This window comes from Benincasa hispida, chromosome 12 (genome assembly GCF_009727055.1).
Source record: "Benincasa hispida cultivar B227 chromosome 12, ASM972705v1, whole genome shotgun sequence".
Classification (NCBI taxonomy): Eukaryota; Viridiplantae; Streptophyta; class Magnoliopsida; order Cucurbitales; family Cucurbitaceae; genus Benincasa; species Benincasa hispida.
In genome coordinates, this window is record NC_052360.1 from 60695873 (window position 1) to 60767961 (window position 72089).

A 72089-nucleotide genomic window follows, 5' to 3' on the forward strand; every position below is an offset into this window, starting at 1 on the left:
TGTTGAAGTCTATCAGGATACTCCTGTCCATAGCCACATTTTATGATTATGAGATATGGCAAATGGACGTCAAGACTGCCTTTCTTAATGGTAATCTTGAGGAGACCATCTACATGGCTCAACCAGAGGGGTTCATAGCTCCAGATCAAGAGCAAAGAGTTTGTAGGCTTAATAGGTCCATTTATGGACTGAAACAAGCATCTAGGTCATGGAACATTAGATTTGACAGTGCGATCAAATCGTTTGGCTTTGATCAGAACATAGATGAGCCTTATGTTTACAAGTGAATCATAAACAATTCAGTAGTTTTCCTGGTAATGTATGTGGATGATATCCTACTCATTGGGAATGATGTAGGCTTTCTGACTGACATCAAAAAGTGGCTAGCCACCCAATTCCAAATGAAAGATTTGGAAGAGGCGCAGTATGTTCTAGGGATCCAAATCATTCGGGATCGTAAGAACAAGAGGTTAGTCTTGTCTCAGGCATCGTACATCGATCAAATGTTGATCAAGTATAGAATGCATGATTCCAAGAAGGGTTTATTGCCCTTTAGACATGGAATTGTTTGTCTAAGGATTAATATCCTAAAATACCTCAAGAAGTTGAGGAGATGAGACGAATTCCCTATGCTTCATCTGTTGGAAGCTTAATGTATGCAATGTTATGACTAGACGTGATATGTGCTATGCAGTAGGGATTGTCAGTCGTTATCAATCCAATCTAGAATTAGATCACTATATGATGGTCAAAACGATCCTCAAGTATCTTCGAAGAACAAGGGACTACATGCTCGTGCATGGGGATAACATTTGATCCTTACAAGATACACAAACTCTGACTTTCAGACTGATAGAGATTCTCGTAAATTGAAATCAGGGTCAGTATTCACTTTGAATGGAAAAGTTGTAGTGTGGTGAAGCATCAAGCAAGGATGCATCACGGACTCCACTATGAAAGCCGAATATGTAGCCGTTTGTGAAACTAGGAGTCTGTTTGGCTGAGGAATTTCCTTACAGATTTGGAAGTTGTTCCAAATATGTCTTTGTCGATCATACTGTATTGTGATAACAGCAGGACTGTGGCAAATTCAAAGGAACCTCAGAGTCATCGTAGAGGCAAGCATATAGAACAAAAATATCATTTGATCAGGGAGATTATGCATCGCGGTGAAGTGATAGTCACGAAGATCGCATCAGAACACAATGTTGTTGATTCGTTTACAAAGGCTCTCACGGCTAAAGTGTTTGAGGGTTATCTGGAGAGTTTAGGTCTACGGGACATGCGACATCTTGTCTAGGAAAAGTGGGTGATGATACTGGGTATAAAGTATGCCTTAGTTTATTGTATATTGTACTTGTATTTTTTCATGTATTGTACATTAGTCTCTCAAGGCATTAGGACAAGTGGGAGATTGTTGGGACTGGTGTTCTAATTCTCCTAGAGTCTCGTAGTTTATAAATTTTGTACACATTGTTATGAATAAAATAAGAGTTATTTTATTTTGCATTTACTCATATCCAATAAACAGAGATCCATGGTTATTATATGTAAACTTAAGCATGTATATGAGATATACAAGTGGATCATGCCTTAAGTGATAACATAAAAGGTCTGTAGTATAAGGATATAGGAGGGATACCTTATCCTGGTGACACTACGGATTATAGAGGTTTACAAGTATTGTGAACTACTACATATGGTCTGATCCTGACTATTCATGTGGAGAAATGCGAGCGGGGGTGTCCTACACAAAGAGTTTGTATAAGACTGGACCACAAGATGATTCGTCTCTTTATATAATGTCGTTGATACTTGAGACTTACATCTCACCTTAAACGACCATAGGTGACACGACCTTAATCCTGAGTGTTTTGGGAACTCCTGCCTTTGAGGGTGGTCATTTGATTAGTATGGGTGAGAGTGGCCAGATTGCCAACTCAACAAGCCTACTTTTTTGGGGATTTGTTTGATTAAGAAGATGGGAACTCAGTTACACAAGATCGAATTCACTCATTTCCCAAAGTAGGGGTAAGTAGATAGATTGCTCTCTTAAAGGCTAATTTTGGGTCTTAAACATAGTGGTCACAGCCTCTCTTTAGAAGAGAGGACTCAGTCATAGTAGGACTATGACTTATGTTCATTAGAGGAATCAGTGGTACTTAAAAAGTTAGATGTAACTATAGGGGCATAACGGTAAATTGGCCCAGTTGCACCTACGAGTGATCTGTGAAGGTTATCACACTGTTGATTGGTTGATATGGACACAGAAATATATCTGTAATAAGGAGAGTGCAGCTGTCGGTCTTTAGTGGAGTGCCCGACAGTTAACGAATGGTAGATCCTGTGACTAAAGATTTTAGTCGGTGATTCACGTACTATTGAAGCTTCAAGCTACAGGTCTATAAGGTCCCCTTGGTAGCTCAATGGATTCAAGTTGAGAATCAGTTATTGAAGATAGTTTGAAGTGTTTAAATTAACATGAGGAAATTCAATTATATGTGATATAATTGGTATGAGGTATGAGATACATCAAGTGGAGGACTAATGTAAATATGATTTACATGAAGTACCATAAAATAGAAAAAGAACTATGGTTTATATGTTTTATGAGATGAAATATTAAAACTATAGGTTATAAATAGAATACTAAGGTAAACATTGTGGTGGTGTCTTCACTCTACTCGATTGGTTTCGAGGATTCGTGGAGGTCGTTCGTTGAGTTCGTGATCATTGTTTTCGAGGAGCTTTTGGCTTTTTGGGTTGTTCGTTCGGTGTTTGCTGTTGCATCGATCGTTGCGTTCGTGGGCTAAATTGCTGTTCTTGGATACTTGGAGATTGATCGAAGGAGTTTGAAGAATGGTTCATCAAAGGTACGCATACTCTATCCCTTGATATTCTTTATAAGCATGCTGTAATTTCTTGTTGTACATGACCTGCTAGTTTTTCGTTATTGTACTTAATTGTTTATGTTCAATTTCGAATGGAATTTGGAACGATCCTTCCGCTGCTCATGGAAATCCTCATGTCTTATTTCCTTCAGTTTTTTCATTTTCTCACGTCCTTTCGTTTAGTTTTTTAGTACAAATAACGTAAAACATGTTCCATCATTCACATGAACCAATGAACACAACATAAATTAAGATAATTCAATACAATAGATTGTTTGAACCGAAAGATAACATAATCTAAAAGCAGAAGGAAGTTATTCTTAGTAAAGCAAATTGAACAAGAAACTTTGTGCTCGTGATACTTGTTCCCATTCATCGAATATTTGCGTCGCCAACTTATCCTTGAAATTGGTCCATTCGTCGAACGTTTCAATAAATTGTATATTTTCATCGTCGAGCTCATTGGATGCAGAATCTTCATTATCCGTTGTTTCAGACATTGTAGTTTGGCCCATCTCCCTTGTTATCAGGTTGTGCAGTAGGCAACATATCGTTATTGTTCTACATTGGATCTTAACTGGGTAATAGGACTTCTCAATCTTTGAGTACGTAAAATGCTCTTTCTATGTAGTTTCCAGTGGATGAATGTTTTATGTTGAAAATTTTCTGTGGATTAGGGTGCATTTCCAACACTACACCATTCTGAAATATGGTACCGCTCTCCCCTATATGGTGCCACGAATCCCTCAGTATTGGGATATCCAACATCACATAGGTAATAATAACCTAGGCATGGTATACACAAAATTAGTTGGCAAACTAGTTGCCCTTGAACTCAGACAGTGTAATAAAAAAAGTCGATACCCTTGGAAACCTTCAACTCATGTGGTCGAGAAATTGCATCCCTAAGCACTCTATAATCGGCTACACACCCTTCGCACCCTGGCAACACAAATATGAACTCACCAGTTGGAGAACATACGACAAGCACATTCGTGACTATCTCACCTTTCTGGGTACGATGGCGAGGACAATTGGTTGCACTTATATTGACCTTGATGTATATGTCACCCAATGCACCCAGACAGTTTTGTATGGGATCATACATTGATAAAAGGGTAAACATTTCCTAGTTTCTTAAAAATCTAGAACCTAATATTTAATTGGGAGTGGAATTAAAATTGTTGTAATACCTCAAACCATTTCCACCTATAGCGCAATCGCTCGTGATAGGCTCCGATTTTTTCAGCAATAACTCATGAAGTTGTAGTACTACGATCAGAACAAACCTAAAATGCCTCGAAACAGTTTCGCCAGACCGTGCGAACTGTTGTCCAACTACTTGGTTCTTAACATCGTGCGTCAAAATGTGGAGGAAAATTGTCACCATCTCTTGGACGTCAATGCATTGAGTAGGTGTCAGATGACCAATCGTCCTAAGCATGTTACAGAAGATGAAGAAAGTCCGTCTATCCATTCGCGTGCTCTCGCGACAGCAGACGTCATTCTCATAAATAAGCCAAAAGAAGTTTAGCTGTCTAATCCGATGTCTAATGTAGGAGGGTTGATTATCTATTCTACGATGGTCATTTAGTAATGGAGCCAATGTTAGGAATAGTTGTTGTTGGGACGTGGTGATGATTGAAAGGATAGTAAAGACTTCTTCATTTTCCATATTTGGGATAGAAACCTAAAACCCTAAGATACAAAAGGAATAATAGTTTCATCAGGAATTGGGCCTCTATTGAAATACATTACTTATATTAGAATTAGTACTTAAGATTATTTTGATTATTCCCCCTTACTTCCCAACGTCTTATGTTAGAACTATTACCCAAGATTATTTTGATTATTATCCATTTTTTCCCAACGTCTTTTAAATAATTCTTTATTGTTGTTGTTTAAGAAAAAAACTCAGTCAAAATTTAAGATTAATCGTAAATAGTCAACGAGTATAGTACATACTAAAATATGGACTAAAAATTCTTGATTGAGTACCAATAAAAAATTCTTGGTTGAGTACCAAAATATTGTTGTTTTGCAACTTTTTTTATTGGAGAGTTTAACTAGATTGGTTAAAAAAAATCTCATTTGTACCAATTGACCCCAAATGTAAATTTTTATTCCCGACAAGTATCATCTCAGAGGTTCATATGGACCCTTCCCATCTAATCTCCTTATAACCATTTGTAGATAGAATTTTATAATAATTGAAAATACCATTTCTAAGTGAATGCGTATAATAAGGAAAATTTTGATAATTTATTCTAAACTAAATTGATGATTTTTTTTTCAATGTCAATCATGCACTTGGAAGTAGCTAGTGAATGAAAACATCATAGCTTCTTTAAAAAAATCTTTTTACTCATTATTATGAAAATGTTTTGCAATTTGAAGTGGTCAATTCAATACATATTATTATGGAAATTACCAATCTTGTTATGATTCAATTTTATTTGTAAAAACAGAAATAATTGTTCATCAATAAAAACAAAAACCTACAATTAACTATTGCCCAAATTTACAATTATCTACAATTAATTATTGCCAAAATTGCCAAAATGCACAAACACAGAAAATTTTATGAAGGTCATTGTACAATATAAATAAAATTACTGAGACATATAAACATACAAAAATAAAATAGTATGCATACAAAATGAATACAAAATGTCCAACAAATTATCAAATTACAAACATACAATTATCAACAATATATAGTACTTATCAATGAAAAAATAAATGTACGAAATAAACAACAACAATTTGTTACCGTAAATGAAATGTCGAAAACATATGTAAATAATCCAAAGAACATACTACAACGGGATGGGACTGTAAAAGTTGGTACATAACGTAACACAAACCTCAAACTAATAGAATGTTGGATTAGTTTGGACTGTACAACAAGAACAACGAAACAAGTCAGTAAAAAAAAGAAATGAATTATTTAAATAAAGGAACTTGTTTAAGAAAGAAAGGTCATATCTTTGTTACTCGTATGTTATCTATGAGTAGAGAGTCCAGGGGTTACAAGATCAAATTTGAAATTAGAGCTAAAACAAAAGATGATGGACACATTAGTATAACAAACCATAATAATTAAGAGAATAGAATTTTCCATACCTTAACACCTTCAATGGGTGAAAGAACACAATGACACCCTATCACTCATGAAACAAACAAAAGTTAGAAAATGGAAAAGAAAAAAGTAAAAAGAAAAGTATGGTTGATGGAAATAACTCACCAAATTGGAAAAAAAACCTTATACGTGGAGGGCTCTCGAATTATTAAAGGTGGATGAGGATGAGGTTATATATGGAAGAGAAGAGGAGATGGGTGGTTCAACATTAATTGAAGCCCAAAAAACATCGGAATAAATTAAATATAGACTTGATAGGCCTCAGGTTTTATTACAAATCATAAATAAATGAACTCAATCCATTTCATGAAGTAGTTGAGGCATTAATGGTGTGGTTGAGGCATTAATGTATATGGACAAAAAATAGATGGAGTTGAACAAAAGCATTAAATAGAAGTGGATAATAAATAAAAGCACAAAAACATTAAATAGAAGTGGGTGGACCATTAAATAAACAAAATAAAATCATGAAGAGTTAAACACATCAAACATAAGTTAAACATTCTATTGGAATTGGAAGAAAACATAACTAAAATCATGGTGTAGTTCAACAACCATTAAATAAGCAAAATAAAATCACGAGAAGTTAAACACAACCAACAGAAGTTAAACATTCCATTGGATGGGCTAATTAAACACAATAAGTTGGAACAGAACTGAAATAGGATGAATGAAAACAGAACTAACACACAATGAGTTGGAACACATAATTAAACACAACAGGATGAATGAAATTGAAAATAAAAAAACAAAAAAAACAAAAAAAACTGCAATTTTAGAACATAAAATATGAAATATATCAGAGAATAACAACATGAAATTAAGATTTTATAAAGAAATAATCAAATGGAATAACTCATCATCAGCCTCTTAGGATTTAGAAAATAAACCTAAGGTGGATGGTATTCTCCCCACCGAGCTTCACTGTCAACAGCCCCTACAATGCATTCAACGATCGACAACTCAAAACAGTTAAACCGACGACCAAAATTCAAATGTAGAATAGAGTAGAGGTAAAAGAAGTACCATCAAAGTGGCAAGTGGCTAGTTGAGTTTTTCAATGAAGTAGCGAGGAGGAAGGGGACTGATCTGAAAATCAACAAATTAGTCGAGAAACTATGAAAAAATCGAGATATCTGCATGTAGGGAAAGAATCAATGAAACGAGAGATTTGAAGGTGAGATAGGATTTGAGATGAGAGATATGAGGGATAAGAAACGCGTGAGGGAAGGGGAGATGAGATCTGGGGATGAGATTTGAGAAATGGGAATAGGGAAAGGGGAGAGCGGATATTTGAGGGATGAGATCTAAAAAATGGGAATCATGTGAGGGAAAGGGGAGAAAAAGATATGAGGGATGAGAAACGGAGGAGGGAAAGGGGAGAGAAGAGATCTGAAGGATGAGATCTGAGAAATGGGATTCACATGAGGGAAAGGCAGAGAAAAGATCTAAAGGATGAGATCTAAGAAATGGGATTCGCATGAGAGAAAGGGGAGAGGAGAGACGTGTGAGTGAAAGGGGAGACATACGAAACATCCCCTCCAAATTGACATTAAAATGAACCCCCAAATACTGAGATGATATTGGATCTCATCTCAACTCAACTCATATTGGCCCCCAAACATCCCTAAAGAATAATCCATACAAAGGATCTAAACATAAATGAAAAACCAAAATCAATAAAGTGTAGAATTACTTGAAACCTAAAGTATTTATGAGACGATAACCTTGTATTTGTAAGTTGATTCTGCAAGCAATACTCTTATATGAAAAGTTATGAGTCTATAATTAAGATCACATAATATGTCTATTAAATAGTTCGAATGTTACTACTATTTAATTTGTTACTCATATATGAATTAATTATTAAATTAATTTCAACAATCTAATCTTAACTTATTTGTTTTTCGATTTCAGTCATATATTGATTAAGAAAGGAGGATAACTATACCTTTAAATTGGACAAATCCCCATAATATTATATATTAAGCTTGGCAGCAAGGGGTTGATTTGCAATCGTATAGTAACTAATAAGCCAGATAGAGTGTTTATCTTTCTATGATCTATTAGTGATAATTTTGTGATTGATTTTCAGAATATATTCATTTGGATTTGGTAATTGACTAAGATAAATAAGGAATGAAAGTTTTGCATTTATGTTATTTTCATGATCAAATTTGGCAAATATATTGTTGCAAAATCTTCAACCATTGTGAGTTTTTATTGATGAGATTTTTTTATTTTCTTTTTTATATGATTTGATTTGATTGGTAACCGTTGATTTTCATACTTTACAATCTTCCTGTCTCGAATGTCTTAAATCTCCACTTGCAATGCACATCCAATCACCCTCCCAATCTCCACCCTCAGATACAAACCCTCTCCGGAACTACATCTTTAAATGGATTCTCAAATTTCCCTTATCGACTATGATAGTTGTGGAAGTGACTATACAAATCGATACCCAATGCGCTTTAAAATATTTGTAATTTCTTTTAACTTATTTACAATTGAAATTCTCTCAGTTCCCAAAATAGAGGAAATACACCGGTTCAAATGGTTGTTGATCTAGCCATTTTATAATCTCCAATCTCTCACTCGATTCACTAAACCCATCATTGTCATTGTTCTTCAACTCATAATCGATCTCAATTGATCGACTTACACTAACATACATTGGTCGGAGGAAAATGAATCATTTTGTAGGGATGAAGGATCAAAATGGCTAGTTTTCGAAATCCTTTTATTTTGTCTGTTTTGTAATCATAAGAAAAATAATATCCTTTACCATGGTAGGTTAGTTTGGGTTATTTTAGTTTATGAATATACAGAGGTGTAAATAATTTCAATGTTTAGATCTTTGGTGGTTATTGTGTTATCAATTTATCATTAGATTTTTCATTTGTCAACCTTTAGAATTGTTTACATTGTATTTTCATTTTCAGGTTTATATATTTAAAAAAAATCTTTTGTAGCTGATTTTACATTTTTGGAAAAAAAAAAACGTAAAATTAACGCCATATTTTTTTTTATAATGATTTGCATATTTTTTAAGTCGTTTATATATATATAATGATTTACATATTTCTTAAGTACAATAGTTGAATTCTTAGTCAATTTTAAAAAACAAAATCATGTTTAACTTTTTTTAGTTTTTGCTTATTGGTAAAAAGTAGACAATCAAACAAGAAATTTAGAGGTATAAATATTGTCTATAACCAAGGTCCCTTTTGGTAACCATGTAAATCATGGTAAAAGAAGATGATTATCAAACGGAATCCAAATGAGGTTATCAAACAGGCCTAATCTTTTTTTATATCATTTTTTTATATATAATATGAATATTTATGTTCTGGTTGGTCAAAATTTTTATCTAGGAAGTATTTTCGTCCTTGAATAATTATTAATTAATAATTCTGAAATTCATTTTTCTATTTTCTTTTACTCTCTCGTTTTCACAAATAAAACTTTAAAATTTGTTTCCTCTTGTCAGCTTAGGATTATATTGGGGCCAAACATGGTTAACCCAAAACAGGGGCCCGACGGTAGTTAAGATGGGCCGAATAACATTGGTCCGAGTCGAAAAATCCAACTCACAGAACATTCCCTCAGGTTCCCGCAGTTTTCTCTCGTCGAAGATATACATTCATGATGTTTCGCGCCAATCTTCCCGCTGTAAGAACTGCGATCCGTTTCTCAATTATACTTTCCGATCATTTTCTGATCGCCAATGCATCTTTGTTTTCTTCGCTTGCTGTGATTTCATTTTAAATTTCAATCTCCCATTGAAATCAATCCATTGTGATTTTTGCCATTTGTGTTATGGAGTTCGTTATTGGATGCGAATGTTTTTGAAAGATTCATTTACGCTTTCATGCTAATGGTATCCGGCAGCATATCCTTCTTAGACAAATTTCTCGATTATATATTGGTTTTGTGGATTTATCTTTTCTGATGTTGAATTATTGATTAGCCGGTGTTTTTGGAAGTTATGGATTCTCCATTTTCTTTCAGTAAAACTTGTCAATCCAATCGATTGCTTTTGGTTGATATGTCTTGCACGAGGCTTAGTTGCTCGATGTTTGTTATTTTTTGACATGATCGTTTCTGGTGTGAAGCTCTTCGACTAGTGGAGGCTCGATTCTTATCTTTACGTTCAAATTTTTTATATTCTAATTGCAGTAGTAAGCAGAATGAAAATGTTGATTTAGCTTTTTTGTAAAACTATGCTATTAACCAATTGGTGATCTGTGTTTTCTGTCCAACTTTGTAATCGTCTACATAACCCGAAAATAATTGATTTAGCCTAATGCTCTTTTAGCCAAGGCGCGTTGATTAGCTCCGGGTTCGAGGAAGGATTTCGAGCTGTATCATGATTATTGATTATGTTTGGATTTTTTTCCCACTCAAATGAAGCTAGAATATCAGCAGGGAGTTCCATTTTCTCTTAAGAGGCCTAGGTGCTGCAAAATCTCTTCCGTTCAGATTCAAATTCTGTTCTAGCATTCTTTCTGAATTATGGTGTCTTTAATTGAGGATGAAAACAACTTTCTTTAAAAAAAAAATGAAAGAATACAAACCATACAAAAAAAACCAGCCCAAAGAAAAGGAAACTCCTTCTATAAAAAGGGACTTCAACTATGCAAAATATTAATTGCATAATTAATATTTTTGGGATCAGCAAGGAACAACGGGTAGGTTGTACAGAAATGGGAAGCTTTTCTTCCTGCTTATTGAGTACTTGTGCGCAGCGTTCATACAGGATGTCTTCAAGCATATAATCCTAAACGGAAAAGGCTCAAGAGGGTATATTCTTGGACATGATCCCACGTGATGTATGGGAATATGTTGGAGAACCACATCCCAAAAGCTAGTTATTGGGGTGGGAGAGCCAAGCCACTTAAGTATCACATTGGTCATCCATACTACCTTGGTTTCTAACAATACCTCATCCCCAAAAAGCCAACGTCCCGGCGGTACTTCACTTGGCCACACACACGGTTAGAACCCTCCACTGGTTCCACTCCGAAACGTCGACAATCGGCTCTGATACCATTGTTAGGTACTTGAACACCTTGGAGAACCACCTCCTAAAAGCTAGCTATTGGAGCGGGAGAGTCAAGCCACTTAAGTACCACATTGATCATCTCATTCTAACTAACGTGGGACAAAAGCATCCCATACTACCTTGATTCCTAACCAAATATGTTAAACTTCCCCTGTAATTTTTGGGAGAGTTGGGCTAAATATCTATCTTACACCACCCCCATATCAAAGTTGTAGGTCCCACGTTCAAGTCCCCTTCTATGCCCAACAAAAGGACTTCTCCAGAGAGGAGAATGACGTGAGCCATGAGCCATCTCTTTATCACGGAGGTAGGCTCATTAATTTTTGCCCCCTGCGCACAATCTACGTACGCCAATTGATTACATAAGGAGATGCTTATGAAGAGATGAGTTCAAATAGTGTAGACTTGAGAAGATGCTTATGAAGACATAATTAAATTGGACTCTTTCCTCTCAGCTACAACTTCCAGGAGAATCGGTTTAGGACATCTAACTTCCTTCTCTTTCTCTTATGCTGGAGCCTGGAGCACTAATCTTCTCTCGTTTGAGAGTTTATTTATGTTAATAAATGTGTGATTTGAATTCCCTCTTGAAACCGAAGAGTTGGCAATTTACCTTTGAATCAAGAAAAAGTGAAGTTTGTGTTGGTGGTAGAAAACAAGTAACATGTTTTTGGGTTTTTATGCATACAAATATATATACTATATTCTTTGACAGCTGGCATGTAGTTCCCCAATTTTTGTCATATTGCTTCTGCCTCTGGCAACTATTTAAAAAAAAAAAAAAAAAAAAAAAAATCAAGAAATCACGTAAATGTGTGCACATAAAAACTTGGTGAATTTGAACTAGAAACCCTTTTGGTATGTGAATTCATTGGAATTCACAATCTCGTATGTCCCTAATTGGTTTGATTTTTCAACCTAAGGTTTAGGTTGGACTGGATTGCTTTAAGATCAATCTCTAAGGTTCTTTGGTCGAAGAGTCAAATACATCATAAGAAAAGTTAATCCTATTGAATTTTCTTTACTCAAGTCATGAATTACAAAAATTTAAGAAGCTTTTAGTTAGACTTGAAAGAAATAGCTCAGGGCTATGTTCAAAACAACCTAATGCGGCTTTAGATAGCCTTTTAACCAAACCTTCAAATTTCATCAAAATAATTAATTAAAATCTAAGTAATAATTTGAAGTCCTCTGTGTCACATTCTTTCAATTTTTTCATTCTCTTTCTCTATTTTTAACAGTTTTTCTTTGCATTCTTTTTGGTGCTTGCTTAATTGTCCGTGTTAGGGTTGAACTTATGTGGTGTTTGGCTCACCAACATGAATTGAGTTGAGTTTGTATAATATACCAACTCATTATTTGGCTCATCAACTTTAAATATCAGTGGAGTTGAGTTGGTATATTTTACCAACTCACCTCAACTCTCACTTCTTCCAATGTTTTCAATCACTTTACTCATCGGCCATTGTCACGTTTCGAGAACTAATCCTGGACTCCGACAACCACCTCCAATGAAAACTCCAGCGGCCAACTTTGGGTTCCGACAACCACCTCTGATAACAACTCCGACGACGAAATCCGGGCTCCGACAACTACCTCCGATGACAGTTCCGACGACCAACTTCAGGCTTCGACAACCTTCACACGACCAACTTCGACAACCAATTTTGAGCCCCGGTAACTACCTCAATTGACTCAACTCTGACGACCACCCTTGCGGTACCAACTTCGATGACCAATTTCAAGCTCCGACAACCACCTTCGACTACAAACTCCAATGAAAAACACCTTCAATGACCACCTTTGAATGAGCAACTTCAACGACCCACTTGGGGCTTCAACAACCACCTCTGACAACAAACTTTGACAATCAACTTTAATACCACCTTCATGCAATTAACATTCGGGCTCCGACAGCCACCTCCGACTATAATCTCCAACAAAAATCATCTTTGATGATCAACTTCGACGACCACCTTCGCCCGACCAACACCGAGATTTCAATACCACCTCCGATGACGAACTTCGACAACCAACTTTAGGCTCCGACAACTACCTTTGACTACAAACTCCAGTGGAAGTATCTTCGATAATCAACTTCGACAACCAACTCAGACTATTATAAGATTGATGACTATTACATTATGTTGTAGAGTTGTTGCTTATATATATATATATATATATATATATTATTTTGTCTACATTAAGTGCAATATTTATATGTAAAAAATTGTAAAAAAATATTTTTATTTNTTATTTTGTCTACATTAAGTGCAATATTTATATGTAAAAAATTGTAAAAAAATATTTTTATTTAATTGAATTCACACATCAAATGAGTGTTAAGAATATTTAGACGAAAAGTAAGTATGTAGTTGAAAAGTATGTAACATATAAAGAAAAAACATAAAATGAAAAAAAAAAAATCCTGAAATATTTTCCAGCAAGAATTAGTGAAAAATAGAGATTTGTTCTCTGATGATCTTCCAAATTTAGAGGAATTAAAATTGAAGAAATGTGGTGACATTCCATTGGTTGCTAAGATGATGAGAGAGATTTAATTAAAAAAAATTATCACATAGTAAAAGTATAGAGCAACAACAGGAAGAAGAAGAAAAAGAAGATGATGATAATGAAATTCATGGAAAAAAAATTAAGAATCAAAAGTTTTGATTTCTCTTTGGTTTCCCATTTTATTTAACCATATTTCTAAAAAAAAAAATGTAATGGGTTAATTGTTATTCATTGCCCAGAAAAGAAAGAAAGAAAGAAAAGTTTTAACCATTAAAAGAAAAAAATTGTAATCTATATTTTATTCAAACAAAGTTGGTAAAATTACTTATTAAAAAAGTTACAAAACAAAAATAGTAAAAGCGTATTATTTAGAATTTTAAAAAAATATGAACTCAATTCTGCACCCCAAACACAGACATATGAACTCAGACCAAATAATTTTGCACTAAAACATAGACGTATAAACTCCACAGATATATGAACTTCACAGGCATATAAACTCCAGAAATTTTATCTCAACTCGGCGCCCCAAACAACCCTTTAGTTTTGTGTTATACGTGTGGTTATTCTACATATATTTATTTGGAGATGCAACTTGCATTAATTCAGCTGAGCTTTGCAGTCTCAAGCAGAGGACATATCTTCGTTGTATGTCTCACAAATGGTGCTCGTGGAGCCGAACTTAGAAGATGAAGTCTATAAGATGAATGAGCTCATTTATGCTTGATAAAAGAGATGTCCAACGCCAGTTGTTAAAAACGAATTCTTCCCGTTTTCCCTCTGTTTTTCTTCAGCATTTCATTTTCCACTATTTAGTTGTTATTTTTCAATTTTCTCTCTCCTGGTTGTTGCTAAACCAATGTCATTATGCCAACTGGCTCTATATACTTTAATAAATAGCAATTACACGATAGGAGTACACTATCGTTGAGAGCCTATCATTTAGCAAATTTATTTTCCTCTCTTCTGTCTCTTCGTCTTCTTCGTCTCTATCTCTCCGTTTTCTACATGGTATTAGAGCTTTAAGCATCCTATTCCTTTCTTCATTGCATCAAGCTCGGGAACATCTAAAAAATACTCTACTCTACCAGTGACATCAAACCCAGGTATTCATTCGACAGTTCCACCTCCAACCAACATCTCTATATCTTCCCCATCGTACTCCACCTGTTACTTAACGCATTCCTCTTCCTGCTCAAAACTTGTTTTACCCTTCTCAATATGGCCCTCCACCACCGCCCCTTCACCCTCAGTATGCCAGCTTTCCCACCCATCATTCTTTTCTAAATCGGGTACCGTTTAATTTATTCTCCACACTTCCATCCTCGCAATCTCCAGTAGCAAACTTCCCTCACATGTCTCAATCCCTCACTGTTAAATTAAATGATTCCAACTATCTTCTCTAGAAAAATCAACTTCTCAACTTGATTATGGGCTACGGCCTTGAAAGTTTCATTGACGGCACCTATCCTTAGCCACCTAAATACCTCGATCCTCAGTAGACACATCTCAATCCTCATTTCTCTTATTGGCAGAAATGTAATCGCACTATCATGAGCTGGTTTTACTTCTCTCTCAATGAAGATAAAATGGGTGAAATTGTCGGTTACGAATCAACATTGGAGATTTGGGAAGCACTTCGAACGGTTTATGAGTTGTCTTCAACAGCTCAGATTATGGGACTGCGATCTCAGCTTCAGAAAATAAGAAAGGATGGCACCAATGTATCTCAGTACCTCGCTAAGATCAAAGACATTGCAGATAAATTTGCTGCCATTGGAGAACCTCTGTCTTACCGTGATCATCTTGCATATATTCTCAAAGGTCTCCGAAATGAGTACAACCCTTTTGTGACTTCCATTCAGAACAGAACTGATCGCCTCTCCATCACTGATGTCCGAAGCCTGCTCATCGCATATAACTCTCATTGGAAACACAGTCTGCCTTGGATCAACTTCAACAAATCCAAGCTAATGTTGCCCATCTCTCTCTACAACCTCGATGCCCTCACTAGCAACAAAATACTAGATCATCCTTCAGACCTCCTCCATCTCTTCCAGGTATTCTTCCTAATCCTCTTTTCTCTGCTATGAATGTTGCTAACCATACCTTTCCTAAATCCCCTACCCGAGCTCAACGACCACCACCCCATCAACCATCAAACTCCTCCAATAGGCCTCAGTGTCAAATATGCAATAAACTTGGCCATATAGCCCTATCCTGCTACAATATTGATAACCCCAAATACAGGACCATTCACCCTCCCCAAGCTCACTTTGCTCAAACTACTCCAGCCCCCAATCAACCTTTATCCTATATCACTGCTTCCTCTGCTCCAAAATCCAATCATCCAGATGAAGACTGGTATATGGACTCCTGAGCTACTTGTCACATGACCCCTGACCTATCCAACATCCAACAATCTATTCCATATTATGGTGGTGAACAAGTTATCATAGGAAATGGTAAGCTTCTTCCCATCTCTCACACTGGCTCTTCATATTTTCTGTCTCTTATATCTAATACTCCAGTTCATCTTCACTCTGTCCTTCACATACCTTCCATCTCTCGAAATCTCATTAGCATAGGTCACTTATGTTATGATAATCACGCTTATGTTGAGTTTTTCCATGACTCGTTTGTTGTGAAGGATCTTCAAACCAAGAGTCCACTCCTCCGAGGCACACTTGATCGTGGCCTATACAAGCTCTCTATCACTCCAGCTGCTCCAAGATCATCCACTCCCTCTTCTCATCCCAGTGCCTTCATTTCAACACTTACAGACTTTTCCTTGTGGTATCGTCGCTTAGGACACCCCTCCACTCCAATAGTTCAGTTCGTTCTGTCCAAATGCAAACTAAAGTACAAAAATAATACAAATGTATCAGTCTGCAAGCACTTTCAAATAGCCAAGAGCCATCGTTTACCTTTGCCATCATTTACCTTTCCATACTTCAACTTCTCGTCTGTCCTCTCCTTTTGATATTGTGTATGCCGATGTATGGGGTCCTTCTCCTAGAAACTCAGTAAATAGAGACAAATATTTCTTATTGTTTATTGATGCTTTCTCACGATTCACTTGGATATACCCCATAAAAGTGAAATCAGATGTTCTCCCCTATTTCATCAAGTTTCAAAAAATGGTATCAAATCAGTTTTCCACCACTATAAAATCAATCCAAACTGATGGAGGAGAAGAGTTCCTCTCTCATCTATTCTAGACAAACTTGCATACTCCACCGTTTATCTTGTCCTTATATCCCTCAACAAAGCAGTACTATTGAGTGAAAAAATAGACACGTAGTTGAGGTCGGATTAGCCATGCTTGCCCATTCCTCTGTTTCACACACCTTCTGGCCCTTTTCCTTCCATACAGCCACATATCTCATCAATCGACTACCCACACCTCTCCTTGCCAACAAATCTCCCTATGAAACCTTATACAATAAGCTTTCATTGCCAACTTCTTAAAGTATTTGGATACCTGTTTTCCCTTTCTTCCACCGTTTAATGACCATAAACTTAAATACCGGTCTCATGAATGCATCTTCTTAGGCTATACCTCTTTGCACAAAGGATATCTCTGTCTTCATCCCACAATAGGTCGCATATATGTTTCTAGGCATGTAGTATTCAATGAAGTTGCCTTTCCTTTCCTAGATAACTCCCAAACAACAACTCTATCACAATCTCCTCCCTCCTCTGTCATTTCCATTCCTATTCCCATCAGTCCTCTCCGGCCCTCCTCACTAAATCAGTCTACTGCCAATTCTCAAAGCAATATTGTTCATCACCATGATTCCCTTTATCTACCTTCTTCCATCCCATCTCCCTCCTCCCAATCTACACCAACCAGCCCTATTGTCCATACTCTTCATTTACCTGAATCTTCAAACAGTTCACCAAGTTACATCATTCCCTCTCCTTCATCAACACTCACCTCTGCCCTCTCAACTCACTTTGATTCACCACACCTAACTATTCCCAACACTTCAGACCCACCACAACCCTTCCCTCTCACAACCAATAACCATCCTATGATTACTCGATTCAAAATGGGCATTTTTAAACCAAAGACTTAGTTATCCGTTGTCACTGACTTGGACAAAACAGAACCATGATCGTATAAGGAAGCACTTCTTCATCCAAGATGGAAACAAGCTATGCTTGAGGAATATGAGGCGCTCATACGAAATAATACATGGTCCCTGACACCTCTACCCCAGGATCGCAAGGTAATTAGCAGTAAGTGGGTATTCAGGCTTAAACAGACTCCATCAGGTGAGATTGTTCGATTCAAGGCCCGCTTGGTCACTCAAGGCTTCAGCCAAGATTATGGCATTGATTACTTTGAATCATTTAGTCCAGTGGTCAAGCCTACTACCATTCGGCTTGTGCTATCCATTGCTTTATCTCACAATTGGGCCATTCGACAGCTTGGCGTGCACAATGCCTTTCTTAATGGTGACTTATCTGAGGAAGTGTATATCAAGCAACCACCTGGTTTTATAAGTCACCAACATCCCGATCATGTCCTTCTTCTACATAAGGCCTTGTATGGTCTTAAACAGAGCCCTTGAGCATGGTTTTCAAAGCTCAGCACTTGTCTGATGCAGTGGGGCTTCTCAAATGCGAAATTTGATACGTCCATGTTCATTTTCCACAACTCTCACACCTTAATCATCTTTCTCATTTATGTTAATGACATCATTGTAACTGGCAATAGTTCTACAACCATCTAACACTTTATTAGTTGTTTAAATACTCACTTTGCACTTAAAGATCTTGGTGATCTATCTTTTTTCCTTGGTATTCAAATAGCTCGCTTATCAGACCATTTACACTTATCTTAGTCAAAGTACATTTACAGCCTACTTGATCGTGCACAACTCACTGACTGCAAGCCCATTCACTCTATGGCCGTTGGTACCACATTTTCTCTCACTAATGAGGGACAATTACTAGACAACCCCTCTGAATACAGAAGCTTAGTTAGAGCCCTCCAATATTGTACGTTGACCAGACCAGACATCAGCTTCAGTGTTAACAAACTCTGTCAGTTTATGCACGGCCCAACATCTTCACATCTTCAAGCAGCAAAACGCCTTCTTCGCTACCTCAAAGGCACGACAAATCATGGTATTCTTCTGGCCAAATCCTCTGCTTTGGCCTTAACTTGCTACACCGATGCCGATTGGGCCAGCTGCCAGGATGATAGACGAAGCACAAACGGGTTCTGTGTCTTCCTAGGTTCCAGCCTCATCTCATGGAGCTCCTCTAAGCAAAAAGTAGTTTCTCGATCCAGTGCCGAATCAGAATATCGTGGCCTGTCCAATGCTGTCGCTGAGGTCCTCTAGATCCAATCTGTTCTAACTGAAATTGGCATTAACCGCATCTCCACTGCTCTGCTACTCTGTGACAACCTCAGCGCCACATACATGGTCGCCAATCCTATGCTTCACAACCGAACAAAACATCTTGAGATTGATCTTCATTTTCTCAGAGAAAATGTTGTATCCAAACAGCTTTTAGTCAGATTTCTTCCCTCCAAAGATCAACTTGCAGGCATCATGACAAAAGCTTTACCAAGTCCTCATTTTCTCAGTCTCAAGACCAAGCTTACAGTCGCGGTAGCTCCTCATTCACTTGCGGGGGATGATAAAAGAGACGTCTAACGCCGATTGTTAAAAACGAATTCTTCCCATTTTCCCTCTGTTTTCTTCGGTGTTTCATTTTCCACTATTTGGTTGTTATTTTTCAATTTTCTCTCTCCTGGTTGTTATGCTTAACCAATGTCATTATGCCAAGTGGCTCCATATACTTTAATAAATAGAAATTACACGATAGGAGTACATTATTGTTGAGAGCCTATCGTTTAGCAAATTTGTTTTCCTCTCTTCGTCTTCTTCGTCTTTGTCTCTCCGTTTTCTGCAATGCTGCCATGAATTAATCCCAACAGGTAAACTAGGCTTCACCTAGTATTGTGGTTCATCTCTAAGTAGAGCTTGAGGAGTTCTAATTATGTTTGTGCAATTTTGATATTAAGAAAAATGTTTAGATTGAATGGAAGAGAGTGATGTGGTTCAAGAATCCCTCCAAAAAAAGGGTGGTTCACATAAGTAGAATCACTCTCTAGTTCTTCCATTAGATTAACGTTTTTAGTAAGATAGATTTTTTTGCCTTAAGAGTGTGTGTATCATTGATCATTCCACTTTATTTAAAGAGAGGAATAGTGTGATGATTATCACTAGTCAAGGTTATTAGGCACTTGTCAATGTGGTTCTTATACCAAATAAAGACTCAAAGAAATATCAAGATCTTGTGTTTCTTGTTATATTTGATTACAAAGGATGAGCTATATTTATAGAATGAGTATATATAACAACCGGTCTATTCGTTAGTAACAACTATAGCTTAAATTAGAAACAGTTAGAAAGACAAAAGAATAGAGTTCAATGCTCTCCAAGGACAAGGTATGTTCCTTAGTCCCTAGAAACTCTACCATGAATGTGGTTGGTTATCAATGGGTGTTTCAAACCAAATAATAAATATGACCCTGACGGTAGAAGGCTCGTCTAGATCCTTAAACAATATTAAGTTTTGTTTTTATTCTTATTTTTTATATATAAGAAGACTTTATAATTGATTCAAGAGTAGAAGAAAATAACAATACTTTTCGTCCCAAATATGAGCTTCCTTTTATCTTTGTAACTAATTCTTATTTTAGCTTGTTGTTACTCACAAGTAGCCTAGTTATTACATATACTCATGCTATAAATATGGCTCATATGTTGTAATCAAATACAACAAGGAACACAGAATTTTGATGGTTCCTTGAGTCTCTATTAAGGTGAGCCATTAGAACTACACCAAATTGTAATTATTGGCCTCAATCAGGACTACCTTGATTGATGTAACTTGCTAGGATGGCATAAGGTGTGGTGTCTTAACATTGGTCATATCTTTATTAGTTGACATATTAAGTTAATGTGGAGCACGGTAATGTTTAAGAAAGAGCAATTACTGATCGAATTTCTATACTTGGTGTATAAATATTAATCATCAAATATTTAACCTTTATTGTTTTTACTCTTTTCCATACTGGTAAGGGATTTTTTTTCCTATTTAAGAAGACCTAAATTGCACATATTCAATGAGATAGAATAATTTTATTCCCTCAAAATTAAGATCGTATCATAGTTGATCCAAACTTTTACAATGTTATTTCCTCCCCAACTAATATTGATTTTTACTTGTTGGGTCTTCTACATATTTCAAGTCCATAGATGAGGGAGAGTTTAGATAATATAATACCAAATTTACCTTTACTCATATGTTTAAGCTTTTGGGTCAATTAGGGATTTAAGATGGTATTAGAGACCATAAAGCTCAAATGGGTATTCGGTCCAATAAAAAGAATTTGGGATCCGATCAAGAATGACGAACCCAAAAGAGACATCATCTGAAAGACATGTTGAGGATCCCACATTAGAAAATTCACAGACTTCATATTGATTTAATATAGAACTCCATATTATCTAATAATTACACCCCCATTGAACATCTCTTTCTAGTATCATCAGTTTACAGATTAAGATCCGATTGTTATAATTGATTGATGAGTAGTTGACCGACTTAAATGTATCTATCTTGGTATATTTCAAATATAGTCCAATAAAATGTTGCTATGTAACGTTTTTATTTTTAAAAAGAAAATTCTAAAATTTCTTTTTTGTGTGGTAGAAATGTGGTGAGCACAAAAATTAGGTATAGTCTAGGCTATACCTAATCATTACTCTATTTAAAAAGTATTCTCTTTCTTGAAAGTCAATTGAAGTAATTAGGGAAGGTAGCCTAGTTGAATCATGCTTAGCCGGCAGCTTAGAGTATGAATTGTATGATGGTATCTTCGTAGATTACTTATTATTTTAAGATTGAAATATTATTTTGGTTTAAACACTTTTGGCTTTAATTCATATTGGTTACTTTCAAAATATCTATTTTGGTTCTTATATTTTCACTATTTGTTTATTTTAATCTTTGTACTTTTGAAATGTTTATTTTTTTCATTGTACTTTGATAAAATGACTATTTTGGTATCTTCATTTTCACTTCTAACTCGTTTTGTTCAATCAAACTTTTAGCATGACACTTCATTCACTGTAATACTTAATTTTTTCATTTTGTATTGAACGTTTTGATTACGTATAAATTTTGTATCAAAATTTTATAAATAAGGATAAAATGATTAATTTGTGAAAGTATAAAAACTAAAATAGATATCTTAAAAATACGTGAACTAAAATAAATAAAATTTAAAATTACATTTAACAAAGTAAACACTTTACAAAGCACATAAATCAAAAATGAAAATAGATGAAGCAGAGTGGTAGTTAAATCTTATTATAAAATAATTGCTTGTCTTTTTTTGGGGGTCTTTCCGTCGTTTTCTTTTCATATGCTATCTTATATTTTTCTCTCTATTGAATTGCTTGCTGCCAACATGCTTGTTATTGCCCTTTTGTGTCAGCTTTCGGTAGTGGCATTTGGGAATTTGGAGTTTTAACGACTCGCAATTTTTTAAAATATTTTTTTTATAATATTTAATTATAGTACAGAACTGCTTTCGTGGTGATTAAGACAGAGAAGTGAGCTGATTGGCCATTATTGTTGTTTTCCTGCTGGCCATTTCTTTGGTCCAACACTTTGTGTGTCACCACGTTGCAAATATTTTTCGTTTTTCACTCTTACGTAGGAGAGCAATTGGGGTAAAATTGGACGAAAATCGTAGATTTCATGAATAATTAGTAAAATAGTGCAGTTTTGAGATTTGACATTGATTTAAAAATAATCAATGTGTCCCGTAAGGCAGACGTTATCGATTTTGAATTAGTTATTATCGTCGGCTTTAAACTCTAGATTGCTCTGATTCTCCTTGATATTGCTCTGGATCCTTTTGATGTTGGTCTTGTGGCTCTTGTATATTTGCAGGCACTTCATAGTATAAATATTTATTATGCTCTCCACTGCCCCGCCCATATCCATGCATATATGAAGATGATGGATTGGCCTCTAAATCATAATATCCTCAATCAAAAGGTGTCATCATTATCGTCGGACTAGCATAACCAATTTGGCTCTGCGCCAACGTCGTAGGAGGCAATTCTTCCACATTGTGGTCGACCTCATTGAACTCATCTTCTTCTACTCGAGCACATCCCCTATGCCTAGGAACTGGTGGAGGAACAATAGGTATATCGTACATATAATATATCTCCTCCATATAACTCTCGTTATTACTACATATAGTAAGGACTTTATTTGAATCATTTGTAAGATCACGAAGGCGACTGTTGTTTGATGTTTGTGAATTATTAAAAAAAAATAGACAATATTTAAAATAAATTTAAATTCAAAATAATTAGACAGTATTTAGTTATATACCATATGACCCACAGCTACTCCCAGACGAGTAACATAGCGATAATATTGTACCAATTGATGTAATTTTGAGTTACATCCCTATCAAATTGCCCAATTGGATACCTATCGCAATAAACCTTGCACAATAGTGTCATTACACTATCGAATGTGAAATTTTTTTTTTTACCGGTCTCTAGTTCTTAAGTCAATTTCATACAGTAGAGGTCCAGTATTGCATTCTGATGGGAAATCCTGTTGGAGACCAAATTGTTTGATCACCTAATTAGGAAAATGCCACTCACCAATATGAAAACATATGAAAGGGCTTATCGTCCGTCATATGTGTTGATCGTTTGTACAGAAATTGGACAAAATGTTCGTAGCAGCTTTGTAAGGCTCCCAATAATCTGAAACATAAAATATTATATTAAAAATATTAAAGACAATTGGGTTCCATATTCATGTACATGATCAAATTGAAGTAGATCAAACATGTATCTATACTGACTAATTACATGTGTAGTTGACCTAGTTACACAAAATTTGTCTCTCCATCTATATTATTAAATTAATATTTTAGATTTTAAATTAACTATATCAGTCATATAAAAATACTTGTTAAATTAAATTTAAATAATATACCGATAACCATAGGTTCGTCCAGCTAATTGATCATCACTCACATGTTAGAATTATGGAGCCATTGTTGGAAATCGTTCCCAAGCCCATGATTGCAAAAGTATCAGAGACCCAACAATCTTACGAACGTCGGGTTTTGTTGCTTTACATAGTTTTACCGTCATGCCAAACATACTCCATCCTAGGAATATAGTCCTACGACATAGGGGTTGGCTAACAATGGCAAGAACGTCATGTGCATAAAGTGACTTGATTTGTCAGAAAATAGATTTCTACTCATCATATGTAGTATATATGCTCGTGTATATCTCATGACAGCTTCCTCGTCTACATCATCAGCAAGCTCACGAAATTGTGTCCCTGACCATGTTAAATTTAATCTCGGCCATTTTATTTTATTAGTAGGTGGGGTCACATCGAGTAACAGTTGACAAATATTCAGCCAGTCATCATGCATGTAAACCCCTTAACTTGTTTTACTAGTTAATCAAGTTTAAGATCTCTTAATTATGAGTTAAGATGTGAATTAGTATTAATGAAATAAGTAAGTTAAGTATTAGTGATTGATGCATCTAAAATGCAAAAGAAAGAAAATTTTCTAAGTATTATGACTATATGCATTTAGGTTGTGACCTGGTTGACGTGTAGAGGGTGGAGAATAACAATGGTAAGCCAGAAAAAGGCAAGAAAATATGTTAGGTATGGAGCGTTGGTTCTCAGGTGAAGTAGGAACAAACTAACACCTAAAAAGAAAAGAGGGTTCCATGCGTTGGAACTGGTAGGTGCCATGTGGCCAGCTTGGTTGAATGATGCGGCCAGAGGCCCAAGGAGAGAGCGTTGTGCCTAAGTACATAAAGTGGTATGAAGAATTTATGCGACCAAATTTGTATGCCATTGATGAGGGTTAAGCTGGAAAGTGATGCGGCAGAAGGTCATGCGTTGAAGGGAGATGGCCCTGGTGGCCGCAAGGCCATGCAATGAAGTTTAAGCGGAGGAATTCAGCTTAATTAACGAGTAAGTAAGCCAGGTGGAAATTAATCAAGTAAACTCATCATGCAAGCACAAGTATAAATAGGCTTAACTAGGAAGGAGACTATTTTACCAAAAATTTTCTAACACCTAAGTGAAAGAGTGTTGTTTCCATCTGAAGACTTTGAAAGTTGAAGAACTCTCAGCCAATTAAAGGAGAATTTGAGGGATTTCTGATAAATTTTGGAGGAAATGTTGCTCAAATTCTAAGGTAAGCAAAAGTTAAGATATTTATGAGCATTTTCTTTGAAAGGAGTTTAGTTAAATAATGTTGGAATTAAAGTTATGAAATCTGGAAGTTTGAATTTGGAATGGTGAGGTGGATGAATAAGCAGGCAGCTGCATACGAAGAACAAGCAAGCAGCTGCCTCAGTGACTTTATGCATTAACACATACAGCATAGCCAAAACATAATGAAGGCAATCTGAGTACATCCCATAGTGGATGTACGTCGCATAGACTGATAAGTGTTTCAAGGCTTATCGAGCACCTTAAGAAATGATTCCCAATTATCATCTAAGTTATAAGGTAAGATGGCTAAGGATAGTCAATGCGTTAAGGATCGATGCGTCGAACTTAGCTATGATGCAATAGCTACTAGTATGTGATGAAGTTAAGCTATGTGTTAAGCTAAAAAAGGAGATGAGTATATTGACCAATAGACCTTTCCTTTTCAGGGCAAACATAAACAGAAGAGCCATACAACCCCTTAGATAAGTGGCTTAAGGTAGTGATTGACCAATTTTAATAAATGTTTTCTTACGCAAGTTTTATGAATGATTCCCAATGCATAGGCATTTCATATGAAGTTATTATATCATAATTTTCTCCAATACATGCCTTGAAATGAATGTTAATCGCATGATCCATGTTTTTAAATAATGAAGTTATTTAAGAGTTTAGCATGCATTTTCCATTAAGCCTATGCCATGGTTTATTGCACGATGGAATTAATCAAGTATATTCCATGTTTTACAAGGCACTATGCGTTGATATGAAACAATGAGATATGATTATTTCAAATACGCATATTTTGTATATGTTCTTGAATGTTTAAATATTTGTGCCTTTGTACAAACCCTACTCCAATATTGGTATCGAAGGTATGGCAAGGTACCCAGATTACAATGATGTTAGGGATCCTTGATACCGAAGGTATGGTAAGGTGGTCAGGACCCAATACAACTTTACGTACACATATGACTATGTTATTGACGTTTATGAGATCGAGCAAAAGGGTTTCTCTCAACTAAGGTTAATAGGGATTGAGCAAAAGGGTTTTCCCACATGTTCGGGCAGCGGAATAGTGGAGTTTCATAAAGATGCTAATAAATTATCCCAGGGTGTTTACATGATATACTCTTATGATTTCAGTTCCATTTTAAAAACCCTGGTTATGGTTTAACAAATATTTCTTTGATAAGCAGGTTTATGTTAACTATGATTTAAAATATGTTTTACTTAAGATAGTCATTCATTGGGCTTTCCAACTCACACTTTAAAAATGTTTTTCTTCCTAGGTAGCGGTCGACGTCCCGAAACCAGAAGTTTTGCCAATCAATCACTTTTCAGACCCTCAAAAAGATTGAGTTTAGATGGCTCATAATGATCTATTATTGGTTTTATGTCCATGTCAGGGAAGGAATAAAGTAGAGTTTGTGTTGTATTCAAGTTTGGTTCCTGAATCTTTTATATATGTTAATGTTGATATTTCTGGTTAGCAGTAAATGTTAAAGCTCTAGCAAATTATAAACTGCTAAACAAATTCAACAGAAGCTAAGAATACAAGTTTCCAAGGGTATGTTGGATAGTGGTTGGCAATTGTTGTCTTCACATCTCTTTTTGGTTTAAGAGGGTAATCTGGGGAAGGGTGTGACAATGCATTACTCCAGTAACTGGCTCACCATCAACAGATAACCCGAACAACATTTCTATGTTCTGTAGAGTGATGGCCCACTCTCCAATGGACACATGAAATATATGCGTCTCAGGCTCCATCTCTCGATTAGTAATGTGATGAGAAGCCAATCTAGCTTAATGAATCCCAATTTGGCAACTCCATAAAATCCAGACATGCGAAGTAATGGTAGAGTGGACTGAGATAGTGTGAACAACCACCTCTTGACATCTACAGTATATCTCGCCACTGGTATGATCTTCCCAAACAACTGGTGATGATCAATGAATCGATTGATTGTACAGAACATCAGGATCAATCGATCCTGGATTTAAAGTCATGATCTAAAGGAAATTATTTCTCAAGTAAAACATAAAATAATGTATAACTTAATAAATTATAATAAAAAATTAATTATACAATAAAAATACTAATTACAGTATAAAAATATTAACAATAAAAATCTCTAACTGTCTGGAGTCTGTCGTTATAACGAAGGTCACTTTCTTCGATTGTGACCTAATTGGTTATAAAATTCACACCGTACTTAGCACTTGGTTCTGTCCAATCTATCTCATTATGGTATCATGAACTCTTTGGTCTACCAGGTTTCCTCAACAACGATAGGTCGGGATGTACAACAGGCATATTAGGATGTGTGATCCAATAATCTTCATGCAATATAGGTCTAAACTGAGGAGAGTAGCATGCAGCGTATGTTGATAGTTTATATTAGTCCTCAATGAAATCTTCATAGTTCATGTTAAATCTTGAGCAAACCACCATAAAATGTGAGCATGGAATACCAAATGTTTGTCACTTGTTACATGAATAGTACCATTCGGACCCATTGAACCTCAGTATTTGAATATTTCCTTCTTTAGCATTGAGGTCGTGACATCGTACAAAAATATTCAAAACAAATTGTTGATTACTAAAAAAAAATTATTACCAGGTGTATTTATCTCGATACTCCAAAGCAACTCTGATTTTTTCTCTTCTTTTTTCAAAATAGTTTACGCATTTGAAAATTTTTATTTGAGCAAGAGCATTTATCAAAACATCTGAGCCCAACTCCATTGATGCACTCTAATAGATTTGTCATCTTCCGCCCGTACCTGAATCCTCCATCGTGTGTTTGAGTCAATTGTTCAATACCAATATTGTAAAAAAAACTCATACAACTCCAATTTATTCCTTTGATGTCCTCGATAGCTTTATTAAACTTTCATATTTGAAATTGACATTTGACACGATAAACATAATTCTTCAATGTATTGAATTTGTATTTTTTTTTTTTTTTTTTTTTTTGTTAAAGTTGCTAACAATATGTCGTAAGCAGAATCGATTGTGACATTTTAGTCTCGTCCAACCGCTTTTTGGATTGTTCATTGCTGAGATAATGCTAGCATCTTGATCCGAAATTAAACACACCTCTTCATGTATAACAAGTTCTCTCAAATGTTTCAAGAACCATCCCCATGAGTCTGCAGACTTCTCATCTGCAACAACAAATGCAAGAAGAATAAGAAGCCCGTTTGAATCAACTAATGTAGTAACTTTCCTCGATATTTTCCATACAAGTGGGTACCGCCTATTTCAATCACTGGCCGACATCTATTAAAAGCTTCTATACAAGGATCAAATGCCCAAAATACAGAAGTAAGGATAACATGTCCTTCTGTTGTCGTTTTCTTTACTCTCCACTCCACACATGTTCCGAGGTCTGCTTAACCATATACAACCACCTGGGTAATAATTTGTATGACTTGTCCCAGTCACCGAACACTTTAGCCAACATCTTTCTTTTGCCCTTTCACAACTTATGGTAAGAAATGTGATATCTAAATTTTATTTTTATGTTGGATTGTAGTTGTACCACACTGATATACAATTTTTCTATTACGACATCACAAAATTCTAGTGCAATCATTGAAGAATCTAACTATACATGACTTCGACTAAGTTTTGAGTAAAAACATGTATGTTGCTCAACATACTTAGTTATGTCAAACAAGCCACGCGATTTTTTTTTTTTTTTGTTGCACGAAGTCTCTGTTTGCAACCTTCTTCTTACTTCTTCTACTGAATTGTCCAAATCATCGGTGTCGATTCCACAACCTCATATGGCGCGTGACACTTAATAGCAAAATACTTGACCACATGTTGTAGCATTTCTTTGTCTTAACAAATCATCCCCTTATATAATTGGGTACTGTCAACATCCACAGGTGCTATAATTAGGTCGTGTTCTCAAATGCTATCTATTACGTTCATATCCAAATCATCGAATGTATCTGAAGGTAGCTCACGTTCAGGACCATCAAAATCCAACTCCTCAAATTCATCGTCTGTTTCTGTTCTAAAATACTTGTAGTGATTATTAGCCACCATATCTTCATAATCACAGGGCGGTGCAATTGATTCAGGATCAAGGTCAATACATTGAATTGGATCTTCAAAATGACTAAATGGTTGTGCATTAAAGTTTATATTCAACCTTACCCAACTCACATTAACATATAAATATACTAAATTCGGGAGAGACATTGCGATTGAGAACATCAAGTTCATTGCTTTTTCATTAGGAATAGGGAATGACATAAACTTTAATAATCCTAATGGTGTTAAATTAGGATATCAATATACTATTTTAACTAATTTGTTCTCATATCTACACTAAGTGTCATCTTTACCATTTCAACGAATTGTTAGAAAACAAGTCAACTGTTCACATTTATGCTAAAACCCCCATATGGTGGTTGGTCATAATCAATTCCATCCGCACCATCAATCACATTACCATTGCTAAACAACATCAATCCTAAACATTTGTTTGCCATTTTTTTTAAGAAAATAGACAATACATTATTTAATTTACTAATTATCAAACTTAAATACAAATAAATATATATATATATATATTTAAAATATTTAAAAACTAACAAAAGAAACATTGAACATCAAACTTAAATACTAAAACAATCGAATATTTATAAGAAATATATAATAAAAACTCACTATAATTAATAATTTTGTATTAAATAACAAAAAAAAATAAACTTTTTAAATAAAAACCAATACTAAAAAAAATAGAATATTATAAAACAAATAACAAACAATACATTACTAATTATTTTACTAATTATCAAACTTAAAAACAAACAAGAACAAATAAACATATAAAAAATATTAAAAATATTAAAAATATTAAAAAACTAACAAAAAAAAAAAAACATTGAACATCAAACTTAAATACTAAAACAATCGAATATTTATAAGAAATATATAATAAAAATTCACTATAATTAAATATTTTGTATTAAATAACAAAAAAAACTAAACTTTTTAAATAAAAACAATCCTAAAAAATTAGAATATTATAAAAAAAACAATACATTACTAATTATTTTACTAATTATCAAACTTAAATACAAACAAAAACAAACGAGAACAAACAAAAATATTAAAAATTATTAAAAAAACTAATAAAAATGTTGAACATCAAACTTGAATATTAAAACAATCGAGAAATTCTTATAAATAGAAAAATCTCAAAAATATTTATATTTCATAGCAAAAAGTTTTAAGTGTAAATATTTTAAAATATTTTTTTATATTTAAAAAGACCCCAGAACAATCAAATATTTATAAGAAATATGTAATAAAAATTCACTATAATCAATAATTTTGTATTAAATAACAAACAATATTAATATTTTTAAATAAAAAACAATACTAGAAAAATAGAATATTATTAAAAAAACATACACTACTAAATAGTTTACTAATTATCAAACTTAAATACAAATAAAAACAAACAAGAATATAAAAAAATATTAAAATATTAAAAAATTAATAAAAAAAAAAACATTGAACATCAAACTTGAATTCTAAAACAATCGAATATTTATAAGAAATATATATTAAATAAAAAAAATACTAATTTTTTAAATAAAAATAATACTAAAGATAGAATATTGGAAAAAAAAAAACAAACAACACGTTATTAATTATTTTACTAATTATCATACTTACATACAAAAAAAAAAACAAACAAACAAACAAATAAAATTATTTAAAAAACCAATAAAAAAAAACTTTAAACTAAACTTTCTAAAATGCACTAATACTAAAAAAAATTAACACTAATACTAACAAAATCTAATATTATTTAAAATACGAAAGAAAATAAAAACATTAACATGGTAGATCTAACATAATATAAATAAGAATATTAAACTATAGAGAAAGAACCACTAATATTAATATATAAATATTGTTGTATTCAACAACTATTGAAAAAGGTTAAAATGATAGATATACTTACATTAATATATTAACTAGTATTAAAAAACTAATAACATCAATATATAAGAAATTAAAATTGTATATCTAGCATAATATAAATATAAAAAAATATTAAAAATAAAAAACTAGTAATAAATAAAAAACAAACTCATAAATTCAATAGCGGTTTTATTTTTTTTCTCAAAGTGACCACGGTTCTTTTTTTTTTTTTTTTTTTTGTTATTTGTTATCCGGCAACAAATACTAAGAAAAAAATATAATATTCTGAGAATATGGATCTATAATTTATTTTTAATTAAAAAAATTAGGAATTTAGTTGAGTGAACATTATCTCTTTTTGGTTCCAAACAACTTTAAAAAAACTATAAAAATATATATTAGGATGAGAATAGTAACAAAATCTATAATTATTCTAAAAAAGTTGAAATTTAGTAGGGTGAATGTACAAATCTCACAATTTGATGGACGAAGAAGAAGGAAAATGGTGTATGAGATATAAAGAGGCTAGAGGGGAGAAAATTTGTGAGAAGTAAAATTTGAAAGAGAAGAAGAAAGGGGCAGAGAGCTATATGAGACACGGAGAGGTAGAAACAAAGAGTAATATGAGGAAAAAAGAGGGAGAAGATCAATATGAGAAGAGTGATTTGAGAAGTGGGTGGTGAGGTTTAAAAATAGGTAGGTCGAGTGTTGAAAACTGGATCCATGGACAGTTCAACCACTAAAAGCTAGCGGTGAAGGATTAAAAGCTGCCTTCAAAGTTGTCGGTGAAAGGATTAAACGTTGCTGGCTGAGACAAGTCGAGACTTCAAGTCTCGAGGTGGGCATGCAGTTAGAGATTCCGACAGGAGTCAAAGATTCCTAGCAGGTCAAGAGTTGAAGCCTCGAGATGGTTTTTTCGAACATTGAAGTCTCGGCCTATGAAGGTCGAGTTTTGAAAACTCAACTACTTTTTTTTTTCCACTTCCCTCGAGCTTCTAAAAAAGCTTGCCAAACTACAATAAATCCCTAAATACTATTACAACCACCATATTTCACTGAATATAAGTTCCAATTGTAATATTAAAATAAAAGTTTCATATTTTGATATATTCAGTTTTGTACCTTTCGCTCTAAGTACACAATTTTCTCAAATAAAAAAGTAAGAATAATTTGTCACGTAACAAACTATATTTAAATAATTTGGTAAAATATACAAAGGTGAGTATGACTTGAGATAATTCTAGTGTTCTTTCTTTATATATTATTGAAAAGATGTTAGTTCTTATAATCCCATTAGTTAATTTAACTTGAAAAATTTTTGTCCTTGAATCTTCACATAAAAGTAACAAAACGGTTTGGTTCATGAACTTTAATTGTATCAATTTAGTCCTTAGATTTTAATTTTCTTCTTAAGTTTTCATTTGTAACAATTAGTCTCTATACTTTTAAATTTGTAACATTTTAATCCATTCCGTGAAAAATCTCATCAATGTCAATTTTTTTTATGTAATGATTTAGTTTTTATACTTTATAAATACATTTGGTTCATAGTCTTTTTATTGATCTAACGAAAGAAATCTCATTAAATTTTAATTATTTTATTTTATGATAGAGACTAAATCGTTACAAAACTTGAGAGTATTGGGGCTAAGTATTATGGGGTTAGAGTTCTTGCGAATGTAGTGAAATAATGTCTATAAACTTGATTTTCATGCAACTGCATCACATGACGATCCAATGGGCGAAAAGTAGATAATAAATGAAGAAATTTGGAGGTGGAAGTAATGTCTATAGGCTTAATTTTCAAAAACAAAAACTAAAAACAAATTGATTACCAAATGGGATCTTAACAATTTTTAGTAAACAATTTTTTTTCCTATTTTAAAAACTTTACTCCTTACGAATAACTTTTAAATTATTTATGAAGTTAAAACTAAGGTCTATCTAAAATTGCTATATTCAAACTTAGAAACAAACTAAATTAAAATTTATAGGTTAGAATAGCATGTTTGTCCTTGTACTTTAAAGTTTGTTCAATTTTAACTATATACTTTTAAATGTTTAATTTTAATTATTTATTTTCAATAAATCTTAAATTCCGTCCATACGACTTGTTTATGGTTGATTTTTGTCAAAAAAAAAAATTATTATATACTAGATTTATTAAAAATATAAAGATTAAAATTAAATATTTGTAATTACATAAACTAAAATTAAACTAACCTCAAAATATAACGATGTAAATGGCATTTTAACATAATTTAAAAAGGAAGCATTATTGAATATTTTTGTATTGGTTGCATTAAGAAAAAACAAAAAATAATCTTTCGTGTCATTTCCGAATTCTGAACAAGTCTGCTTTGTAGAGACTAGACCATTGTGCAACACGGGGAATATACGGTTCAGTAGACTCTACTTTACCAGAGTTCTACTTTTTTAGCAAGCTTCTTGTTTATCCCATAGGGATAAAGAATCGAGAATATATAATTTTATAATTTTTTTTTTAATTTTGTTTTGTCTTTTGAGGAAGTTTTTTTAATAATTGAATTTATCGTAATTCCTAATACTATTTTTTTAAAAAAAAAAAATTATATCACACAGAATTCTAGTCTACTGCTTTTTAGTGGTGGAGATGCTTAAACCACTAAACTTTATTAATGTTAGAAATTTTAAGACAATCAAAAACATTTTTTTTTTAATTTTTAAAAGTTAAAATTAGTTTAGCTGAAACAAAAGATTCTTGAATTTGGGAGTATGTTTCAACTATCTCTGACTTTGAAAGTTTACTGTTTTTAAAAAATTGCTTTTGGAGTTTACATTGTTTCATGAAAAAAATTGGAAAAAAAAACAACTAATATGTAAAAATTGAAGAGCATATTGTACATCATTTATGACAATAAAATTACAATTGATTTATGAATTGAATAGTCTCAACAGTCTTGATCTTTGAGTCATAAATGATGTTATGTATGCTTCTAAAATTTTCAATTAGTTCATTTATGTCATTCATTTTAATATAACGACTTTGTAAGTATTTTTTTAAAATAATTTTAAAGTACAAGTATTAAAATAAAATATTTCAAAAATTTAGGAATATATTTGAAACCTACCCTAAAGTATTTTGTATTATCTAACATTTAAATTTTTAATTAAAATTTAATTGTCCATTTACTTATAACTTTTAAGCTTTTGAGATCAACACACTATGAACTTTCTTGAACTTTTTATGGATGTTTGGGAAAATAAGCGGAATTATAAAATTTATGAAGTTGTGAACTCTTGAGTCCTGTAGTGTAAGAAATTGATAAGATATTGAACTGATAGTTTTTTAGTAGTGAGACCTGAAAACTCCTTGGCTAAACAAGTGGAGTTCACAACTCGTATTTTCTAACTTTCTGAACCAAACACACACTTAAACGTATGACAAAGTGAGTTTATTTTAGTCGTTATTGATATGTATCTCCCTTGGGTCGGAAGTTCTTTTCTCATCTGACATTTGTTGTGCATTGGAAAAGAAGTTTAAGCATATTTTTGTCCAAAAAGAAAAAAAGAGAAAACTCATGGCAGTATTTACTGATCCTAAAAGAAAAATTGTAAAATTGAAACAATAATTTGAGGTTGAAGTACGAATTTGACATATCTTTTATGTACTTTATTATTATTATTATTATTATAGTTGAACTATGCAACAATTTAAATACAAATGCAGTGATTATAACAAAAGAAAATAAAAGTATATATATGAGAAGTGGTGTGTTTGGTGAGACCTCTCGTTAACTTTATAGCCTTGTCCTTGGATAGGTTTTATAATGAATTTTGAATACTTTGTTTATTATTATTATAGATGGAAAAATTTAAATTAGGGTGGAAAACGAATCGGACGGCCTTGATTTATTTAATCAATAGTTCATATATATATATATATATATATATATTTTCTGTGACTGTGTAAAGAAAGGGAAAAAAAAAAAGAAAAAGAAAAAGAAAAAGAAAAAGAAAAGAAATGTTAGAAAGCATGGGAGCCAAAGAGATCTTATCTTGGAGGAAGCGGAAATGACAGATGGCCGCTGAGGGAAGCACAGGTAGATGAATGGGTAAAGCATATAATAATCAAAAGCTTGTCAGAGACAGCGGAGAGCAACTTGACGGGTTAGCTTCGGCTTTGGCCTTCCAACCAACTACTCTATTTATTTCTTTTCTTTTCTTTTCTTTTCTTTTCTTTTTTTTTTAATTTTTAATTTATTGTTTTATTTTATCATATTCACATTATTATTTCAATTTGACAGACACAGACAACCTTCTCTCACTTCTCACCCTTGCTTCTTGGGTTCTTCTCTTCACAGGGATTCCCTTTGGAGCACGTGGATATATATATATATATATATTTTTTTTTTTTTAAAAAAAAAACTTTTCTTAATATTGTCATTTGGTTTTGCTTTTGTGAGTCTTGGCTATTCTTTTTTTAATAGATTCAACTTTTAATTTTGTATCACCTTTTTTAATTTTAAAAATTTCAAATGCATTATTAAATTTTTAATTTTGTGTCTAATAAATCTTTAAAATGGGTGTTTAGGGAAGAAGAGGAATAGTAAGCTCCAAGAAATTATAAAGTCTAGTGAGTTGTGAATCTTGAGATATACGGTGTAAGGAGTTGATAAAGAAATAAAATTGATGTTTTTTAGTCATTGCGTCAAACAAAGAGCGGAGTTCATAACTCCTAAGTCCTATTTCCCAACTACTTGGTCTGCATCACACTCTTAGGAGGCGTTTGGGATAAAAAGTAGAATAGTGAAAAGTAAGAAGTTTGAAGTGTAAAGAGTTGATAAGTATAGGTGATGTTATTTAATAACAGGACCTACCGACTCCTTAGATCAAACAAAGAGTGGAGTTCGCAACTCTTTAGACCAAATACACCGTAAAATAGAGATTCGACTCTTCACGAGCTAATATACACATGCATAAAATTGAATTTTGTGTGTAATTTGTTTGTATATTTTTTTTTAAAAAAAAATGAATAAATAGGTTAAAGACTTATTGATAAAAAAAATGAAAATTTAGAGAATTATTAGGTATTTTTTAAAGCTTTAAAGATATGTTATATATAAAATAAAAAATTTAGATATTTATTGGGAAAAAATTAGTAAGTTAATTAAAAAAATTTAAAACAAGGTTGAGAATGGAAGCTCAAAATTGATCTCCTCTTAATAGTGCAAGTGGCTGTCATTGTAGCATGCGAACGCCAAGTAAACAAACCTCAAATTCGATCCTCAACCTTATCGAATTTGAAAGAATATTAATTTGCTCATCACCATCTGTGTCAGACATCCTCTTTGGAAATTTGTTTAATTTCAAAAGCTCACTTCTTTTTGTGAATTGTATCTTGTTATCTCAAGTTAAAGTCCTGTGGAGAAGAAGCTTTAGCCAATGGATTTGACTGTTGAAAGTAAGGCATTTGTATGTTTTGCTCTCTGTTTATAGCGGATAAAGTGGACTGCAGTGGAAGAAAAGCAGAAAACAGTTCAACTATTGGAGGAAAAAGCCAGGTGAGGAGAGAGAAATACCATATAGCGAGAGAGAGAGAGGAAAAAAAATGGGTTTTCATGGGTTAGTTGGTCCTGCACTCTTCTGGATCCACTCTTCATAGAGCAACCCATATTTATTATGAGTAAAATATAGCCATAGAAGACCCCATGAAATCGAATCAATCTGAGAATTTGATCTTCAAGCAGTGAAAGAAAGAGTTTTCGTGTTCAATTTCTGGTTCAGACGGCTCCAATTATTCTGTTATTATCTCTGAGAAAGTTAGATTCTGATGGGTTTTGTAAATTTGGGAATCAATCTTCCGAAGCTGTAGTCTTTTGGTTTCTTTAGCTTTCTTTTGCTTGTGGGTGTTTAAGCCTTGTGGAATGGATCTGAGCCATATGAAGGGATCGACGCCGACGCCGACGCCGACTTCAATTTCTGCTAGAAAAGCCACAGATATGGGTTCCGATCAGTTTCCGGCGGGTCTTCGGGTTCTGGTTGTAGACGATGATCCTACCTGTCTCAGGATCTTGGAAAAGATGCTTCAGAATTGCAGCTATGCCGGTTTGTTTTCAAGGGTTCTCTACTTTTTATCTATTATTTCCATTTTTGGGGTTCAGATGGCATGTCTTCTGTCCTGTGTGAGTTAATATTTCACACAGGACAATTTTTTCGATCGTTTCTTAAAAAATTTCAAGTATAGGGTTTTTTCTGACCTCGAATTTTTTCTTCTTGTTTTAGGAATAAAAACATATCGATTTATCAGTTCTTATATCTTTTTCCCCCACTCAGCTTGTTTTCCTATTTGATCCAGAACAGAGATTACAATTGAATTCTGCTATTTATTTTGCGTGCTTTTGAAGCTATCATCTCAGTACTCATTTGTAGATTCAGGACTGTTTAGGACATGTTTGGAAGCGCGTTTGCTTTTGTCATCATCCAAAACCAATTCATTATTTGGATTTATGCTTGAGACGCTGTTTCCATACCATTAAAATTGATTTTTCGGACCAACTAATTGTTATACCAATCCCACAATTCTGTGATTACACAACAAATCATCAGTAGTTAATCTGCTGTTTTTGGGGTTTAATTACAGTGACGAAGTGCAACCGAGCGGAGATTGCTCTATCCATGCTTCGTGAGAACAAAAATGGTTTTGATATTGTCTTAAGCGATGTGCATATGCCTGACATGGATGGATTCAAGCTTCTAGAGCAAGTTGGTCTGGAGATGGATTTGCCTGTTATCAGTGAGTAACATGGTTTAGATGCGTTTACTGGATCATTGAATGCTAACTTATATAATTATACGTGGTTTATATAATTTTGCAGACTAATATTGGAGACATGTGATTGTACAGTGATGTCAGCTGATGATGGGAAGAATGTTGTGATGAAGGGAGTGATTCATGGTGCTTGTGATTACCTGATCAAACCCGTTCGGATAGAAGCGCTCAGGAACATATGGCAACATGTAGTTCGAAAGAGAAAGACTGAATGGAAGGATTTAGAGCAATCCGGGAGCGTCGATGATGGAGATCGAGAGCAAAATCTGTCTGAAGGTGCAAATTATTCGTCTTCGGCATATGAAGGAAGTTGGAACAGCTCGAAGAGGAGGAGGGATGCAGAAGAAGAGCCCGAGGAGAGGGACGATACATCGACTTTAAAGAAGCCGAGGGTGGTATGGTCAGTTGAGCTCCATCAGCAGTTTGTCGCTGCAGTTAATCAGCTAGGCATTGACAGTATGTTTTCTCTTCTACCTATCTCAATTCGATATGCCTTGCTCATATATATCACTATGCTTTTTATCGTTATATTACAAGTTTAGTCCTTGAACTTTCAGGTTTATGTCGACGGAGGTTTTTAACTCTTAACTTTGTATTGTATCTGATTAGTTCTTGAACTCTAGGTAACAACACATCCATTATAACATAACCAAAATTGTAATTTAACCATTTCTAGGTAACAACACAACCATTATAACATAAATGTACATATATGCTTTGATCTTTTAACATTAGCTGATTTATAACATACCTTTCAAGTTCGTTTAAGGATGTTTTGTCTTCAATGCTTGATGTAAATCCTATGATCTTTCTTCATCTCAATGAATTGGAAGCCCAAAGCATGATAGCCACATTTCTTCATGTTGTTCATTCTGTTCTCTGCAATTTAACCCAAACTTTTAGAAGGATCAATTCATCCATTGTTTCTCTTAAAGCATTTCTTTTTACTCCATCAATCCATCTTATCCTCGAGATATTTTTCATAACCATTTCCTTTTATTTATTTATTATTATTATTATTATTATTTTTCTGGAGAAAGTTCAAGAATAATATGGTTTTTGAAAGTAATGACAAAAATGAGGTACATAGGAAAGAATTTTCAAAAGTAATGTTGAAGGGAAAAGTATTGACAAAAAGGGGATGGTTTTGGGTAGAAGGAAAATCGACGATTATGTTTTAGTCCAGTTAGTGCCATGTCAGCCCTTGGACTAGGTCAAAGCCAAACTCGTGGACGGGGTCCACGATTTGACTATTTTTATTATTATTTTTTATTTTGATTGTTTTTTTTTTTTTCTAATTTCTAACTAACATATTTCTTCTTTACTAAACTTAGTTATATATTTTGTAGTATAGTTTGCAGGCATATTAAAAATAAAATTTTGATTTAACCAGGTGGTACTTCTCTCTGAAAAGATAGAGTAAATGTTCTGCACTTCTATTGTTTCTAAATAATTCTTCAAATTCTACGTCAATATCACTATCCCCATCATTTCTAGGTTCAAGAATAACTAAATCTTCAACATCGACGTATTTACTCAAATTTTTACGACTGTTATAGGTGACAAAAAAAAATATGTTAATACTAACAGCCCAATCCGATATCAGTCCAAAAAGTTTATTTCTTCTTTTAAATAGTAGAAATAGATCAATACTCCAAACAATCTAAATATTATTTTATGATCGGTCCAAATAGTTCAAATATTTTCTTTTAAAATAAAAAACCAAATCAGGCCAAATTCAAATTTGTCCATATTAAAATTTAAAAAAAAATCAAATCTACCTAAATTTAGCCGTCCAAATATAATATTAAACTAAAAAAATTTCAAAAATGAAACAAAAGACTAGATCTATGGAGTATACACTTAAATATTTTGGAAACACTGTTTTTTAATGCACAATTTCATATATTGGAAAAAACAAAAAACAAAATATTACCTACGGTTGGTGAGAACAGGAAGAACGACGGACGGCGACGCATCTGTGAGAGAGAGGTAGAAAGTGAAAAGTTTAAGATGGAAAGAAAGTGAAGGGGGAGAAGGCCGTGGGACGTGTTTTGGGACTACTAAATCGTGTACTTGGTACATGACTTAGGGTAGTCGTGGATCCTGTCCACAATTACCTGGCGAAGGAAGTTGTGGACCCCGTCCACAATTTAGGACTAACCGTGTACCGAGTCCACAATTCCACTACCCTATTTTTAGGTTACTTGTAGTCCAACCCTATTTTTGTTAATAATTATTAAAATAACATTACTTTTTTTAAAAAAAAATCTTGTTTTTTTAAATTTGATCAGTCAATAATCATTGAAGGAGAAATTCATCAGATACCCAAATCCAAGTGCACATTGTTCTTGTTGGTCATGTTTTCAATCTTGTTTTGAAAATGCAGAGGCTGTCCCTAAGAAGATATTGGAGTTGATGAATGTTCCAGGGCTTACTAGAGAAAATGTTGCCAGTCATCTTCAGGTATAAAAGTTTTGAAGGGCTGTTTGTGTGTTTTCTCTTTGATTCCTGATGATTAGTATAGGCATCTTAATTGTTTCTGTTCTTTTGATGGCTATGCAGAAATATCGCTTATATCTTAGAAGGCTTAGTGGAGTATCTCCACATCAAAGTAATTTGAACAATTCTTTTATCAACCCCCAAGACCCACCTTTTGGGCCAATGGCTTCATTCAATGGGATTGATCTTCAGACGCTTTCGGTCACTGGCCAACTCTCGCCACAAAGTCTTGCTGCTCTCCAAGCAACGGGACTTCGTAGGCCTACCGCGAAATCTAGCATATCCATGGCCATTGTTGATCAGAACAACATATTCAGCTTTGAAAATCCAAAATTGAGGTTTGTTGAGGACCAAACACAGCACCTAAGTAACAGTAAACCAGTAAATTTGTTTCATGGGATTCCAACAAAAATGGAGCCAAAGCAGCTTGCCAATATGCAGCATCCTACTGTGCAGTCTCAGGGGAACATAAATATGCAACTCATCAAGAGCGAACATGGGGTAACTCAACTAATGCATTTGTCTCAACAGCAAACTGTGGGACAGACTCTAAGTACCTCTCCTGCTAGCCACTTACCTGGAATTCCATCGACATTAAGGAAACCGATCGTATCAGGTAGCGTTACGAGGGGAAATGGGACTGCTGATAGTAGCCACAGAGCTGGATACAACCTAGTTTCGCCATCATCGGTGATGGTGAACTATCCAATGAGCCAAACCGCGGAACTGTCGAACAATTTTTCTCTTCAGAGTAATTCATCGGTATCGACCTTGACTTGTAAAGGGGTATTTCAAGAAGAGATTAGTTCAGATCTAAAAGTATCGGGTGGACTAATGTCGAGTTATGATGTTTTTAGTGACTTGCACCTGCAGAAATCCCATGACTGGGATGCTCAAAATGTAAGCACGTTGGCCTTTGGTACTTCTCACCATGGGAACTTCATACAGGATAGCTTTGATATCTCACCCTCCACTTTAATTCATCATGGTTTTCCTTCAAGCCAAACGAATGGACAAAATCACAATTTGTCAGTCGTTGGAAAGACTATTTTTTCCTTTTCGGATTCAACTCAACCCGAGAATCCACAAAGTATCGCCCAAAACTCGCTTCTTGATCCCGTGGAGGTCAAATCTCAGAGAATCCCTGATGCAAGCTATGAAACTGACCTCTTATCTGAGGACTTTGGCCAGGATGAACTTCTTGGTGTCTTTCTCAAACAACAGGTTAGTTTTTCCCTTTTTCCTTGATATATATGTTTGTTTGATTGTATAAAAAAAATGGATTTCTTACCATATATCATTGTTAACTCTAGCTATGTTTTCTGCTTCCCAGCAACAAGGAGACAACGGATCAGTCGAATTTAGCGGCTACCAAACGGAGAATATTTGCGTTTAGAAAATTTCTTGCTTTAGTTCCCCATTTGGTTGTAGCTTCAAATACACTTTGTTGTAACTTTAAAGGTCAAAGTTCTCCCACATTAGATGAAAGATTAGATGACAGGTAGTTCATCATTCTTGTCAACAAGTCCATTGTGAATAGTATGCTTAGCCAGTTGAACCTCGGAAATGTCAGATTTCAATGCAAGTCTGAAGTTTGCAAGAACTGAAGCAGCAAATCTTCATCAGAATGCTCAAACAAAAGATGCAAATCTTACTCCAAACTTCGGTTGGCGTTCAAAGCCTGAAGCGATTTATTTTAGGATGCGTGTGAAACTGTTTGTTTGTAACGGGCACATCGCTCGATCGTCGATGCAAGGCTCGGCTCGGCTCGGCTCGGCTCCATTGCATCTGGAACCATTTAGGAGATTTCTCATCTCTCTAATTACACTTTAAGAATGGTTTTATTTAAACCCCCATGAAAAATCATCAACTTCAATGTAAATATTCTTGTTTGATTGAGACAAATGTGTGCATAATCTCTCAAGTTTGTTCTTTCTTTCTTTTTCTTGTTCTTGGCAGCTTCTCTTACATTCTCATCCCACTTCCAACTTTTCCCACAATGTATGATGAATTATTTTGATTTCTGTCCATAGTATTCCCTCTGATGTTTGTGATTTGATGGGAAAGATCAGGATTGCTTGACATATGATGAGAAATCTAGAGCTCAAATATTAGTCTGCATTCGATTACCATCCCATCTCTTTGCTCTCTGGTTTTGTACTTCAACAAACTAACAAACTTAAGAATCCTTAAACCAATAGCATAACTTCAAATAGAGTTAGATAAAGTTATTTTGTGATCAAGATCGTGAGTTAAGGAAAACTAGTTTCCTACGTTTGAACACTTTATAAACAAGTCGATCAATTTTACTTGAATGCTCGAACATGCAACTTTGGATCAAGAATTACAAAAGGAGGATGATGAATCTACACTATCTAACAAAGGGGAAAATCTTATTCCCAAAAATTGCCTTGTACAATCTAATGGCTAGACTTTAGAAAGCCTCCCAAAACCTACATCATAGATCTTAATAAAACAAAAGATCTACATTTAGACTATTAAAGAAAATATAAACCATAACGAATCTAGGAGTATTTGGCAGTTCATATCATATCCTTTCGTCTAATAACATTAAATTGCACAAAATTCTTTTGTCGGTGTGTGCATATGATAAGCATATTTCTTTCAATTTTCATCTCCATAGACGGAGGTTTCGCTATAGGCTTGAACTTGGGTCCCATATATGAAAATGATTTGGCATGGACTCTCCAACCATCGCAATATGCTTGCATTGATGATGGATGTTTGGAAAGTCTCGAGTTGAAGATCCCCTACGGGTTGTGAAGTAAAAGGAACACTAGTGGGACTTGATAATTTCTGATTGGCACAACACTCATCTAAATTTTTGTAACAAATGTTTCAATGGCTAGGTATATTCTGATAGGCGACCATTAGGCATGTAGAAAGCCTAGCTTGTAGCAAGCTATCGCCAAATTCGTTAAGTATAAATTATGCCTCTATAAATTGTTATAATTCTGTTTCAACTCATTGAAGGGTTTAAACTCGTCCTGTTGAAGCTTTCAATTGTTATATAAGTACGATGGTCATGTTGAGAATCAAGATGATAGAATGAGATGTAACATACATTATATAAATTATAAAAAAAAAAAAAAAACAAAAAACAAAAAAAGAACATTGGCGCTGAGGTAAGATTAATTAATGTTTAATTGGTATTTTTAGAATTAAGTTGGTAATTGTCTTATTTTCTGGTAAGGTTATAAATAGCCACTTTAGTATTACAATAAGAAGCTTTTGATTATCTTTTGAATATAAAAATTGTAACGACCATATGAGTACTCTGACAAGGCCGTTAAATATGACCACATTTTCATTCAAACGTTTTGTTCATTAAACTAAAATTTATTAAACCAGGGATGACTATATCAAATCAATTTATTAAATCAGTAAATGAACAAATAGATCAACATTTAATCAGGTTCCCTGAAAACTTTTACAAAGAAAATATTCAAAACATTAAATTTTTTGTTCCCATATGGCTCTGTCATGAGTCTATCTGTCACTCGCTGATTGACTCTTGTCATTGCCTGAAAAAACATAAAGGAAGAAAGAATGAGTATAACAATACCCAATAAGTGACACGCTATCAGACACCACTCTAGGTAACCTATTACCTAGTCTATCTAGGCATCGGTGTATACCCACATCATGTCAATTGTGGTGATCTCGAATGAGTCACATATCAGTCATAAATGTGATCCCGAAGTAATATATGCATCAGTCATTGTGTGCAACCAGAAGGTACACAAATCAGTCGTAAACGTGATCTCGAGAGAACACACATCAGTAATCAGTCCTAAACGTGATCCCCAAGGAACACGCATTAGTTATAGTGTATAATCTGAAGGTACACAAATCAATCATAAATGTGCACATATACAGTTATAGTGTGGACCTGAAGAAGCACACAATTAATCGTATGTGTACACTTGTCCAGATAAGAAAAGTTAATCAGAACCATCTAAATTTAGCAAGCATTAGTTATAATTACAATAGTAAAATTACCAGTACATCTTTAGTCAACTTTACATATCAAAACAGTTCAACCAGTCAATCTCACTAAATCAAACAATCGAATCAATCTAAAATAGATCGTCCAAGTGGTAGGAATGACTAGTTTGAAGGCGAACAAGTAAAAACGACACCTACCTCAAATTTAAGCCCAATAGTAAACTAAGTAAGCTTATCTTCCTTTTGTCAAACACAACCTAGAATAATTAAGCCAAAAATTAAATTAAACCTTTGGAGTTCAATTCCAATTAATTGAATTTATTCAAATGTCTCCAATTTTACTTATCGAAATAGTGGTTTGGTCCAAAATCACTTCTAAGACCCAATTCAGTTGCCCATCCTAAACATAAATCAAAGTCAAAATTCAATAACTTAATTTTCAATAATTACCCTTAATCCAAAAAGGGCTTAAAGTGTCAAAACACACCAAAATCTTGCCAAAACCACTTTCAAATCCTCGGGACAGCACACTTTTAAAATAGTACAATCTTACCCAAATCCACAAATGTGTATCAATAGATTGGAGCAAAACACCATTGTTAATAAATGCAATTAAAATAGCACAATCTTACCCAAATCCACAAATTCCAGCGACCCTAAATGTGACGATGGACGGCGGCCGATGTGAGTGAGAGACGTGCATGCAAGTGAATCAGTGCCCGCAACTGTCGTACGCCAATATCCGAGAGCTGACATCGAGGAGCACGACGGCTGTAATGGAAGACCCGTGGTTAACTTAAAACACAAATATATGTATAAATATAATCTTTTTCCTCTTTCGTTTCTTAAATCTCCGCTAATCCATCAAATTAAATTCAAATCCCAAAATAATTGACCAACTTACCTTAAATTAAATTCAAATTTTCAATTCTTTCAAATATTTATTTAAATATATTTCAAATAAAATAAACCAATTATCTTCTCTCGATTCCTGATCTAAACTCCCAAATTAAGGAGGATAGAATTTAAAACAGTAATTTCCCCTTTTCCTTTGTCTTCAAAACTCCAAAATTCCTAATCTTTTTGTTATAAAGTGAATATTTTTTATATTTAAAAAGGCCCTTTAATTTAAATTAAATATCTCCTCAAAATATTCCAATTGTGATTCCAAAATCCAAAGCAAAACTTGATATCTTAAAATATTCAACTTAAATTCACCTAAAATTTTGGGAGGTTATAAAAACATTATTCTTTGCACTCTCTAATCTTAGAGATGGACTCCTTATTTGTCATGGATTTGGCTTAATATCTCTCCCGCTCCATCAGTAAAGCAGTGAGACTTGAGTCTGGCTAAAATTGCTAATAAAAAAATACACGTATGAACGATGTGTATGGTCGAGTGAAACTTAGTTACACATGAATTAAAGTTTGATATAGAGTGAAAGAATCTCTCCTAAGGTCTATCGAAGCCATAAGAGCAACAAAAAGTAGATTGAGACTGGAATTTACCTTCATCTAATTATGATCGAGTCTTAATCATGGTGATTGAAATAAAGTAAGATGACACCTGCTCCATGAACATCCCTCTCTGAAAAGAGTGGTACTACAAACAATCTTAAGGAGTGGTTACAAATAATAAATAAATAGTGAATTGGGATAATGTTTATAGGAAATTTCTCAAATTCCGTTATAAAATTTAATATTTATGATTAAAGTTTTGATTTAGATACTATAATTAGGTTTGAAATGGATTTTGAGTTTAAATACTAATTTAATTTCTAAACTTTTGTTTGTGCTTCATTAGTTCATGTATTTTTTACCACTTTATTCTTTATTTGAAAAGTTTTTAACATAAATTCTATACACAATTACAACTATTTTATAATAAATGATGGTAGTGTCTTTTTAAAAAAGAACAACGAATAAAGTGTAAATTGGAAAAATAAGATAAAAAAAGAAGAAGAAGAAAATTAATGAACTAAAATGCAAAATTTTAAAAAATATTTATATTTCAAAATGAACATTTTGAAATTATAACTACTAAAAGAAAATAAATTTAAAAGTATATGGACTAGATTAAATAATTTTTAAAATATAGAGATTAAATTAAACAGAAATAAGGTATATGCAAGTATTTTAAAGGGAAAAAAATCCACACATTTATTCCGTTGGACAAGGCCGTGTTTTGAATGGGTGGGTTGGGCTATTACAGCCCAAATTCCTCAATATATATAACCCTTATGAATAAGCATGAGCATGTTTTTCTTTTTTAACCGCAATACAAAGAAATTATCTTGTTAGTTTAATTTGGGTCTTGTATTAAAGATCGAGAGAAATTGCGATCTCTTATTTGCTTTATAGGAGGTCAAATTTTGATTGATCTTGCCCTATTAAAAAGTTTAATCACGGTAGTTTTGAGTAAATATATTTTATAGAAAAATCGAGATATCGTTGTACTAGAATCGATTGTGAAACCATATGAGTAATTAGTCGGTTTCATAATTTCGGAGTAGATCTTAATAAGTCTGATTCATTTTACCAAGAATGTTTATTGTTTGGAGTCCTCTAAAATTTTAGAATCTCGATCTAGTATGATATTCATTTGAATCTTAGATATGATGTTACCAACTACTTTAATTTCAACTTTTGCTCAAAAAGATATTAAGAGAAGTTCAATCTAGATAAAATTATCTGGAAAACGGGAGGGAAAAAAAACGAGTAAATCTAAACCTAGTTAAATCTATACCCTAAAAAATAAAGGTATCTTTTAATATTTAATAGTTGTGGTGCACATATATTTGTTGTTTAGGGAAAAAATGGCAAATATCAAATTATACCCGTGAATTTTAGGGTTCTATTAATTTAAATCCTAAACTAATAGTTCTATTAATTAAAACTCTAAACTTTGAGGGTAATATCAATTTAAACCCCAAACTAATAATTGTATCAATTTAGACATTAAACTTTCACGAGTATATCAATTTGAATCCTAAACTTTCACAAGTGTATCCATAAATAAAACATAATAGAATGTTTAAATTGATACACTTGTTCAAGGTTTAAATGGATACAATTATTAGTTTGGATTTCAAACTGATACACTCATGAAAGTTCATGGTTTAAATTTATACAATTATTAGTTTGGATTTTAAATTGATACAATCCAAAATTAAGGATGTAAATTGATATTTACCCTATAAAAAAGACCAACTATTATGACACTTGTATGTTTTTTTATTTAAATAAGTGCCGATTGAAAAAATAAAAAACATCAAATTTCAATCTATAAAAAAATAGATCTAATTTTAATTTTTAGCAAAACGAACCAATTCAAAATAAAATTGGAAATGAAAATAAAAAATTGGAAGGAAAAAAGAAAGTATCGAAACCAAGAACTGGATCTATAATAAACATAACCAAATAAAAACCAATCCATTAGTTTTTTATTTATTAGACATTGGTTTGGATCTCTTATTTGTAATATCATTGGTTTGATTCACCCAAAAACGAAAAAATTAAACCAATTATTACCCCTAGTAATAACTAAGTAAATAAAATTAAATATACTTAAAACAAAATAGATAGATTGAAGAATTGTTTTCAAATATAAAAAAAATGAATCAATTTATTTACAAATATAACAAAATGTCATTGTTTGTCACTAATAGACGGTGACATTTTATTATATTTGTAAATATATTCAACATCTTAGTCATTCAAAACAAGTACTCTAGATTCAAAGTGAAAATCCTTTTAAAAAAGATTAAAAAAAATAAAATACAAGATAACAAGACATACCTATCAACATTTTTTTATACATACATTTTGGAAATATATTTAGAATGGGTCTTTTTTGTGATGAAAATTATTATTATTAGATTAACAAGTTTGATAAAAATTAATTTTAAGTTAGTAATGAGGACTAATCTTGTTGGTGCCAAATTTTGGAAATGAGAAAAAAACCTAACCTTTATATGACAACCATGATAAATTTGTAATTTGGGGAAGAGATGACCTACAAAACAAAGAAAAATGGCTCTGATATCAAAGTCATACATAAGAACTCAATATTGGAGAAGAAGTCATAAGTTCAAGTTACCTCATATGAAGTTATAATTATATATTTATAGAGAAAGTTGATTTATTTGTCTCTAGGGTTTCAGAGTCGCCTCGGGATAATTAGATGACTTGTTGAGCCGAAGGACGTACCTGATTTCATGTTTGGCTAGGGTCGACGTTGACCAAGGCAAAGGTTGAGCATCTTCCTTAGGCCATATTATGAGCCTAAACCGATCTATTGGATCGAACATGCCTCCGTTAGATATTTGATAAGGCCCGACCTCAACCTTGGTAGTTAGCTGAGGGCGAGCTCACTGGTGTGACCAGCCCATTTTGGTCTTAAGTTGCCACTTTTGATTTGTATCATGCTCTCTTGCCGACTTTGAAGTTCCTATTTACGTTAGATGTCAATTATACCCTTTCGGTTCAAAATCACCCATAACAAATCTTAAAAATTATTAAAAGTATAATAACCAAATGTTAACATTTAAAAATATCCAACAAAAATGATTTGAAATTCAAAATAAAGGGACTAAATTGGTATTTTTATCAATTACTAATAAATACAAATCTACAAAGGGAATGAGAGAGTTGAAAGTTGAAAAGTTACATTACTATCGTCACATATCTGTGCGTACAATACTTATGTTTTTTGAGGTAGGTATATAAATATATATGTCTAATTACATTACATTTGCTGAATTGTTTTTCTTCTTAATGTGCATTGCTGAATTGTTAAATAGATTAATGTTGAAACTTAATTCAGATTCATATATTTTTGTTCTAAAACGGTGTATTTCTATTTAGTAGATAAATATAATGTCCTTTTTTTAAAAAAACTTAAAAAGAATAAACATAACAATTTAATGTCTTTAAAATAACGGCATGCGTCATCAAATAATTATATATGTGCAATAATTAATTGTCCTGCAAAAAAAAAAAAAAAAAAAATTGTTAGTATAATTATTGAGAGAATCTTAAAATGATTCATTACCCATGTATTATCCAACTTCTGTTTTAACAAAAATATTATGAAACTCCTTAATCTAACTTGCCCTAAAAATATATATTAAAATATCTATTATCAGTCTTATATATAGAGATTTTTTGAGGCATTATTATCATATGTTAAAGTTAACCAATAATTCCTATTATCCACAAAACAAATAAACAAAAATAATGTTTCTATAGGTTATAAATCCCAGCGTAAAATTTCAGATTATAAGTATATATTTGAAAGTGATTTTAAAATTCAAAATTAATGTTTATTGTAAAAATAGTGTTTAAAAGTGCAAAATCAAATATTAAGGCCCCCATTTTATAATCAATTGACTTTTTGTTTTTTATTTTTTAAAATACCATAAATTCTTAACATCACTTTCATCCCCTCCATATTTTGTTATTATACTTTAAAAGTATTTTCAAAATCAAAATAAAAAATTGAATACTAAAGAAAGTAATTTTTAAAAACTTGGTTTTGTTTTAGAGAATTAGATAAAAATTTAAATGGTTACGTAAGAAATACGAAAACTATGAGTAAGAAATTAGATAAAGCAAGCATAAATTTTAAAAATAAAAAATAAAATATTAAATAGTTACCAAATAGGATATAAATTAATTTTGAAATATTAAAGACATATTTCAATATCATCCTAAATATGAAAATAATGATTTTAACTGTACATGTGTATGGTGCACTGTTTCCAAACTATGGCTCGTTTGGGAACAATTAAAATATATACACATAATGTTTTTTAGGTAAGAAAAATGTTATTATTATTATTATTATTTTAACGTGTTTTTCACATGTGACCGAATTTTTAAAAATAGATAAAGCTACTTTCTTTTTAAATGTATAGTTGTAAATTACAATGTCATATGCAGTCGAATAACTAAATTTCTTAGCTTATTAAAAATTTTAACTTTATGTTAAATAAATTCAAATTTATTTCATAATGAGTCAAAATATCGTTTACTGGAATATGCTTTTTCTTGGAAAAAAAAAGTATATATATATATATATATAATGTAATTACGAATTTGTTATGTCGTCAGAAGGTTCGGTTCCTCTTCAATCTACTATATGTGGAGAAAGGCCGATTTCTCTAGCTGTTAGTGTTTATACGGTCATTTGAGTCTTGTGGATGAGCGGAATAGTAGAGCGATTAGGAATGTGGAAAGAGATCTTAGAGAGTTACGGTCCTGGTGTACTTTCATGTTTCTCGACAGGCTTCGATTCTGAAAGTTTTGTGTGATTATTTCATAGATATTATTTCGTATAGTTTGAGTCCTTTCTTGTAAAGGATCATTCATTTGCTTTTTATGGGTTTGATTTTTTAGATGTTTGTGTGTTCTTTCATTTATAAAAATGGCGGAATTTTATTAAAAGAAAAAGAGAAAAGAAAATAAGATTATGAATAATTAAAATGAGCTTAAGTCAAGGAACATAAAAAATGTATGAATTTTAAGGTCATATCCGATTCTATTTCTCCATGTGAAAAAAATACTTACCTTAGTAAATTCTTCAAATAAATTTTTAAACCCAATATAAATTAAGATAATACTACTACAATTCAATAACAATTAATTTTTAGAAAACATTACCATCCTCTTAACTAATACGTAACAATGTAATTGTACTTAAATCATTTTTTTGGTAATATCATATGTTTGGTTGCAAAAATTTTCAGGTTTTTAATAGGTTTCTAAACTTGAACCGTAAATAATAGATCTCTAAATTTTAGAATATCAAATTTGTCGGGCATCTTGTAGTTACACAACATTTTCAATATATTTTCTTTTAATTGAATCATGCATATAATTGAATTTTGTGTTTAATAGATATCTTGTTTAATAATCATTTATTATTTTTATTTTTAAAAAATAGATTGCAAACTATATTTTTATCTATTGATTAATTTGTTTGGTAAGTTTTTTGTATTTTCAAAATCTAAACAGGTTTTAAAAACTAAAAAATGTATTTGTTTATAGAAATTGACTAATAATGCAAATGCTAAAAATGAAAACCATAGCAAAAAGTTTATAAAAAACAAACATAATTTACAAAAATTGAAAGGAAAAAAAAACCAAATGAATACGATGGTCTAAACTCTCATTCTTGCATCAAATATATTAGTAAGTTTTAAAAGCTATAAAATAAATAAAAAATTCGTCTAAAAGAAAAGTAAACAACTCATTAGACATAAAATTAAAAATTTAAAAATTTATTAGATAAATTTTTTTTTAGAGATTTATCATATCTTTAAAAACCAACTAAATATAGAATTGAAATCGGAAGCACTTGCTAATTTTTCTATTTTTAAACCAAGGACTTATTTAACATAAATTTAATTTAACACAAACCGTAATTACCATTATGGATGTCAAGCCTAAACCACGGTAAAAAAAAATTAACCAAAAAAAGGAAGTAATGGGAAAATTATATAAACAATAATAATTTTGAGGACTAATATTTCGTTTTTTCCCCCTGTTTTTCCCCCCTCAAGTCTGACTTATGCTAAAATTGTAATTTACTCAAACCGTAATTACCATTATCAATGTTAGGCCTAAACGACGGTAAGAAAATTTGAAAATTTGAAAAAAGAAAAAAGAAATGGCAAAAATATATAAACAATAATAATTTTGAGGATTAAAACTAAAAGGGCAAAATTTTAATTATTATTATTATTTTTTTTTTAAAAAAAATCACAGTTGCTAATTTTATATAAATATAAATATATATTTTTGTGTTCCCAAACCAGCGATCTATATAAATTCGTCCAAACTGTGAACCATTTCATACGCTTGTATTTCAAAACAAACCAAGGTTCGGTTCTACTTCTTGGATTTTCAATTATTGTCGTTGCTAGGGTTTTTCTCTTTTCTGGCGATCCCGATCATTTTTGAATTCCTTTCAGCAAATTCCCATTTCTGTTAGGGTTTTGAATCCATCCCAAGTTAATCGACCAAGAAGCATGTCGTTGAGGCCGACTGCAAGAACCGAGGTTCGTCGGAACCGTTATAAGGTCTCCGTCGATGCCGAAGAGGGCCGACGCCGGCGAGAGGATAACATGGTCGAGATCAGGAAGAGTAAACGCGAAGAGAGTCTTCAGAAGAAGCGTAGGGAAGGCCTTCAAGCACAGCAGTTTCCATCTGCCGTCCACACTTCCACTGTCGAGAAGAAGGTATTGTAGCATTCGATTGTTTCAATTTCAATCTCTGTTGATTCTGTTTTCGTAAACGATCTTGGATCTATGTTTGATTCTTGAGGCTTTGGTATCTGATCTTTAAAATCTTTGAACTTTTCTATAAGGGGTTATCGATGTGGAGGTTAGGGGTTTTACGATTTAGGGGTTATTTGAGGGGTTTTTGGTCTTTGGTTGCAGTTAGAGAGCCTTCCGTCTATGGTTGCGGGGGTATGGTCTGATAATAGCAGTCTTCAGCTGGAGGCGACAACTCAGTTTCGGAAATTGCTTTCGATTGGTACTTTTATGTGCATTACATTATGTAGTCTGTTTGTTTTCTTGTTTTTCTTTTTTCTTTTTTTCTTTTTTTCTTTTCTTTTTCTTTTTCTTTTTCTTTTTTGCAATGAGAGTTTAAGTCGTTTTGATTTCTGTACTGGCGATTGCAGAACGAAGCCCTCCCATTGAGGAAGTGATTCAATCTGGAGTTGTTCCGCGTTTTGTAGAATTTCTTGTGAGGGAGGATTTTCCTCAACTTCAGGTTTTAACTCACATTCTTGTTAACTGTATTATTGGTTTGGATTAATATCAGATGTTCTTTTTGTACTGACTTGGACGGTATGTGTTACTTGAAGTTTGAGGCTGCTTGGGCTCTCACGAACATTGCATCTGGAACCTCAGAACACACGAAGGTTGTTATTGATCATGGTGCAGTACCAATTTTTGTTAAGCTACTTGCTTCTCCTAGTGATGATGTCCGAGAGCAGGTATAATATTAGAACTTTGACAAACTGTTAGGTATTTTAACGTGATGTCAGTTTCTGGATGAAATTTGGAACTCAAATGGCATGGTTTCTGAATTTTTTAGGCTGTTTGGGCCTTGGGCAATGTTGCTGGAGATTCCCCTACATGCCGTGATCTTGTTCTCCACCACGGAGCTTTGATTCCACTTCTTTCTCAGTTGAATGAGCATGCTAAGCTTTCTATGTTGAGAAATGCAACTTGGACACTTTCTAACTTCTGCAGGGGCAAGCCACAACCTCCATTTGACCAGGTTACTTTTTGTAATTATTGTGAAGTTTGTTCCTTTGGGGACATCCGATAATTATTGTGAAGTTTGAGATTTAGAAATTTTCCTTATTCTTCCACGCTTGTGTATAACCTGTGAATTTTTCTTGGACAGGTAAAGCCAGCTCTTCCAGCTCTTGAGCGCCTAGTTCACTCAAATGATGAAGAGGTTCTTACAGATGCCTGCTGGGCACTGTCTTATCTATCTGATGGTACTAATGACAAAATCCAAGCCGTGATCGAGGCAGGGGTGTGCGGACGACTTGTACAGCTCCTATTGTAAGCATAATCCTGCACATATTAGTTTATCTATATGAGAATACTCCTTTTTCATTTTTCTTATTTGGAAATATGTAATGGTTACTTCAGACATCCTTCACCATCAGTCCTCATTCCTGCCCTTCGCACAGTTGGGAATATTGTGACTGGAGACGACATTCAAACTCAGGTACTAATGGAGACTTTCATGCTCATTATTTGCAATTTTAACTCCTTTTCATCTACACTAGATACACGATCTGGGTAATTTCAAGAAGGCTGTCAATCTAGATTAGGTCTCTAGTATTTTGAGTACATTTTTAATCTCGTGCTAAGTAAGTTTTCTGCTCGTTGTGTGTATTGAAGTAAACACAGAAAAAAGAGACAAAATAAAGCTGTAATTATGACTGCATAACTGGACTTTGGATAGTGTTTACGGCCATGTTTATGTTAAAATATTTGCATTTGATTTCATCATTTGTCTTATTGTGTTTATCTTATCAGTGTATAATTAATGATGGTGCGCTTCCATGCCTTCTGAGCTTATTGACTCACAATCATAAAAAGAGTATCAAGAAAGAAGCTTGCTGGACGATATCTAACATTACTGCTGGAAACAAGGAACAAATCCAGGTAAGAGAGGATTTTAAAATTCGGCAATGTCAGACATGCTAATTGAACTTAGGGTTTGTGTATTTGATTGACATAGGTTATAGTTTCCAACAGCAACAGCAATTACGTCAACGACTGAAGTCTTTGCCTGTTGATTACTTATTTGTTTGGTGGACTTAAAAGATTAAACCTAAGATCTGTGTCCTTCAAAATGCAGGCTGTCATTGAAGCTGGTTTAATACCTCCACTTGTCAATTTGCTTCAAAATGCTGAGTTCGATATAAAAAAAGAGGCTGCATGGGCAATTTCGAATGCAACATCCGGTGGCACTCATGAGCAAATTAAGTAAGTTGTGTTAGAAGTTTCTTTCTCCCCCATCTTGGAGTTTTTTTCTTTGGTTTGACCACCTTTCTTTCTGTATAGGTACCTTGTCAGTCAAGGGTGCATCAAACCATTGTGCGATCTTCTTGTATGCCCAGATCCAAGGATTGTTACAGTCTGTTTAGAGGGGCTAGAGAACATTTTGAAGGTCGGAGAAGCCGAAAAGAATCTGGGTACCAATGGAGACGTTAATCTATATGCACAAATGATTGATGATGCTGAGGGTTTAGAAAAGATTGAAAATCTCCAGAGTCACGACAACCATGAGATTTATGAGAAGGCTGTCAAAATACTCGAGACGTATTGGTTGGAGGAAGAGGACGAGGCATTGCCCACAACTGATGGTGGGGCTCAGCCTGGTTTCCGCTTCGGAGGAAACGAACTTCCAGTTCCTTCTGGTGGATTCAACTTTAGTTGAAGACTGAAGGATATGGTATGTGCTGTTCATCATCTTTAACTTCACTTACATCAGTTTCTTGAGATGATGAGAGCTATATTCATTAATGTAATTGCTTCGTTTTTCACCCAAAAATTTTGCAGCGCTTTTGGTGATGATACGAAGGAGAGTAGTACATGTGTCGGCTCACAAGCTTATTTGTCGGGGTCGATTGGATTCAATTCGGGTCCAATCTGGGGCATCTTAATATTGAGTTTTTAGTCTGGTCTGGTCTGGTCCAGTTCACATTGTGTTCAAGGAGATGCTTAAAGAGGGGGCAGAGTTCAGTTCTACGACGACTGCCAAAATGAATGGGAAAAAGGTAGGTCGTTTTGGCACGATGACGTAGCATCAGTGTTCACAAAATATCTGCATTGCATTGTACCATGTAATAATAATGTGCTCAACTGGGCAATTATGGGTTGCATCATAAGCATTTGATTTGTGTACTTAGTTGGGATGGGTCTGGTAGCGCAGGGTGTTTTTTTTTTTTTTTTCTCTCATTTTGGCATCGAGTCTGTTATTTTTTTTTCTTCTTTACCATATTTTAGGTCATTCGTGATTGTTGTTTTTTACTGGCAATTGCTTCGGAGTTGGGATTTACTGGCAATTGCTTCGGAGTTGGGATTTGTTTTGACTTATCGAGTGAATATAGTATTTTTATTATTAACTTTGTTATTGCTAGGAAAGAAATTGGTGGTACCTTTGTATTTTTCTTTTTTATTATTATTTGATGCACATGATTTCATGCAAAGTATTTAGCTGGCTTTTGTATTCTGGTTGTGATTTTGGATTTTCATTTCCTGTTTGGATTTTCCTGGTTCTGTGGTCTTTGGAAGGATCATGTGGATGGGGCCTTGTTTGTACTTTTTTTTTAGTTATATTACTTATTATATTTTTCTCTCCTTTCTTTTTAGAAGAGCAGATTTTTTTTTTAATTTTTTTTTTTTTTTTTTCAATAACATGAATTCTGGGAGCTCTTGGTTGGGTATATTTGGTGCACTTTTCACATCTCATGGAACTTATTTTTTTCAAAAGAATTAGTTATGATAGTGGTATTGATTTTCTTTCCAGGGACTTGCAAATTCAGCCATTATATCCGAATTGCTATATTCAAAGTATATCTATTCGAAGATATAGCACATTTGCGTACCATTTTTCTAGTCCATTTTATATTTATATTTAATGATTTTATTAGTAAAGAAATCTAGAAAATTTAGAGACTTAAAATTGACCAAATGCAGACACATTTTTCAAAATTTAGGACCAAAAAAGTATTTTAAAAGGAGATCTTTTTAAATATAAAAAATATTTAAAAATATCTACATGTTTTAACCAAAAGTTTTAAAAGTACAAAGTATTAGATTTTATTATTATTATTATTATTTTTTTTTATAAAGTCTAAATATTTTTAGAATTTTTCTATTTATAAGAATTTCTCTATTTTAAAAGTGTTTTTAACCCATTTCTATTTTGAAAAATAAAGGATACTAGAATGTCTCTCAAGAGAAAAAGAAAAGCCCCTGGTGTTTGAGTCCTTTTCAATCTCAAATAAAATGGCCCAGTGGGCCCTAGGCTTATGTTTAGGAAATCTAATATAGCCCAATTGAGGCCCCGAGTTTAACGGTTTTGTGTGTACAAAGAAAATTTAATGGGTCCACGCAATTGTAGATGCTGGCCCATTAGCCTGCGGTTGGCTCGCTTTTTATTGGGTTACTGTTGGGCCATCAGCGTGTAAACGTGATATTTGACCACCTCAATTTACTAATATATCTAATATAAAAATAGATGAACAAATTTATGAAATTACCACAAACATACAATAGGTTGTGTGACTTCATATTCTTTTCTATTATTCTCTTTTATACTAGTTTATGGAACACTGTTTCTCATTCAATAATCTCTATATCAGATTTTTTTAATTTTTTTTTTAAAATTTTATTATTAATCTCAGGTGATCTTATAATTTCTAAAGTAGTTTTATTAGTAGGTTTCAACGTTTATATTGATAAATAAAGCATAATATTGAATGCTGAAGAACGAAAGTTATTAACCACTTCAAAGACCAATGTCCCAACCTCATTAGTTAAAGCCCTCCCAATAATAGTATGAACAACACGATTTGTGGATTTAGAACTGAAAGTACAGACTTTAATTCGCACAATTAGCTAATTCAAGTTCGATTTTCATCCAAAATGGTACCTTGCGAAGATAGTTGAAGCTTGTTTTATGGATAGTAGAGATTAGTGTAGGGGCATTCGATTTCACCCAAATATTTAAGAGATCATGCCTCCGAGCTTCATGTAATGAGCAACATAGGGAGAACTTCAATGAGAAGAACGTCCATAAACAACGACAGGAATTTGGCGAAACTAGTACGAGAGAACCGCACAAGGCTGTGATAGGGGTGATAAGAAGCGTCTACAGTCATCTTCGGGACTCCTTCGATGGGTAGAACCCAAGCATTAACCTCATCTCATCTGTCCAAGAGATGCTGACAACAAGAGGAAGAACCAACTTAATTGTTGTAACCTTCCCATGATATTCCAAAATGCACAAAACCTTTTGGGCTCTATTAGAATTTTGTGTAGTCGGTTAGACAACATGTCCCAATAATAACAACAAAACAACTCCAAATTGGTTATCATCATCAAACACTAAAAAAGACGGAGTAGAAATTAGAAAAATTTCACAGATGACTAACTTAAGCAAAATGTTAAATTTTAGGAAATCTTTCAATACGGACATTTTTCAATTGGACCATCCAAAGGGGATAATCCGTACAAAAATCCAAAAAAAGTTGTATTTGAGCTATAAAGATAAGAATTGTAAGACCCAAGACTAAGTTGAATGTAGAGAGAAACATTTGAAAGTGTACCATCATTTTTGTGTTAAAATATCATTTTGATTTTGTATTTTATAATTTGTTCATTTTAGTTCATGTACTTTCAATAAATCTTAACTTTCATCCATATTTCTAGTTTATCAATGATTTTTTTCAATTATTTTATTATCTATTAACATTTTTATTGTAATTTTTTAAAATACATATTCATTCCTTGTATTTTCTTAATTTTGATAAAAATTAAATTCAAAAACTAAAATTTAAATTTATTGAAAATAGATATACTAAAATTCAACATTACAGAAGACTGGAATTAGAAAAACTCAAAATAGAGGGACAACAATGAAATTTCAACCATTTTTCTTTAAAAAAAAAAAAAGAAAAAAGAAAAATAAAGAATAGAAGGATTTGAAATTGAAATATAGCGCGTTTTACCTTTTAATATTTAATAATAATCAAATTTGGGAGGGATTCTTTTTCTAGTGTCATTTTGGCGGGTACAATGAGAAAGTCGAGTAGAGGGTATTTTCGTCATTTCGAAAAAAAGATCGATGGCTAGGGTTTCGTTATCCGGTTGTATATTAAGTCGGTTTTTTCTACCCTAAAGCGGCTGCTAAACCGTGTCGGTTCAATTCTTCATCATCATCTTCTTCCTCTCTTTCTTCGTGCCACTGATCGCTCTCACTCTGTTCTTCCTCTCTCTCTCTATCTCTGCATGTCGGTTTCATCTTTTTCCTCTTTCAGATTTCGATTATCTCCTTTTTCACTGTTTTTGTAGTTGCTGTTCATCGCATTTTCTGTTCCAGTACTGATTATTATGTGGCTTTGTTAGTCTGATCTTCTGTTCAAGCTTCTCCTTACTTCCTTTTAATTCGAGTTTGAGTTCTTCTTTTCAGTGCATTTCTCCTTTCTTTTCCTTCGATTTTATGACTCCAATTCGTCTCCATCTCTTTCAATCGTCAATATCCACTTTCCGCTTCGAGTTCCGGTGCTTATTTTCTCGTTTCGTCCCAGATCTCTGAGATTTCTACTGATAAATGATGGATCCGATCGAGGAAGTGAGTGATCGCGATTCGCCAGTCTCTTATTGAGTTGATTTTCTTACCGATTTTGAAATTATTGAGTACTGATTCGATTGTACTGTGCTGGAATATAGGGATCGGAGTTCAAGGATGCCGGAAAATCTTCTCCGGCGGAAAGCGAGCAGAATAAGAAGACCTGCGCTGATTGTGGTACGACAAAGACTCCTCTCTGGCGTGGAGGTCCAGCTGGCCCTAAGGTGATTTGATCTTGGTCATCTCCATCTCTAAACTTGATCGAATATTCTGTTTGATTCTCCATTTCTGTTGCTCGATTTTAACGATCGGAGCTTATTTTCTTTCAGTCTCTTTGCAATGCGTGTGGGATCAGAAGTAGGAAGAAGAGAAGATCGCTTCTAGGTTTAAACAGAGGAGGGGAAGTGGAGAGGAAAAGCAAAGGAAGTAGTAACAGAAGCAACAATGGCGGTGGAAATCAAACAAAAATTGGGAGAGAAAGCTTGAAATGGAGATCAATGGCGTTTGGTAGAAATGAATTAATGCAAAGGAGACAGTTGGGAGAGGAAGAACAAGCTGCTGTTTTGTTAATGGCTCTTTCCTATGGATCTGTATATGCTTGAAATGCTAATATAATGGAATAGTCTTTTTTTTTTTTTGAGCTTCATGATTTCTTGAGTCCTTAAACCCTTTAACTGTAATGTAGCATTTGAGCATTTGCTTTCTTCAATGGATTGATTCTCTTTTTGTTATGTAATTTCTTTTAGGTTAAAAAATACACTTTTGGTTTAGCATGTGTTGTTCAAATTTGTATTAATTTAATTTCTAGATTTAATTAATTAAGTAATCATTTATAACGAATAACATTAAAACTTATTTATTATTTATACCCAATAGCATTACAATATTATTTAGATGGTTTAAAACTTATAATGGTTTTGTTTTATTTTTATTCTTAAAACTTTTGAAATGTTTATTTTGCACTTAACTTTTAAAAAATATTCTCTACCATTAGTATGTTGTTAATGGAGCAACAGAATAATGGCATTGAGTTTATTTGCCAATCCACTTTAGAGTCGTGACCTTATATGATAAGTATAGTATTAAATTTTTATTGATTTATTGCTATTTTCACGTCTTCATAAATTCGATATTAACATGAAGTGTGAATTAATATTTCCATGATATTGTAGAAAAATCTATAGAACACAAAAAATAAACATGAAAATTTCATTAATATAAACAAATAAATAATAGATATTTTTACCAAATATAGTCAAATATAGAAAAATAAATTAAAATATTTACAAAATATAACAAAATTTTAGAACTATTAATAATAAATGCTGATAAACTTTTATTAGTGACATTAATAGAAGTCTATCAACATCTATTATTAATAGTTCTACAATTTTGCTCTATCTTGTAAATATTTTCAATAATTTTATCATTTGAAATAATTCTCCTTTTTACTTATTGAAAAATAATAAAATGTTTAGTTATTAATTTAAATTTATTTTTTGAATTTTTGGTTTTTATAATTTTTTTTAAATATCCATCAAAATTGATATTTTATCAATATTTATATTGGATTTTTCGTAAAATTAAGATCTCAATATTTTCATTGACATCGATATTTTAAACATTGGTGGTAAGCAAGTCATGCCATTATTGTGTCTATATTGATAATGATTTTTTGATATATTTAAAAATATTTTTAGCATTTTGTTATTTATAACAATTTTTTTTTTTTGGGTAAGTTTATGCATTAAAATAGAATAAAATTTTAGGAACCAAAATAGGGTTTAAATCCAATGAGATATATATTTATTAAGTCTAGTTTAAAATCTAGTTTTTTTCCCTTTAAAAAAACAATAAAATAAAGAATAGCCTTTAGAGGGGAATAAATTGTAATTTTAAAGTACAAGAAGATCTATATAATTGATGCAACTTAAATTATAAGATTAAATAGTTACTTATAAAAGATGTATAGATTGGAACATGTGTGGTTTGAATATTAAATTTATTCAATAACTAATGGGAATAGGTGGTTTATTGGACTACTGTTGACCAATAGTTCAGATTCAGAAAATTGGTCAAAATTGTGAGATAGGACATTCCCTTCTGTCTGAAGACTCTCAGCTTTGGTTTGAATTTTTTTCCTAAAGGGAATGTTTCTATTTCATAATTGACTTCAAATTATTCAAAATTTCATTCAACTTTACTCTATTTTGGTTGATCTTATCAAGCCCATGCAATTTCCCTATTATATTTGCTATCTTAGGAGAGCAATTTTGAAGCAATATGAGTGAGTTATCTTTCACTAAATCATTAAGGAAACGTTTGGGGCAAGAACTTTTCTAAGATTATAATAACTATCTCTTGCTATAGTAAATACCATTTTGTAGTTTTCAATTCGCTACAATCAATATTATTTCAAAATTTCTCATATGCTACAGTTTTTACTATTTGCTATAGTTTTACTATTTTACATTCATCACTTTTTGTATTCTTTGTTACAGTTTACTATTTTCTTTTCAAACTAAAATAATTTACACCTCAAACACATACTATTATAACTCAAAGTAAAATAATCTATACCTCAAACATAAACTATTATAACCCAACTATAATAATCTAGAGCTACAATAACCAACTCCTTGCCCCAAACGCCTCCTAAATTTTTTCGTTTCTAGAAGTGAATAAAATACAGTGATAATATATTGATATATACAATAATTGCACAATTGAATTATTTTAAAGGCCCAAAATGTGCCCAACTTTTTAAAAACAATGTTAACTGACCTTCTGCTGATGTCATTAATGAGTGAAGTTACGATTTTTTTTCTTCTTTTGTATTTCCTTCTTTTCTACTTTCCTTCTTCTTCGGTGCAACCAAGCTTCTCTGATGGACTAACTTAGGCAAAACTCCTTTTTTCCCCCGTTTCTCCTTCTCTGGCAGACCGATTTCGACTAAGCATTTTCCTTATTCATTTTCTTCTCCAACGCAACCAACTTTGGTGAAATTAAGCACCAGCTCCAATTGTGCGAGAGGAGAGAGTGGAGAGTAATTTATGAGCGAGGAAAGGAAGAGGTCATTTTGGTAATTATACACGAATTTGACATCAACAAAAGATCAAAAAATCTTGTTTTCAAATGGTGGGACAATTTTCATTTTTCACTCCAAAATTTTAGATCGATCATACAAAAAACCTTATGTTAAAAATAGAAGTTCATAACTCCATACCTCACTTATTCTAATTTATGTGGTTATATTTTTCAACCACTAAAATATCCATTTTAGTTTTAGAACTTTTACTAAACAGTCACTTTGGTTCTTTCTCTATTCTTTTTCTCTCTAATATTCTTGTTTAATGCTCCTTTCTAATCTACGTGGCTTGAAATTATGTTTTATATCATCATATTAATTCGCATTCTTGAAGCTATGCCATCAATTTGTTAAAATTAAAATAAACGTAAGTACAAAAATAGTTGAGTTCTAAAAACTAAAAAAAAAATATTTTAAAAATTTGAATTAAAACATAACAAATCCTGGACCAAAAAAAAGATTTAATCTAATTTTTAATTCCAAACAAAATGAGAGAGAAGATCAAACATTTAATCTTATAGAAGATAATAAAATAGATCTTTTATTTGTTAAATTATGTTTAAATTGACAGCCTCGACAAAACAAATATAGCTCAACTGACATAAATTATACTACCAACCTCGATATCTGAGATTCGAATCCTTCACCCTATGCGACAGACTTTTTACAATTCATCTCAGGAATTCATACCGTAAAATCATTTATTTAATATGTTGTTCTTTACAAGCCACCGAATCATTTCTTTATTATTATAATGTATACTCTCTACCAAAATATCTAAAATTTAGATCTCCCACATCATATTGAACTAAAAAAAGATATAAATATACAAAATTCAGTGCAAAATCATCTACCATATTGCTTAAACTCAAATGGCCAAAAGTAGAAAATAAAAAAAAAGAAAAGAAAAAAAGGAAATAATTTATGAAGGAAAGAGAGGGAATAAATAATATTAAGCATCGTATCATAATAAAAAGGGAGACAGTAAAAAGGAAGAGTTGTCGTTTTACCGAAAAGGCTAAAGATAAATGACATTCATTTATTATCTTATAAAAATTATATAAAAAAAAAGAAGAAGACATTCATTTATAGTTTTATTGTTTGGTGGGTACAGTCCTTATTTTGTGTCCACATTTTTCGGTAGCTGCCCTAACCCTAACCCTAACACCTGCCCTTCTGCCCTCTCCACCAAACTTTCCTCTTCTCTTCAATTTTATCCTACTTTTTTTTATTTAAAAAAAAAATAATTCATTGAATTTCAAAAGTCAAAATCTCATATCTAAATCATGCCTCACATTTACAGATGTCCATGGACGAGACGTGGTCGGAGATGTCATTCTCCATTCCCATCTCCGCTTCTCATTTCATTCCGCATCTCCGTAAAATTTTCCACGGAGATCGGGATGGAGATTTCCCGTTGCTTTTTCTTGTTTGTAAAAAGTCGATTAATTTAAATCACTAATGTGAGTACATTTTAATTAAATAATTAAGTTTATCACTAAATTGTTTATTATGGTTAGTTTTATATGACAATTTGAATTTAAAGATAAATTACTCAAATTTTGACCTAAAAAGTTCATTATTTTTTTTAGTAGAAAGAAATAAATATAAATAAAATTATTCACATATATGATTTAAATTTAAACATATTCATTATCTTTCACCATAAATAATCAAAATTTAAATTTAAATGTAATATTTATATAATAATAATAACATAACATTAGATAACTATACTAAATCAATATGTAGAACCTAATCGGGGTGGGCGAGTTCTCCGTTCCCATCCCCGTTTAGTTCACAGGAAATTTTTTTCCCTACACCCTCCCCCATTCCCAGCCTAATTGGGGAATCCTCGCCCCGTTCGTGGGGGCCTGTCCTCGTGGAGAAATTGGACATCTCTAATCACATTGGCTTTGAATTCTCACAAATATCTAAGGGTAATATAGGAAATTTGACTTACAAATTCTCTACGGTATGCCACCAGCATAAATGAGACACACAAGAGACACTGGCGCAATCTCGATTTAATGCCAGTCTGGAAGTGAACCACTTTGACTTTAATTGACTTATTAGTCCACTATCTCTCTCTTTCTCTTTCCATTTCAATTTTAATTTTAATTTTATCACTTTAAGTATATTCATGGATTGGTTAGGTCATGTTGAGACATTATTTAGATATAGTATAATTGTTCTGGTGGTTTACTAATAAACTCAACCTAATTCAGCTATGAAATATTTTGATTGAAATGATTCACATTGTTGTGTCATTTATTTCGATTTATATAAGTGAAAAACTAAAATGGTAAGGTGTAAAATATATATTTAGTTGTTTTAAATATTAGAAATAAAAGCAATAACTCAATTTGAATTTATATATGAAAGTTACATTTCAAATAATTAAAAAAATTATATGTAGATAAGAATGAATTATGAGTAAAAAAATACTATTTAAAATAAATAAGAAGTTTGATTTGATTTGGGTTTATTTACGCGACTCGTGAACTAACTCATCCTACAAAGTTTTCGTTTATTTGAACCCAACCTAAATAAGTTGATAGTCCAATCCAGATCTTAGGGAGTGCATTGAATTGATTGGATTTTTTTGGTTATTGAGGGTTTTCATCACCAACATCGTCCCTTTTTATTGATGATTGTTAGCATTAGGGTTTCATAGTAACTTTTATAAAAGGTTGAAGTACAAGTTTAGCTTTTGTTGTCTACTTGGGATGTGAATTTTAAAAAATGTCTAATATATTAATAATTTTTCAATTTACACAAATCTCAAAATTCTAACCTCTACTTCGAAGTTGATAGTATAATTTTTATGTCAATTGAATTATACTCATTTTAGTAACTGAGTCATATAAAAGACTTAAATACCAACAAGTGAGATATATTTTCTTGAACTTTTTAAAGAAAAGTTATTGATCACAAAAATTGATGTTTGTAATGCCAACAAGTGAGGTGTCTTACTTTTGATGTTGATCTCCTGTTATTAAGTTACTAATGTTGGAAAACCTCCACTACTATCTTAAAAATAAATAGAGGAATAACAGAAAAATTAAAATTTGGAATACGAAAATTAACACGAAAAAACTTCAAAAAAAAAAAAAAAATTATCGCAAAGAAGAAAAAAACTTATTATGAGAAGAATTATTAGAATCTCATAGAATAATTCTCTTTCTATTCCAATCATAAAAAGCACACTATAAGAAATATGACTCTTAGTGATGAATAGTTTGTGACTCATTTGATATCGTCACAACTATAAGGATGAAACACAATTTTTGTTTTTAATATAATGTTGCAACGAACGTAGAATAAGTCACACATAAACGTGATAACAATCGCTAATCGTCAAAAGTTATTATAAGAAATGACAGATGTCACAACATTGTAACGAAAATTCCTTTCGATGCATGGTAAAATGCGACAAAGTGGACTTTAGTCATAAAGTCCATTAATTGGGTGGAATTTTTTAGCGTCCAATTTGAGGGTTTGCAACGAAACGGACTTTAATCACAGATACGCTTGCAACGAAAGAGGCTTTCATTGCAAGTTGGCATGTGACGAAATGGGCTTAGAATTTCATGCAATGAAATGGGCTTTAGTAGCAAGATTTTTTTTTTCTTTTGGAAATCGCATTTAGTGGTTAAAATGAGACATTCAATTGAAATAATGAACATTTTTTTAAATTCATTGATTTATGACCAAAATTTGATATGGAAGGCCCATCTCCATATGTAGAGTTCCAATGCTACCCTCCCAAATCCCAAGCTCCTAACAATTACCATTGGGGTATATCCCCAAAAATTTAGTAAAATCCACAACAATTTTTTAGCTTATTCAAGGGAGATTTTATTGGATTTTACTTTTCAACTAGTATGGATGGTTTAAAATTTTATTAGAAATATCGTGCGTTTTTTTTACAACAAAAAAAAGCTTCTACCACCAGTAGTTAATGGTGCCAAGAGTCGTGATATGGGTTGCAATCAACATGGTAGTAAGCTTATACTATTAAGTGTTGGATTTTTTTAAAGGTATGTAATGGTGTATTCTAATCTCTAATCTTAGATATTTGTTTAATCATTACCATATTATAATCCACCGATCAAAGCTAAAACTGTTAAGGATATTAAGGATGCCAACACATCAATTCTTGCCTATCTACCAAAAGAATATGACTTACCAAAAGAATAGATTGGTTACAACCAAATCTCTAACCATTTGTATTTGTCAAGTTATTTTTGCATTCCCAAATTAGGGATTCCATATTGTATAAATACATCACCTATGTATATTTCAAAGATAAGAAATCATAAAGGAAAACTTGGCTTGCCATGGTCGTTTGCTGCCTATCATTTACTTGATTGAACTATCGTTTACCTTTTCTAATACTATCGTCTACCTTCTGTCGCAGTCGTCTACACGATATCGCCTATCTCTTGAAGCTATCGTCTACCTCCCGTAGACGTTATCGTCTACCTCCACAAACGCTATCGTCTATCTTTGATGCTATCCTTTACCTTGTCTAAGTGCTATCGTCCGCAGCGTGAGTCAAGCCATATCCTTCAACCTCTCATTTCTAACTTAGTATCAGAGCAAATAATGACCAACGTCAATCAAGAAAACTTGGGAGCCACCCTCGGCACAGCCAATTTTAGCAGCCCACCCTTGAACTAACTCCTCAATCAGATAACCTCTATTAAACTTGATCGCAACAATTTCCTCCTATGGAAAAACTTAGCGCTTCCAATCTTTTAGAGTTATCGACTCGAAGGACACCTTATTAGACAAAAAGTTTGTCCCCCAATGTTTCTGCAACCTACAGTCGGTGAGAGCATACCAACTGGATCGACTGGAGCAGGAGCTGCTCCGCATAGCACAGAAGGAAGTTCCGACAGTGGTGCTTCCAGCTCGTCGACAACACTTGAGGTAAATCCTCAATATGAAGCGTGGATGGCTGTAGATCAACTTTTCCTCGGCTGGCTGTATAACTCCATGACACCAGAGGTTGCCATTCAAGTGATGGGATGTGAATGTGCAAAGGATCTATGAACCAACATTCAACAACTCTTTGGTGTTCAGTCCAGGGCTGAAGAAGATTATCTGAGATATATGTTTCAAACAACTAGAAAAAGTAATTTGAAAATAGAGGAGTACCTTCGAACTATGAAAATGAATGCTGACAATCTCGAGCAAGCTGGTAATCCTGTGCCACCAAGAGCTCTTGTTTCATAGGTACTACTAGGACTTGATGAAGAATATAATGCCATCGTGGCTATGATTCAAGGGAGAGTGAACATGTCGTGGCTTGATATGCAGTTAGAACTTCTCCTGTATGAAAGGAGATTGGAACATCAGTCAAACCAAAAGACGACGGTAGGCTTTAACGAAGTCAGTAATGCATCAGCGAATATGACAAACACTAGACATGTCAATCAAAACAACAAGTCCAATAGTAGCAATCAGTCTACCGGGGGAGGACAACGAGGTGGTGGTGGCCATGGTAGAGGTCGAGGCAGGGGAAGAAACGACAACAAACCTGTGTGTCAAGTCTGTGGGAAGGTGGGACACATAGCGTTCTACTGCTTCAACAGGTATAACAGAGATTTTGTTCTCAATTCTCCTCAAAACAAGGGATAACTCTTCCCCAACAATCAGACCAAAAACATATAACCTCACCCAACAGCCCTGGCCACTACTTATGGGAGTAACCCCTTTCTGACAAGACAAGAAAACATGATTGATGCAAATTGGTATGCTGACAGTGGTGCATCCAATCATGTTACCTCAGACTTCAACAATCTTGGCAATCTAACTGAATACTCAGGTACTAAAGCAGTCACTGTAGCTAATGGTAATACTCTAGAAATTTCTCATGTTGGAACTGCATGTCTGTCTAGTGATGCCTGCAATTTGAAACTGAATGATATGTTATATGTGCCTGCCATAGCAAAAAATTTAGTCAGTATATTTAAGCTAACAAAAGACAATAACGTGTTTATTGAATTTCATACGGATTACTGTTTTTGTTAAGAACAAGGGTACGAGACAAACGGTAATGAAGAGAATGCTTAAAGATGGATTGTATCAGTTAGAGGGTGTAGAAATCAACTCGAAGTCAATAGGAAACAGAGTACCATCGCAACTAGTGCGCAAGAATAAAGATCTGTCTGCTCTTAGCATATCTTTGAAGCATAGGATGTCTAAGATTACATGGCATAGAAGGCTTGGCCATCCTTCGTAAAAAACACTAGAGTTTATTATCAAAAGCTGTAATCTCCCTATGTTATCTAATGAAGAGCTTAACTTTTGTGATTCTTGTAGCTATGAAAAATCGCATTATTTAGCCTTCCCTAACTTTAACTCAAGAGCATCTGCAACCTTTGAACTTATACATACTGATTTGTGGGGTCCAACTCATCTCTTATCAATAAATGGGTACAAATATTATGTTATCTTTATTGACGATCACAATAGGTACACATGGATCTATCATCTGAGGTTAAAAAGTGACATATTGACAGTTTTTCAACACTTTCTCACATGGTACAAACTCAGTTCAATACATTGATCAAGTCCCTACAGTCGGATAATGGCAGAGAATTTGTCAAGATACACAAAGTTTGTCATCAGCTTGGTATTGCTTCCAAATACACCGGTCCATATACGTCAGCATAAAATGGAAGAGCTGAGAGGAAGCACAGACACATAGTTGAGACAGGGCTAACCCTACTAGCCCAAGCACATATTCCCTTACATCATTGGTGGGATGCATTCTTATACTCAACTCTGCTGATTAATGGCCTTCTTACCCCTGTCTTGGCCCGGCTGTGAATCACAAAGGCTACAAATGCCTCAACCCCAGTGGCAGACTATTCATCTCTCGGCACGTTGTGTTTGATGAAACGAACTTTCCTTGTCAAGTGTCTTGTTCAGCTTGTAGACCAGACAAACAAGCAGTTGCCATCCATCCAGTTTCCTGGCTGCCTCTCAGTCAGGTCACACTGCACAGTGACTCAATGTCCTCTACGTTTACAACTTCACTCTCACCAACTATCAAAACAACCCACACCTCACTAGCTAATACCTCTACAGACAGCCCAACCTTCCCACCTCCTTCCTCTGATCGTCTACCCGCCAATTGGTTTTGAGATGGAACCCCATACTATCAAACATGGTATCAGCCTTCCCACCAATTTTGTACTCGACGATCGTTTACCCTCATCGTCTAGTGACCAGCCCACTGATCGTCTACCCACCAATTGCTTACCCAGCGATCGCTCACCCAACGATCGTTCACCTACCGCTAATTTACCCAGCGATCGTTTACCTACCACCCATTTACCCACTGATCGTGTACCCTCCGATTGTTTACCACTTAACTCACCATCGCCTACCGCTCAACCCACCGATAGTTCACCTTCAACGTCCCCTGCCCAGTCTTCACCCAATACTGTCTCACACTCTGTGCCCGTGTCTACTCATCCCATGATTACCCGAGGAAAGGCAGACATCTTCAAACCCAAAATACTGTCCTCCCAAACCCAAAAATACTGGTCCCTAACCGAACCTACCCGAGTCAGTGATGCACTCAAAACCACGCAGTGGAACAAAGCAATGAGTGATGAAATTCAAGCACTAATGAACAATAAAACCTGGACTTTGATTCCTCCGTCACCATTAATGAACGTTGTTGGCAATAAATGGGTATTCAAAATCAAACGGAGTCCTAATGGCTCCATTCTACACTACAAGGCACGCCTGTAGCAAAAGGCTTCCATCAAAACCTAAGCATCGATTGCTTTGAGACGTTTAGTTCAGTGGTCAAGGCATCCACTCTCCGGATCGTTATTAGCCTTGCGGTATCCAAAGGGTGGCAGCTGAGACATTTAGATTTCAATAACGCCCTCTTTAATGGCGTCCTCGATGAAGAAGTTTACATGCACCAACCGCAGGGATTTATTGATCCTCAACTACTAAATTATGTCTGTCACTTACACAAGGGCATATATGGCCTCAAACAAGCGCCAAGGGCCTGAAACAACACACTGAAAACAACACTATGTAGCTGGGGCTTTCAGAATGCTAAGTCTGATACATCTCTCTTCATATATCGGAGCACTTCTGCCTTGATACTCTTACTAGTATATGTTGATGATGTAATTATCACTGACACCGATCAGTAGGCAATCAACAAGCTTGTAATAGCCTTGGACTCCAAGTTTGCTCTAAAAGATCTTGGCCAACTTCATTACTTCCTTGGAGTCCAACTGCACAATGTCCCCAATGGAGTTCTACTAAATCAGGAAAAGTATGTCGAGGACCTACTTCACCGCCTTGACCTTAGAGATCTAAAACCGACATCCTTTCTAAGTGTTCTAAACAAGCAACTCTCTATCTCAGATGCCAATACATAAAGTCTTGCCTATCTACCAAAAGAATAGGACTTACTAAAGGAATAGGTTGGTTACAACCAAATATCTAACCATTTGTATTTGTTGAGTTATTTTTGCATTCCCAAATTAGGGATTCCATATTGTATAAATACATCACCTATGTACATTTCAAAGACAAGAAATCATAAAGGAAAACTTGGCTTGCCATGGTCGTTTGCTGCCTATCATCTATTTAATTGAACTATCGTTTACCTTTTCTGATACTATCATCTACCTCTTGTCGAAGTTGTCTACATGATATCGCCTATCTCTTGAAGCTGTCGTCTACCTCCCGTAGACGTTATCGTCTACCTCCACAAACGCTATCATCTATCTTTGACGCTATCGTTTATCTTGTCTAAGTGCTATCGTTCGCAGCGTGAGTCAAGCCATATCTTTCAACCTCTCATTTCTAACTAAAACGATGTAGGGGTTTGGGGCTATGTTCCATATGATGCATCTTCCAATATAAATCTTAAATGCAACTATACTAACAAAGTATAATTTTTTTTTTCAAGTTTACAATATTTTGTATGGTTCAATTGATGAAGATTTTAGTTATTTTTAATACAAGGTATTTACACATCATAGTACAAGATGCATATTTAGATGACTCACTTTAGTTTTTTTTTAGCTAGTAGGAAATTTTTTTAGTTGTTACAAGGTATAAGATTTAAATTATCTTAGATATTTTGTATTGCTAAAAGTGTAATGAAAATTTTAGCTAGTCTTAGTACAAGGTATTTATGTGGCAAAATTGATAAGAAAATTCTAGTATTTTTAGTAGAAGATTGGGTGGAATGCTATGGGTATGAATTAAAGGAATTGGGAGCATAAGAAAAACACAAATACCCTCTTTATAATTATGAAAAATAGATAGTTAATAAAGATAAAAGGTTTGCTCATTAATGTGGGTGAGTGGGTATATGTTATATGATGACCAATCCCAAATTAGGTTTTGTTCTTCTCATACACTGTGTTTTTGCATTCCAAATTAGACATGTACTTCTTTTTGCTTGTTTTTAGGATTTGTTTTAAAAAATTGGTTCACTAAAATAAATCACCTAACATTCCTTCATTTGAGAGATTAGTTAGTTATTATTAGAATTTTAAATTTGTTAGTATTTCACTTAGATAAGAGGTATTTTTTATATTTGATAAATCCGATTAAAAATTCTAAACCAATCATTTGGCCATTTACTAAGAAAAACTTTAGTGGTCATTTTTTAAAATGTCTATTAGGTTTTTGCCATTTGTCCAACCCCCAACCCCCGTCCCCCCATTTCTTTTACATTTCTCCGTGAGTTTCACTCTTTATCATGCGCATTCTCTCAAAGCTTTTGTATACTACTCATATCCTTTAATCTCACTCTCCAACTAGATAATACAAAAGAGAATTTAACTAGAGTTAATACACTTAAACTTATTTCATACTGGGTCGATTTGACACCAAAGACATATGCTCCTTTTATACTTTTTGGAGTCCA

At 33.3% G+C, this 72089-nt stretch overlaps 3 protein-coding genes across 4 annotated transcripts; all 3 read left to right on the top strand.

The window, feature by feature from the left end:
- The first annotated feature begins 36117 nt into the window (after positions 1–36117).
- On the top strand, positions 36118–42182 carry LOC120092928 (two-component response regulator ARR2-like). 2 transcript variants are annotated; one of them, XM_039051170.1, is made up of 6 exons: positions 36118–36980; positions 37516–37668; positions 37780–38160; positions 40094–40170; positions 40270–41430; positions 41540–42182. In XM_039051170.1, the coding sequence occupies exons 1-6, from the start codon at positions 36800–36802 to the stop codon at positions 41600–41602; spliced, it is 2016 nt and encodes a 671-aa protein (XP_038907098.1). In that variant the 5' UTR covers positions 36118–36799; the 3' UTR covers positions 41603–42182. The 2 variants fall into 2 exon arrangements, with proteins under 2 accessions (XP_038907098.1, XP_038907100.1); XM_039051172.1 differs by lacking the exon at positions 36118–36980 and having other exon boundaries at positions 37527–37668; positions 37751–38160.
- A 9842-nt stretch (positions 42183–52024) lies between these two features.
- Positions 52025–55927, top strand: LOC120068082 (importin subunit alpha-1-like). Its single transcript, XM_039019777.1, has 11 exons — positions 52025–52418; positions 52620–52716; positions 52865–52956; positions 53051–53182; positions 53284–53469; positions 53599–53762; positions 53853–53931; positions 54246–54374; positions 54571–54698; positions 54777–55167; positions 55275–55927. The coding sequence occupies exons 1-10, from the start codon at positions 52209–52211 to the stop codon at positions 55150–55152; spliced, it is 1593 nt and encodes a 530-aa protein (XP_038875705.1). The 5' UTR covers positions 52025–52208; the 3' UTR covers positions 55153–55167; positions 55275–55927.
- A 2679-nt stretch (positions 55928–58606) lies between these two features.
- LOC120067779 (GATA transcription factor 16-like) lies at positions 58607–59801 on the top strand. Its single transcript, XM_039019360.1, has 3 exons — positions 58607–59073; positions 59172–59294; positions 59400–59801. The coding sequence occupies exons 1-3, from the start codon at positions 59053–59055 to the stop codon at positions 59670–59672; spliced, it is 417 nt and encodes a 138-aa protein (XP_038875288.1). The 5' UTR covers positions 58607–59052; the 3' UTR covers positions 59673–59801.
- Positions 59802–72089: the final 12288 nt, after the last annotated feature.

Excerpts from the sequence above, each read along its gene's own strand:
- LOC120092928 (XM_039051170.1), top strand. The coding sequence starts at position 36,800 with ATGGATCTGAGCCATATGAAGGGATCGACGCCGACGCCGACGCCGACT. Across the intron at positions 37,669-37,779 it reads GATGGATTTGCCTGTTATCA|TGATGTCAGCTGATGATGGG; the intron begins GTGAGTAACATG and ends GTGATTGTACAG. Across the intron at positions 40,171-40,269 it reads ATGTTGCCAGTCATCTTCAG|AAATATCGCTTATATCTTAG; the intron begins GTATAAAAGTTT and ends ATGGCTATGCAG.
- LOC120068082 (XM_039019777.1), top strand. The coding sequence starts at position 52,209 with ATGTCGTTGAGGCCGACTGCAAGAACCGAGGTTCGTCGGAACCGTTAT. Across the intron at positions 53,932-54,245 it reads GAGACGACATTCAAACTCAG|TGTATAATTAATGATGGTGC; the intron begins GTACTAATGGAG and ends TTATCTTATCAG. Across the intron at positions 54,699-54,776 it reads GGCACTCATGAGCAAATTAA|GTACCTTGTCAGTCAAGGGT; the intron begins GTAAGTTGTGTT and ends CTTTCTGTATAG.
- LOC120067779 (XM_039019360.1), top strand. The coding sequence starts at position 59,053 with ATGATGGATCCGATCGAGGAA. Across the intron at positions 59,074-59,171 it reads TGATGGATCCGATCGAGGAA|GGATCGGAGTTCAAGGATGC; the intron begins GTGAGTGATCGC and ends GCTGGAATATAG. Across the intron at positions 59,295-59,399 it reads GAGGTCCAGCTGGCCCTAAG|TCTCTTTGCAATGCGTGTGG; the intron begins GTGATTTGATCT and ends ATTTTCTTTCAG.